We start from the raw sequence: 72089 nt of genomic DNA, 5'->3' as shown, positions 1-72089 counted from the left end.
GCTGTGACATCTGCTCTAGGAAAAGGGAAGTGGTGGATTTCACTACAAGCAGACACCCTAACAGTGGTGTGCAGCTCTGGTCCTGGAGGGCCAGTGTCCAGCACAGTTTGATAGTTCCCCTCTTCAAACACACCTGCTTGGCCTGGTAATTAACACATGGGAGTAATAAGGTGTGTTTGAGCAGGAAAATCACCAAACTGTGCTGGACACCAGAGTTGTGCACTCTTGACTTACTTACACTGAGAAAATACACAACAGGGGAACAAAACCTCCCTCCACAAATGCCCGCACACACACACACACACGCACACACACACACACACACACACACACAATCAGAAACCACAGTGAGAAAATAATACCTATGTCATCACTTGCGAAAAATGACCCCAAATCAAAACCTCATGAGAAATTTCTCACAGCTGTGGCTTCCACAAGATTTACATGCTCAAATATAGACACATTATGCTCATTCACTGTGTGTCCTACATAAACCCAACCCTGTGTGTGGGTTTATGTACCAAAAATCTTCTCTATTTTATTGAAAAAGGGTGTAGTTCCACTGACAAACCCCTAAAACAGGAGAAAATTGCTCTCTATGGCTAAAAATCCACCAACCAAATATTTTTTGCTCCATGGGGGTCCTGACTACTGAGGTACTGGGTAAAATGGAGCTATCAAAGTATGTAGAGAAACAGATGGACTACAGTTTATAACTGTAGAACTATAAAGTGCACCTACACTATATTGCCAAAAGTATTCGCTCGTCGAGTGACATCCCATTCTTAATCCATAGGGTTTAAATATGATGTTGGCCCACCCTTTGCAGCTATCACAGCTTCAACTCTTCTGGGAGGGCTTTCCACAAGGTTTGGGAGTGTGTTTATGGGAATTTTTGACCATTCTTCCAGAAGCGTATTTGTGAGGTCAGACAATGATGTAGGACAAGAAGGCCTGGCTTGCAGTCTCCACTCTAATTCATATCATCACTTGCAGAATATGACCCCAAATCAAAACCTCATTAGAAATTTCTTACAACTGCAGCTTCCACATGATTTACATGCTTATTTACTTCGTGTCCACTCTTAACATTTGTGTGTGAAAATCTATCTTCTCTATTTCACAGAAAAAAGCAGCATAGTCCTGAGCTTATGAGGGTGTGTCTAGTCCCAAATGGAATTTTGATATATTCTAATAAATATCAGTGTCACGATTGGCCCCTCACAGTCCTGTCCATGTGTGTTTGTTTTGGTATCTCTAGTCTCTCTTTGGTATTTACTAGCACCTAATAAAGTGGCCTGTGTGTGTGTGTGTGTGTGTGTGTATAAATAAATAAAGCTGTTGTCAGAAGAAAACCTTGTATCTCCAAAATGATAACTTTACTTTACTTTTAATATAAGTCAATGGAACCAGAACAATTTACACATAATGTAAAGGACAACAGTTTCAAATTAGGTCATGAACTGAAAAACCACAAAAATGGAACACCGGATTAAAGTCACTCTACAATTATTACCGTCAGACTGTAAAACTACACACACTGCAGATTCATACTGGATTAAAATCACTCCACAATTATTACCGTCAGACTGTAAAACTACACACACTGCAGATTCATACTGGATTAAAATCACTCCACAATTATTACCGTCAGACTGTAAAACTACACACACTGCAGATTCATACTGGATTAAAATCACTGCACAATTATTACCGTCAGACTGTAAAACTACACACACTGCAGATTCATACTGGATTAAAATCACTCCACAATTATTACCGTCAGACTGTAAAACTACACACACTGCAGATTCACACTGGATTAAAATCGCTCCACAATTATTACCGTCAGACTGTAAAACTACACACACTGCAGATTCATACTAGATTAAAATCACTCTACAACTATTACCGTCAGACTGTAAAACTACACACACTGCAGATTCATACTGGATTAAAATCACTCCACAACTATTACCGTCAGACTGTAAAACTACACACACTGCAGATTCATACTGGATTAAAATCACTCCACAATTATTACCGTCAGACTGTAAAACTACACACACTGCAGATTCATACTGGATTAAAATCACTCCACAGTTATTACTGTCAGACTGTAAAACTACACACACTGTAGATTCATACTGGATTAAAATCACTCCACAATTATTACCGTCAGACTGTAAAACTACACACACTGCAGATTCATACTGGATTAAAATCACTCCACAATTATTACCGTCAGACTGTAAAACTACACACACTGTAGATTCACACTGGATTAAAGTCACTCCACAATTATTACTGTCAGACTGTAAAACTACACACACTGTAGATTCACACTGGATTAAAATCACTCCACAATTATTACTGTCAAACTGTAAAACTACACACACTGTAGATTCATACTGCATTAAAATCGCTCCACAATTATTACCGTCAGACTGTAAAACTACACACACTGCAGATTCACACTGGATTAAAATCACTCCACAATTATTACAGTCAGGCTGTAAAACTACACACACTGCAGATTCATACTGGATTAAAATCACTCCACAGTTATTACTGTTAGACTGTAAAACTACACACACTGCAGATTCATACTGGATTAAAATCACTCCACAATTATTACCGTCAGGCTGTAAAACTACACACACTGCAGATTCATACTGGATTAAAATCGCTCACAATTATTACCGTCAGACTGTAAAACTACACACACTGCAGATTCATACTGGATTAAAATCACTCCACAATTATTACCGTCAGACTGTAAAACTACACACACTGCAGATTCATACTGGATTAAAATCACTCCACAATTATTACTGTCAAACTGTAAAACTACACACACTGTAGATTCATACTGGATTAAAATCACTCCACAATTATTACTGTCAAACTGTAAAACTACACACACTGCAGATTCATACTGGATTAAAATCACTCCACAATTATTACCGTCAGACTGTAAAACTACACACACTGCAGATTCACACTGGATTAAAATCACTCCACAATTATTACTGTCAAACTGTAAAACTACACACACTGTAGATTCACACTGGATTAAAATCACTCCACAATTATTACTGTCAAACTGTAAAACTACACACACTGCAGATTCACACTGGATTAAAATCACTCCACAATTATTACCGTCAGACTGTAAAACTACACACACTGCAGATTCATACTGGATTAAAATCACTCCACAATTATTACTGTCAAACTGTAAAACTACACACACTGTAGATTCATACTGGATTAAAGTCACTCCACAATTATTACTGTCAGACTGTAAAACTACACACACTGTAGATTCATACTGGATTAAAATCACTCCACAATTATTACTGTCAAACTGTAAAACTACACACACTGCAGATTCATACTGGATTAAAATCACTCCACAATTATTACTGTCAGACTGTAAAACTACACACACTGTAGATTCATACTGGATTAAAATCACTCCACAATTATTACTGTCAGACTGTAAAACTACACACACTGTAGATTCATACTGGATTAAAATCACTCCACAATTATTACTGTCAGACTGTAAAACTACACACACTGCAGATTCATACTGGATTAAAATCACTCCACAATTATTACAGTCAGACTGTAAAACTACACACACTGCAGATTCATACTGGATTAAAATCACTCCACAATTATTACCATCAGACTGTAAAACTACACACACTGTAGATTCATACTGGATTAAAATCACTCCACAATTATTACAGTCAGACTGTAAAACTACACACACTGTAGATTCATACTGGATTAAAATCGCTCCACAATTATTACCGTCAGACTGTAAATCTACACACACTGCAGATTCATACTGGATTAAAATCACTCCACAATTATTACAGTCAGACTGTAAAACTACACACACTGCAGATTCACACTGGATTAAAATCACTCCACAGTTATTACTGTTAGACTGTAAAACTACACACACTGTAGATTCATACTGGATTAAAATCACTCCACAATTATTACAGTCAGACTGTAAAACTACACACACTGCAGATTCACACTGGATTAAAATCACTCCACAATTATTACCGTCAGACTGTAAATCTACACACACTGCAGATTCATACTGGATTAAAATCACTCCACAGTTATTACTGTTAGACTGTAAAACTACACACACTGTAGATTCATACTGTATTAAAATCACTCCACAATTATTACTGTCAAACTGTAAAACTACACACACTGTAGATTCATACTGGATTAAAGTCACTCCACAATTATTACTGTCAGACTGTAAAACTACACACACTGTAGATTCATACTGGATTAAAATCACTCCACAATTATTACCGTCAGACTGTAAAACTACACACACTGTAGATTCATACTGGATTAAAATCACTCCACAATTATTACCGTCAGACTGTAAAACTACACACACTGCAGATTCATACTGGATTAAAATCACTCCACAATTATTACCATCAGACTGTAAAACTACACACTGCAGATTCATACGGGATTAAAATCACTCCACAATTATTACCGTCAGACTGTAAAACTACACACACTGCAGATTCACACTGGATTAAATTCACTCATAATTACTACCGTCAGGCTGTAAAACTACACACACTGCAGATTCACACTGGATTGAAATCAGTGATCACTTTCTCTGCAGCTAAACTTCAGTTCAAATGGGCCTATATTGTTACACTTTTGGTACCATTGGATGTGACCTCACAGCAAAGCTTTTTTCATTGCTCATCATCTGCTTCCTCCTGCTCTGAGGACACTACAGGGACAGACTCTCCCAGTGGGGGATGGCCCATTAAGATTAAAGCACTGAGTTCACTTGCTGTGTTATAATTCCAGTATGATCAAATCATCAGAGTCCTTCTAATATAATGCACCAGACAGTCTTGTGCGCACAGCGGCGACTCACTTTGTAGTGCATGCCAGTGCATCTGCAACACATTGAGTGGTTTCTAAAAGGAGGGTGATGCTGTCAAGACGTAGAACAGGAGCTATAAAAACAGTAATGAAACTCAAAACATTTAAAAAAACTAAAACATACAAATATGCACACAGCCATGACTTATGGTATAAAAGCACATCCATGACATTAAAGATGTCAGAGACTGCATGTGCATGCAGAGACAACTGTGACATTATAGTGTAAGAGACACAGCCATGTCATTTAAGACATTCAACATTTCCTATATAGGTGCAACCATGACATTTATTGTCTGTAAATCTTTTAAATGACTTTTAAGGTAAAAACAATGTTCTTATCTTGCGCACAGTTTTTCAGTGTATACTTTCAGTTTGCACTGGTGCCTGATAACAAATGTCACTTTTAATTAATGAAGAATGAATAATTGCACCTGAGAATGAATAGTATGCATCAAAAATACATGTCATATTACATTGTTACTATATTTAAAAATAAACTGCATAAATATCCAAAATTTCCAACTTTCATAAAGTCTGATGTGTAAGTTTAGAAACTCACCAGCTGCCGTTTGAAGAAGTGAAAACTCTTCTTTAGCTTCTGCTCGGCTCAATCTTCCTTCAACCACATGAGGATTAGCAAATGCCCCAACACCTCCCATCAGCTAAACGACTAGTGCTGTATAGTTGTGGCCTGGATATGTGCACATGCGCACACACCGGCGTGCACATACACAAATGCACTTGTTTTCATGCAGTCTCAGGACACTTGATGCATAGTATTTTTATGTGTATAAATGTAGGTCCAAACTCCTAAATTTACAGTTTTTAAATCCTTAATCTACTTTACTTTTAATATTTTATATTAATAATATTTTCAAACACACATGCACATATGTAACAATTTGATAAATATATATAACAATTTGAGATATATATATATATAATATATAGTACTCTGCAGTACTCTGTGAAAGTTTTTAGGCATCTAAACACATTTTTAAACAATTTACCTCAGCAGTGAGTTTATCACAATATACATTAGAATATTAGAGAATTAGAAGTCGTATTCATAATTCAAATAAACATAAAAACAATAAAAAGTAACAAGAATTTCTTGGGTCCATATTTTTCCTTGACACCTTCACAGCCGCCACAGAGACTTGTTAATATCATCAATTACATCATGAGCACAATTTACTGAAGCACTGATTGGTCAAACCAGGAGCTGCTTTTTAACTACATATAACACTGGGCTTCCTCGAAGAGAGGCTTGGAAATGGTTAAACAAACATCCAGAAATCATGATATATATAGTAAAATGTAAAAGGTACCTGTATTCTAAATACTGTCTTTATAAAATGTAACTTTGAATGAATAAGGACAATTAATTTCTGTATTCTGAATACATATTCCCAATACTTTTATTCCATTACATCCCAACCCTGAATATGTGTGATGATGTCAGTGGGACCTGACCACAATAAGAGGGAGGCATTAATAAGAGAGTTCCATAGAAATGATTTCTTTTAGGGGCTGGTTGGCATCATGGTGATCCTGGGAGAGGGCGCAGCAGCTGAAAGCTAACAAGGGGGATGAAATGAGTTGAACAAAGCAATAGCTGAAAGTATAGTTACCAGCAAAAATGAGAAAATGCAATTGCCATGCAAATATTAACCACATTGTTTGTGCACATATCATGTTTTATACATAGGTAATGGAATAGTGTAAACCCTTTAACCTGTTTTGGCTTCATCCAGGCTCAATTAATGTGTGGCTAAATGTTTAAAACATCACATGGGGGGTTACATGGGGAGGATTATAGCTGGCTCAAGTGAGACTGTCTGTGCAGCCTTGCGGCTTCCAGATGGCCAAACGGGACATTCTGCTATTCTGTAGAGTGGTTGTAGGAGGTTGGCCAAGGAGCCAGTAGAGTCACTGTAGCAAAGAATGTTTTAAATACAATTGAGACTGTAAAAACTTTCTTCAGGTTAGATGGGTAAGCACTTACAGAAGAAGACAACATGAACTTACCTGGACGTGTATGTCCAGTCTGCCCAAGACAAATGTAGATCTTCTTTCCTGCCCTGGCCTCACATTACCCTACTATAATATCAGCCTATTTGTAACACTTTCCATTTATTTTTTAAATGTAGGCATTTATATGTAATAGTATTCCCCATATATGTTATATATTTAAGAATGTATATGTGAAATGTCCCATATTATATGCATGTAGGTACCTGTGTGTAATAATAATGTAATGAATTTGTATGACATGTAGGCAAGTAATTCAATATAATATATAATGATATGCTGCATGTATTATATTATAGTAGTTGTAAATTACGTACATACTAATGCAGTACAGTAATGTTCAATATATATATATATATATATATATATATATATATATATATATATATATATATATATATATATACATGGAGCGTATCCCAGCAGTCATTGGGTGGAAGGCAGGATACTATGTATATTAGTAGTACATGTATATTTGTAAGTAGCGAACACACACACTTCAGGTCTAGGTCTTTATTACTGTCATTGTCACAAGTACAATGAAATTAAACGTTTTCTCCAGTCAGTGCATCATTCAAAAGTCTCTAAAATAATTTTAGTTAAAAAAGAAAATAAAAGCATCGCAACATACCTAAACACACACCAATAGACTAACATCTACAGACATGCAAACTTTCTGTCATTGCATTGATACATTTTTTTTGCAGCATTGAGGGTTGTTATTGCAGTTGGATGAAAAGAGTCTTTTTATCCACATATGAAAATATCTATAATGTGCTCTCTATATATATTACATATTTAAGCCCCAATTTGTAGTAATAATGTTCCACATTTATCACATTTTACATGTAGTAATCTATATGTAATAAGTCTAAATCAAGTATCAATTACCAATACTAATTATAACATTAACCAAACTAACTAACAATGTTTTTAAAGTTTTAAAATAGAGCAGGCAGCTTTACAAAGTCAGCACTATTTTGCTGCTTCTGTGGGTCCGTTCTGTTTTCTACATAGTCAAGACTTTTTGTCCAGGAAGTGTATGAAAACATGCACGTGCACACACTTGTTTTCACTACTGGTGGCCTCTTAAAGACTTCCTTTCCTGTCACAATAAGTCTGCAGTGCCAGTGGCAGGCTGAATATTCCCGTCCTGTCCAGCTTCCTGCCTTTTGTTTCAGGGGGAGAGTCCGTTCTACCTCGTGCCAAAGTTCATTTGCTTATTTGCATCCATCTGAATAGCACATAAAGTGATGCGCAGGAGCTCAAGGCAGCTCTTCAGGAAATGCGTTTTTATCTCCTGAAAAGAAGGCCAGTAGGCTACAGGCAACATTTTTATAAAGACTGGGAGGAGCGCATACGGCAGAACCGAACATTTTGTTTTCGCAAAACAGAATTAAACTAATGGCTCTGACCTGTAAAAAAAAACAAAACAAAAAAAAACATCAACCGAGTCAAAGTCTGGTCTTCACCACACTTATTTGTGATTTAGTGCCATGTCTGAGTTATAAGAGACGTTCAAAGTTGGTCCACACTGGAAGAGACTAAGTGGCAGGACTCAAAGTCTGTTGTTTTATTAAAAATCAATGACACAAAGGTATTCACAACAATGACAAAACAAAGACAGAAAAGTCTGAACAAATACTAAAACAGAAAGAAAACCAACAAGAGAACAAAACACTAGGAAAACACAAAGCATGCAAGCAGGGGTATAAATACACATGGAACAGATTAAAAATGTATCTCACGCGGGAAAGGGTGGAGAGCCCTCTCTGGGTCGGGGATGACCTCTTGCCTTAAGTGGAGGAGTTAAATATCTCGGGGTCTTGTTCCCGAGTGATGGTACAAGGGAGCGGGAGATTGACAGGTGGATTGGCGCTGGGTCAGCAGTGATGCGGGCTCTTTACCGGTCTGTTGTGGTAAAGAAAGAGCTGAGCCATAAGGCAAGGCTCTCGATTTACTGGTCGATCTACGTTCCCACCCTCACCTATGGTCATGAGCTTTGGGTAATGACCGAAAGAACGAGATCGCGAATACAAGCGGCCGAAATTAGTTTCCTCCGCAGGGTGTCTGGACTCTCCCTCAGAGATAGGGTGAGAAGTTCGGTCATCCGGGAGGGACTCAAAGTAGAGCCGCTGCTTCTCCACGTCGAGAGGAGCCAGTTGAGGTGGTTCGGGCATCTTGTTAGGATGCCTCCTGGACGCCTCCCTTGGGAGGTGTCACAGGCAAGTCCACCTGGGAGGAGACCCCAGGGAAGACCCAGGACATGCTGGCGTGACTATATCGCCCAGCTGGCCTGGGAGCGCCTTGGAATTCCCCCCCCCGGGGAGCTAGTGGAAGTGGCTGGGGAAAGGGAGGTCTGGGCCTCATTGCTTAGGATGCTGCCCCCGCGACCCGAACCCCAGAGAAGCGGAAGATGATGGATGGATGGATGGATGGATGGACAGACTAAAAAAACTTGGATTAATAAGAGGGCAGAGCTACAGACAACAGACAGGTGTGACAGATAATAAGAAGGCCAGACCAGTGATGAGACAAAGACTGAGCAACAACAAAAGTACATGGCTGTTATCAACAAAAGCACATTACAATTAGGCTCAAAGAGGTTACAAAATAATATCTGAAGTGTGAAATTCTCTGCCCTGCAAAGGACTGGTGACCTGTCCAGGGTGTATGCTGTCTACCATGCAGTGACCACAGGGATAGGCTCCAGTACCCCACTGTGACCGTGTATATGTATTAGTTAATATTGTATTAGTATACAAAAAATATTTAACACCTTCATTATTTCCCCAGGAGGGGGCTTAAACAATAATCACACAAAGAGCAAAGCATAAAATATTCTGGGAGATCAAAAACAACCCCAGATTGACATCTTAGGGTCTGCAGGCCTCTCTTGTGTTAAACAGACTACCCTCAGGCAAACACTGAACAAGAATAGCATGGAATGTTAGCAGGAAGGGAGCCGCTGCAATCCAGGAAAAAAGTCATAGACGTTTCTGTGTGAAGTTTCCTAAAGACCCCCTGGATGAACCAAAGGTCTACTTAAGGAATACTCTGTGGGTGAATAAGGCAAAAATAGAAATTTATGGCTTAAATGGCAAAACATTATGTTGCATTCCAGCATAAGAACATCATCCTGTAAACTGTGAACTGTGGACCATGGTGGTGGTGAAGTGTGTGTTCTAGAGTGTTCTAAATTTATTTATCAATGATGTGTATGTTTCGATGTTTCCCAAATATATGATACTTCATATCATATATCACATCTCTTCCACCAAGATAGCAGCCAAGAGTGACCTTCCTCCAGGGCAGATCGCTTGAACACCTCTCAATGGCTGCCTTGACCTGCTTGAGTGATGCTACATAACAACTAATATGTTTCCTTGGGCTGGCCACTCGAGTGATGGTACATCACTGCTAAGTGGCTGCTCAAATGACTCTACACTGCAACTACATGGCTGATTTGGACATCTGCTTGAGCAACGCTACATTGTGGCTATGTAACCATATGTGGGCCTTTAATGATGCTATATTGCAACAATAAGACTGGGTAGGTGGTGTTGGCTGCATAAGCGAGGCTTTCCATGCTAAGTGGCTTCCCAGGCTGGCTGTCTGTGCCAGAAGGTGAAACACCTTTTTTGGATTAAATTAATTAAACACCTTTTGGAATTATGCAAATATTTCAAGAGCTTTTCTCACATCAAGAATTCAAACAATACTTGCTGGTTGGTCTAAATGACATAACATGTTATTGAAGCATGATTCGGAAATGTTTCCAGGTTAGTTTTAGTTTTAATGTATTCCTGAGCATATTTCAGTGGGTTATTTTGACAAGGACTCTTATTATGAAGGGCGAAGCTAGCCGCTTGCTGCGCTTATGCCTATTATAGGACATTTGGAGCTGGAGGCGAGAGAGTGCAGATGTGAGCTGTGTGTAGAGCTAGCTGTTAGCCATAAGCCTTGCTATTGTGCTGTGTGACTGACTACACAAACCTGGGTCATAGGGGATGCTGCAGCTTATCCCAGCAGCCATTGGGTGGACGGTAGGAAACACTCTGGACAGGTCGCTAGTCCATCACAGGACAGATAAGCAGATAAATGAAAATTTTATTTCCCATTGCTGTACATGGATAAGAGTTATGGGCAATTTAGCAACTCCAACCGAAGCACCCAGAGGAAACAACATTCAAACTCCACACAGAATGGACCTAGTCACCCGGATGGGGAATCGAACCCAGTCCCCTCTGGCTTTGAGGCAACAGTGCTACCTACTGGCTGATCACAGCCTTTAATAAAACACAATGACTTATGTATAAGCTGTGTGTCTCCTTTAATAGCAGTGAATGCTACAGTATATTCAAAGTATTCATAGTCATATATTTATATTGGGTTTGACAGTGAGTGTCTAAAATTTATTAAAACGTTATATGAAACCCCTCACGTCTTCTATCAATCTCCTGTCAACCAGATGTCCAAAAAACGTCTACATTATGTTAATAATGACCTTTGCATTCTTGTATTCAAGCGCAAACACTTACAATCAGAGTTCTCCATCAAACACTGGGGACTCAAATAGATCTCTTTTTACAGAATGTTTACTGGGAATGTGTATAAGACTAGATTATCTCCAAAACTGAAAAAAATTACATATTTCATACGGGCAAACTATTAGAGCCGCCGCCAGGGCTTTGTCTGCATGCAAGCTAGCTGGCAGGTAATGACACTTGAGCTAAAACTAACTAGCTAACTGTACTTCTGAGATAATGAGGGCACTTCCACATAGAGAGAGAGAGACAGAGAGAATTACAGATAGAGAGATGAAACTGTAGATACAGCAAGAGGAAGTGACAGAAGATTGCAAGTTACAGAAAGAGAGAAAGAAAGTGAGCACAGAGAAAGAGATAATTAGAAATAAAGAGATAAAGAGTTGGCTAGATAGCAAAGCGAAGAGAGGGAGCGACAGAGAAAGATGGTGTGTGGTTTGTGGTGTGTTTGCATATTGGTGCATGTCAGAGCATCTGTTTATAACTTAAGTCACGCAGTTCGTGGTCAGCTGCACAATTTTCGCATACAGCCTCTGTGTGCGTGTGTGCAGCAAGGTTGGTTGTGTGCTTATTGTAATAGATCAACATGCTGAGCAAACGCATTGATAGGAAAATAGTTTATTTTTATCTTGACATGAAGTAGAAGTGCAGGGAAAGCTGCAGTGCAGCTGGGTGCCCTTGCGCTCAGCCTCAGGTTGGTTTCAGTGGCTTCTGTCTATTAGAACCACTTATGTTTTGGAAGCCTGTTGCTATGTGGCAGCGCCTGCGCTAAAGGCCTGTATGGTACAAATACTACGGCTATGGATCTGAAATGGAGACAGCAGACAGTTTAGACAGTTAGTAATTATATTATAAGATTATTCGACCTCTTTCAAGACAGAGCTGCCGATTATAAGCAACATTATTAAAGGGACCATATCATTTTATTGCTTTACCCCAATAAAGGATTTAAAATTCCAGGCTTATTACATACGAAGGCATGTTATTCAGTAAATACAGGAACTTCAGTGCAAACTGGTTGAGCTCTTCTCTTAATATACACTTATAGAAGTGTATATTAAAACTTTGGGTCTGTCGGTGGGCCCTGGCCACTTAAGATTAAAATAGCTTAGTTAAAATTGTGTGAAAACATTGTAAAGGCTCATAACAGACCACTCAGTCAGTCCATATATGGAAATAAAGCTGCAAACACAGTCTGCTTGGAATTCCTGGTGTCTGTGATGTGAGAAGAACCCATTCATTTACATATATCCACCATTTCAGCCAAGCAGTTTAGCCTCGGACATTCACAAATAGCATAACTAGCACGCCAGGCTGGTCCAGTTGTTTTCATACATCATAAAAACAATGAATTCAACATGGGCATTTTTGCAGCTTCATATCTAGACTGTAGAATTAATAGCTCAATAATGTTTACATATGATATCAAACTCTAAATAAAAACGATTAAATAAACAAGAAGGGAAAGACGGTTTTTCATGACATGGGCCCTTTAAAAAGAAAGGTCCAGAGGAAGTGAAATGCCAGTGCACTCATTGCACTTGATCACTCTGAACAAGGAAACATCAATGCGAACAAGTTGAATATATGATATTCAACTTAGATACCTAGATATTAGATATTAGATACCTTGCCCACATTTAAGATGCTTTCACTTGCTAAGCTGTCATTTTTTTTGCAGTGTATGTCATGAGACACCCGTTTTAATAGTATCAGCATTAATCAGCAAGCTGCCACCGGAAGGTGGTTTGTTACATCGGCGAAATTACTGACAGCTGGTGCTTTTACATCCCCTGTAATGTTTCGAGACAGCGTGGATGCTGCTGAATGGTACACTCAATTCAAACTGAACTACTTTGAATGGACAAAAATTTGGGAAAGAAACTCCATTAAACTCCATTAAACTAAAGATCGTTCTTGCAGGGTTCTTTAGTCAAGAAAATGGATCTATATAGAACCTTGACACTCAAAGAACCCTTGCATGGTTAAATGGTTCTTTGCATCATGAAAGGATTCTTCAAATAGCTGGAGAATATGCTGTAGATGGTTCTATACAGCACCCAAAAGAAATCTATCTAGCATGAAAAGGGTTCTTCTGTGGTGACAAACTTGACATCAACAAGAGAAGAGCCCTTTTCTAAAAGGTGCTCTATAGAGTCAGTGGTGGACAGTAACTAAGTAAATGTAATTAGTTACTGTACTTAAGTAGTTTTTTTTGTGTATCTGTACTTTACTGAATATTTTCCATTTTGGGCGACTTTTTACTTTCACTGGACAACATTTCGAAGTCTAATATCTGACCTCCACTACATTTCAAAGTCAGATATCTTACTTTTTACTCCACTACATTCTGAGAAATCTGTCGTTCCTTTTGGTTTCTGTGTGTATAAAAATGTAACATGTCAAAACGAAAGAAGCGCAAAGCCAGAGCACCAATCAGGGCCCAGCGGTCACTTTGTTTAGAGCTGGTTTTGACCTGTTGGTCATACCGACCCAGTGCAGCACGCGGTTCAACGTCAGCGCAGCAGCGTAAACTTTGGGAGAGTCTGTTCAACATAAACGATGAACTAACCTAACTTTGTGTAAATAGAGCTCAATATAGAAATATGTCCACATATGCAGTCGAGACTGACGCGGCTTTTTTCTGAATTTCTACAAACACCATTTCATTTTATAGTAAATGAGTTTGGGCTGGTTTATGTTTATGAACAGACGCCTACAGATCAACATAGTAAAGGAGCTCATCTGTGATCCTGAGTTTAAAGCCAGTTTTTATTCAACTTAAACTTGGAACTAAGTTGTAAATAAATCTGAAACTGAAACTTTGCTTGTGTGTAAAAAGTGATTTCAGAGCCACTCGGTTCTCCCTGATGGAAACTGTTTACCTTCAGTGTTTTGTGCTTCTGATCATTTTAATAGACGTCAGCGTCACTAATTAATGACGTTCTATTAAAAGACTGGTTTACCAAGAGAGACGCTGGAGGACTTTCACCTGAAATGAGTTCATGAAGCCAGTCTGGTTATAAAAATGATAACAGGACATCAGAGCCAGAATTACTCTTTTAGTACTTTTACTTTATACTTAAGTACATTTGAAGGTAAATACTTTAGTACTTTTACTCAAATGGAGGTCTAAAGGGAGGAACTTCTACTTTTTATTGGAGTAATATTTTACCTTGGGTATCTCTACTTTAACTCAAGTGCAACCCCAATTCCAATGAAGTTGGGATGTTGTGTAAAACATAAATAAAAATAGAATACGATGATTTGCTAATCTTTTTCAACCAATATTCAATTGAATACACTACAAACACAAGATATTTAATGTTCAAACGGATAAACTTATTGTTTTTTGCACATATTCACTCATTTTGAATTTGATGCCTGCAACACGTTCCAAAGATATTGGGACAGGGGCAACAAAAAACACCTGTTTGGAACATTCCACAGGTGAACAGGTTAATTGGAAACAGGTGAGTGTCATGACTGGGTATAAAGAGAGCATCCCTGAAAGGCTCAGTCGTTCACAAGCAAGGACGGGGCGAGGTTCACCACTTTGTGAACAACTGCGTGAGCAAATAGTCCAACAGTTTAAGAACAACGTTTCTCAATGTGCAGTTGCAAGGAATTTAGGGATTTCATCATCTACAGTCCATAATATCATCAAAAGATTCAGAGAATATGGAGAAATCTCTGCAGGTAAGCGGCAAGGCAGAAAAACAACATTGAATGCCCGTGACCTTCGATCCCTCAGGCGGCACTGCATTAAAAACCCACATCATTCTGTAATGGATATTCCCACATGGGCTCAGGAAAACATCAGAAAACCATCGTCAGTGAACTCAGTTCGTCGCTCCATCTACAAGTGCAAGTTAAAACTCTGCCATGCAAAGCAAAAGCCAGATATCAACAACACCCAGAAACGCCGCCGGCTTCTCTGGGCCTGAGCTCATCTGAGATGTATTACAACAGCATGGCTTCATAGTAAAAGAGTGCGGGTACTAGACTGGCCTGCCTGCAGTCCAGACCCGTCTCCCATTGAAAATGTGTGGCGCATTATGAAGCGCAAAATACGACAACGAAGACCCCGGACTGCTGAGCTACTGAAGTTGTACATCAAGCAAGAATGGGAAAGAATTCCACCTACAAAGCTTCAACAATTAGTCTCCTCAGTTCCCAAACGCTTTTTGAGTGTTGTTAAAAGGAAAGGTGATGTAACACAGTGGTAAACACGCCCCTGTCCCAACTTCTTTGGAACGTGTTGCAGACATCAAATTCAAAATGAGTGAATATTTGCAAAAAACAAAGTTCAACCATTTGAACACTAAATATCTTATCTCTGAGTGTATTCAATTGAATATAGGTTGAAAAGGATTTGCAAATCATCGTATTCTGTTTTTATTTATGTTTTACACAATGTCCCAACTTCAGTGGAATTGGGGTTGTACATGGTTTGTGTACTTCAACCACCACTGATAGAAACATATACAGCACAATCCCCATCAGTCCAAATAACTCTTTCATGCTGCAAAGAACCCTTTAACCATGCAAAGGGTTGCTAAAGAACCCCTGAAGAACCATCCTTTTAAAGAGCATAGCAGTTCTTCACTCTGCTAACTAATTTAAGCTTAAAGTCTCAAGATTATATAAGTAGTTTGACCAGAAGTGCTAACATGAGCAGAAGCTACTAACCACCTGTTCACATGATCTCACTTGCGTAAGGCTAATTGGTGGCATTTCATTTTCATTTTGAGTTACCACCATTAGCATTTGTTGACTAAACAACACAAAAACTGAATAATAATCCTGAAGTTTAAATTCTTCCTTCAGAATTTCTGCATAATTCACCCAGTGAGGTTTAAACAAACTCATTCAGTAGTTAATTTTACACCATTTACAGTGGTGGTTATGCAAACAGGGGTTACAATACCTACAGCACGGTGTTTCAACCACTGGGCTGTGGACCACAAGTGGGCCATGAAGCAACCCTGGGTGTTCCTTGGGCCTATAGTGAGGGGGGCCAGTGGACTGTACAGGGCTTGTGGTGGCACTTTGCCATAAAAAAAAAAATTTACTTAACAATAAAAATATTTAAAATGTCTAACAGTTAACAACATTAATACAAGCCCCACAATAGCAGTGCACAAAGGCCACTTTGCCACTCACACCAACATTCTGCTGACATTTCATGTCCACTGGTGCACATCATATATTGCGAAAGTAGGCCCCACATATCACTGAGGTGAAAATTTCCCAAAAATGACATTTTTAAACAAAAAGGTTGAGTTTTGTTTTCTTGGGGGCCTTCCTGCTTTCTAGTGATAAACCGGTGGGCCTTGAGGCAGAAAAGGTTGAGAACCTCTGGTCTACAGCACCAGTGATACACCACTGATTACCATTGATAGTAGTAAAATAGTGATAGTTTGGGACTATTTTGCCTTACAAGACCCAATATGTACCTCTTCACTGGCAATGGGATAAAAAAAATTATACCTTTTAAACTAAGATTGTGTGAAGGCTATGGAATAACAATGTCTCAGACATGCATCAGACATCATTTTCATAGCCATTTTGTTTAATCACATCTTGTGATGGAGAATTTATCAAACGTCTATTGGGGTGGGCAATGTGATGATATTTTATCATTATTGTGATGAATTATCACAATGTGCCTGTCTGTGGATATCGTCAATACATAAAGAACACTTGATAGCTACGTTTCATCATAAAATGAGGATAATTAGGCCTGTGCAGTTTGTAAAACACGTAGTAGAAACCACTGCAATTGTAGCTATATTATTATTGTTACTTAAGTAATTTTATATGTGGCACTACAGGGTTTATTCTGTCTCTTTTAACTTATTAAACCTCAGAAAAACAAAATACTGCTTGTGGAAAAAAAAATCGTGTCGTGATAAATTGTGATGATATTGCCCACGCATGGTTCCTATAATCAACGTTGTGAACAATTCTGATTCATTTCACACCAAACCACTCTAAATTACGCTGTTTACATCTTAAATGTTAAATTATGCAGAAATGTATAAAAACCAGGGATGTTTCGCTTTAATGTACAAGACACATTCATGTCAGAGAGAACCCATCTCATCTTTTTTTTTTATTTAAAATGACTTCATAAGATTATAGGGGACACAATAGATATCAACACTCTATTGATTACAAATAACACATAGTACAGCTATAGTGAAGACGTCTAAGACTGGTGCACTATGACTTTAAATCTTTAAGACAGGAGAAACACAACTCACACTTGGATCCACTTCCCTCTACAGTGAGACCTCTGTCTTCCTGTGACTGGGGGAACCTCACCAAGACATACACATACAGACTGTTAGAAAGGGCCATATTGCCATTCACTCGAGTGAATGGAGCGCTGAGAAAAAGTGCGGCCATATGAAATCAGTGACCTCATTCTCTGTCCCCCCCTCTCTTTCTCGCTCTCTTGTTCTCGCTGATACACATAGATTAACATGCAATTGGCAGAGGATATCTTGTCTATAGGCTCTTGCTGTTAATGAGTGTGGTTACAGTGGACACACTGTTTACAGGCGAGTTAGACAGTTCTACTCTTGGCCTTCAGAGGGCACCAGAGTCCCATAGAAGACTATGCAGTCATTCGAATCTGACTCTAACTGGTTTGTTAATCAAAACAACCATAATATTAATACCAAGATGAGAAAGGGTGACAACCAAACTTCATACAGATTAAAAGCTCAGAAAGCTGTACAGTGCTGTGCAAAATCTTGTGCAAAGGTAAAAAAAAAACCTTAAGTGCAGATTACTGATCTTTCAGCAGATTTTTCTAAGGAGATTAAATATAAGACAGTTGACTTACATAGGAAATTGGAAAGTCAAAAACAAATGTGAAAAAGAGGATTTGCCTATTTTTTTTTTAAATTATCATAATAAATAGAGAAAATGTGGCTCCTGACAACAGTTAAGCCTTGTAGGCCACCAAAGGCTTTCAGCTTTAGTGACTGAAGCGCCACTCCTGCTTTCACTGTGAGAAGACAACTCAGCGCTGTGGGTCTGAAAGGATGTGTAGCTGATCAAGAAGAACCTCTCTGAGAAAAGGAGATGGACACATCAAACAAAGAAGCTGAACAATGGACTGACCACTCCAGTTACTGAATGTGTTTGGGACTACTTGGACTGTGAAAGCAGTATATTCAACCAACTTTTAAGACTGAACTTTGGAGGTGAAATGTTTAAAACACATGCTAAAAAGAATTCAAGCTGACATGAAGGTGATTAGAGTCACTGAGGCTATCTTTTGTACCATGCATTGTCACAATGGCAATCAGATGACTTCAGTGGCTTCAGACTGCCTCACTGGCCTTCTCCTCTGGTCAATCCTTCTCACACAAATTAAGCTCCACTTTGGTTGAATCCCAGTGGGGAAGGGCTCCTTAATCTAAACCTATTGCTAAGAAACTCCAGTTGATTTAAAAAGCTGCTAATTTGTAACACAACGCTGAAAGAGCTCTGCAGCTGAAACTGCAGCTGTGGCTTTGTGACGTGGCTTCCATTTGCAGACCTCTGTGATCCCACCCCCTCAGCTGTTGCAGGTTCTTGACAGTTATTTAGTTCCACTGTTCTCAGATGCATGCTTTCTCAGGAACCCAGGCAGCTATGCGGTTGTGTAACCGGCACTTGTGTAAAGCACCCAAAAAGAAAAGAGAGATCCGCGATTTCTACATACAGGTTACAGAGAAGTATCTGAGGACTGACAGGGTTCTGCAGTTTTACCAAAGGATGGAAATAACCTGTTGATCTCACAAGTTTCCATAAACCTTTTCCTGAATGCTTTGCACAGGAAGAAGTAGATCAAGGGGTCCAAGCACACGTTTGTCGACGAGAGCCACAGGGTGAGGTCCTTAACCACTTTCAGTATGGGTCTGGTGCAGGAGCCCTTGTCGCTGACCTGTACCATGGTGTATGGTATCCGCACAATGTAGTAAGGTACGTAGCAGACCAGAAAAACCAAAAGAATCAGGAAAACCCGAACCTTGGCTTTACGCTTCCCCTGATCATTGCTGCTGCGTGACCTGTGATATGATTCCACCACTTTCTTGGTGATACACATGTAGCTTAACGTGATCACAATGCATGCCGCCCAGAAAATAATAGAGGCGAACTGTATGACGACTTTATGCCACACGAGTCCGATTTTACTTTTCATGCTCATGCAAATCTCTGATTTGTTGGTATTGTTGTTGAAAGGGTCCTGGTTCGTTGTGATAATAACCGGCAAGGTATTCATGCTGATTAGCAGCAGCCAGATGACAACCGACAGGACTTTGCTGAAACGCAGGTTCTGGCACAGAAGTCTCCCTCCAGGCCGCACGATCTTAAAGAATCGGTCCAGGCTGATGAGACCCATCAAGATGATACTCATGTTCATGGCCAGATAGAAGAAGACATGCGAGTACCGGCAGGCGAAAGCCTGCAGTCTGTCCGTGATGCCTGGCAGTTCGCTAGCAGCCCGGACGGGGAAGGTCAGTGTCATCAGGAGATCGGCGGCCACCAGGTGCTTCAGGTAGACCATGAAGGTGGTCTTGGACTTCAAGTTCACGGAAATCCAAGCCACCAGCAGGTTGAGCAGAAGAGCAGGGAGGAAAAGCAGGAAATAGAGGCTGGAGATGGCTATGGCCCTCACTTGATTGTCAACGCCACAGTTGAGGGTTGAGCTGCTGTTATTCGCCATCAAGCCTGCAATGAATTTAAGGAGAGTGTCAGAGAATTCACAACGTACTGATGCTTTCGCTGACAAAAACTGAGGACAACAGTTATGAGCATTAGTCTCCTCAATACGGAACACATTTCTCCTTTCAGTTCTCAGTTCCTCATTTTAGAAAAAGGAATCTTAAAAAGTGAATCAACATAAACGCATGAAAGTAAAAATGTGACAAAAGAATAGAGCTTTTGACTAAATACACTGAGTTTCAAATGGCTCTGTTTGTGGTTTGGTGCCTAGTTTTGATGAGCAACAGCAGTTTTGATAGCAAATCAACAACCTCAAATGCAGCACAGTCATTTTTAGGAAATGCTTCACTATTATTGTTATTCCAGTAACAATATATGTATACAACTACAACAGAAGTGAATACAGACGGATAATAATTGATTCACTTCCTTTCTACATGAATGAGGATCATTATATTATAGTAGATGCAAATGTGGCATGAATGCTGACATATAAAGTGTAAAATGTGAACTGTTATATTGAACATCTTCAGTATACACCGCTGACAAAATGACAAAAAAAACTGAACTTTTCTGAAGTAAATGCAACTGCCACTTCAAAGTCACGTTGTGGGAACTTACAAGCAATACAAAATAAAAAGAGTTCACTGTGGACTTCTCAGAGTTCGTCACACCACTGACCAAAAAATTAAATAAGTTCTTAAAAACAAAGAACTGTTAAAATGTTTTGATGGTTAGTTCTGAATAGTCATTTTGATCATCTGGAAAAAATGTACACCATTTGCCATTGCAATGGTAAAATGATCCATTATTGCCAAAATGAAGTAATATATATATATATATATATATATATATATATAAAAACTAAGTAATTTATATAATATGTTTAATTATACACATTTGAATCAAGTACGTTCAAAGCATCACTGTTTTCAGTCACTCTATTTTGTCCGGTTATGTTACCAGCCTGTAAGAATTAACATAACAACTTCAAAACACTTAATGGGAATATATTACATACCTTATATATCCAGTTAAATTTCACCAAGAGGATCTAATAAAAGACTTTATTTTACATACCTCTGAGGATGCGACTGGAGCAAATTACAATGTTGCGCGGAGTGTCTCTGAGCCTTATCTGTACATCTAACCTCACTTCCTGTAGAATAAGTGTGGTTACCACTAACAAAAAATAAAAAGAGACACCCACGTGGCAACTTCTCCGTAGGTGGCATCATTAATCCTGGCTGGTACTAATAAATTAGTATTCATATAGTCATGTTTCACTTTTGATTTAGTTTTCTTCTTGGTATATATACACACACACACACACACACACACACACACACACACACACACACACTCACCAGCCACTTTATTAGGTTCAGTTGCTTGTTAACACAAATAGCTAATCAGCCAATCACATGGCCACAACCCAATGCATTTAGGCCTGTAGAGGTGGTCAAGACAACTTGCTGAAGTGCAGACCGAGCATCAGAACGGGGAAGAAAGGGGATTTAAAGGACTTTGAACGTGGCGTGGTTGTTGGTGCCAGACGGGCTGGTCTGAGTATTTCAGAAACTGCTGATCTACTGGGATTTTCACGCACAACCATCTCTAGGGTTTTACAGAGAACGGTCCGAAAAAGTATCCAGTGAGCGGTCAGTTGTGTGGACGAAAATGCCTTGTTGATGTGAGAGGTCAGAGGAAAATGGGCAGACTGGTTCCAGATGATAGAAAGGCAACAGGAACTCAAAAACCATCCAACATCTCTGAGGAATGTTTTTAACACCTTGGTGAAAGTCCGGCATTTTGGTGCAACCTAAACCTGGAATTTAATGCAGTCGACACTCCATTCCTGTCCGGTTTAGTGTTACAATCAAGTGTTGTTTCGGGATTCTGTATCTTTGACAAGCAGGAGGGGCAGAACTGATAAACTCTTCACTGGAAGTGAAATGATAATACAATCTTTTAACACCAAAACACACTGAGAATTAAAAGTCATATGGAATTAGAAGAGCAATAGCTGTGGGAAACAGTTGTAAAGGCAGAAATTTTGGCATTTGTGAATTTACCTTTAATAAATGGTTGTAGTCAAGAGTGGAAATGGGATGGAATTCACCGGAATGTCATTCTTGGAGTAAAAGTTGGGATGGGATGGCCCATTCAGACAATGGACAGGTAAGGTGCAGGAGGATCTGCCCACACAGTCACCTAAGCAGTCAGCTTAGAAAGCCAACAGTCACTAAGAAAAGTGGTTACTGGCTTTCTAGTTCACTCAGAATTCAGTGGTATCATTTGAATGTCCAGCCAACTTTACATTTTCCTTTCTTTATGATAATTTTCAATGTTTGTTGAAAATATTTTTATGCAATTTGTAAGTAATGTCCATGATAACCAGTGTGACCTGTAACGATTGATACAGAGCAGCCTACTATATGGATGCCGAAATATACAGCTTTATGCAAAAGTTTGGGTGCCCCTGGTCAAAAAACATGTTTTGTAGAGTGAAAATAAGCAATAAACAATACACATTGTGCACAAAAATTGCAGAATAATGCCAAACATTTACTCTTGACTGTATGAAAAAATAACCAGATGCACACTAGACATTTTTGACCTTCTAGATAAGTAGATCACATCAATTTTGAGCAAGATAGTTTAGTATTTTCATGTAAACAGTGGTTGTTTTCAAAAGTGTTTGACATTTTATCCTTGCCTTCAGTCTTTACGAAAGGCTCACTTTATAGTTGCAGTGAATGTTCCATTAACCTTGAGAAGATGTTTCATACCTTGATTTGATTATTTCCTCCAAAATCCTCTTCTTCTATGTAATACAATTCAAAGGCTGAGGCTTATGTTGCAATGAAACTGATTTATTTGTAACAATCAATTGAAAACACTGAAAACGCAACATACAAATTTAAGGGGATTTTGTTCTTTCAGCCTCAGCAAAAAAAAAAAAAAAAACCATCATGCACCCTGATGTAAAGAAAAGTATTTCTTCTGAGAAAACAAGCTTCCAGCTCTTGATTTTAATAGATTAATTTCCTGTATTATTTTGAGTACAGGATGTGCACTAGATTAATCTATTATTGGTTGAGGATGTACTACATTGCCGCAATTTCCAGTAAAAATTGGTCATTTCCAGTCCCAGTTTAGCATGTTATGAGATTTTATGACTGTAAGAGGGGAGAGAACTCTGAGATCCTGGGCTGAAGTTCTGAGCTTCTGCTGGACCCCATCTTGATACACAGAAGATAAGACCAAAAAAGGAGGAGATGAGGAGGTGGTGGAACGCTAAAACTTTGTCACAGGAAGTAGTAGGCGGAGACGGAAGATTATAGGACGTTAGATATGAGGAGTGTAGTAGGGACAAAGATGAAGGAGCGGGAGGAAAAAGCCAGAAGGTAGATTTATTGCATTTATTGAAAGTATATTGAAGCCAAAATAGCAGCATGAACTGACTAGCAAAATGAGCAAAGGCTCAGAAAGAAATATGAAATGGAACTATAATAATTCTGAGTATCACCAACCAACCATAGAAACAACAACATGAAACCAAAGAGCAAACAATGGCAAGTTCTCTGCTGAGCTCCACCCTTCCTTTCTCAGCTCTCCAGTTGTTGTACTGCTTCCATTGCTAGCCACCACTGCCTCAAGCTCAGCTGGCTATATCAAAAATAAAAACCGTCGTCATCGTCAATTTTCTGTGAATTTGGTGCGTAATGCTCTTTTACTACAGAGGATGAAACGGGCTTTGTGAAAGTGGCACAACAAACATCCTTCAAAAGTAAGACATGAATAAACAGTTTCCCCAGTCCCGTTTCACTCCTCGCCACCACCACTTTGCACGTGCACGCCTGGGGGTAGGGTGTCCAGATTTTTGTTGAGATGTGACGGCAATGTCTTAGAACTACAGTGGCCCTTCACAGGCTTTTCAGAGACTCACTCCAAGCCACTAGGAGAAAAAAAAGAAAAAGCAGCAAGAGGCCAAAGAACCCCACAAATGGGTAGGATTTTCTGTTAAAAAACTAATATAACCATTGTACTATCTTAGTTTCATGTTGTTTTAATGCACTATGGTTATTTTCAAAGCAAGCATAAAAATTCTCTAGTACTGTGTTAATGCCTTAATAGCTAGCTAGCTAGTTTCTTTTCTGTCTTAAATGAAAACCATTTAAGGTGGAATGGGAAAACTCGAACAAGAAGCTGGCGAATAGCAGACTCCAGCTTTCTAACACAGAAGAATTAGGGGTGGGTGATAATAAATAACTGCCGTATCCCCCTCTTTCAAGGCATATGATTACGTTAAGCCCAGCAGTGAGGAGCTGAACTTTAACCCCCTCTGCTGTCACTGCAGATGGGCAGGGTCCCCTACAGAGCAGCGCTAGTAGCTGTTAATGAAGTGATGTTCTTTTTATTTGAGGGACCCGTTTCATAGGGAAGATTTCAACCACTACCCCTTGGAACTCAGTTCAAAGGGTCAAGGAGAAACTCAAAAACAAGGGGTAGGGGTAAAAATGAGATATGGGATTGGGCCTGTAAATGGCCTTGGTGGCTGTATGCTTTACCTATGATGATTAGGTTTAGGGTTTTAAGTGTTATCTTAATTATATCATATTATTTATGTCTGCACATTTGGAAACTATGTCAGCCCAGTCGTTAATTTCTGCCTACACCACCACTAAACTACAGCATGTCATAGACCACAAAGCTGAGGTCAGCATGCGCCAGTGTCTCGTTTATATTTTCTGCTCCACCTGCAGCATTTAAGGTGGAACGGGAAAGTTTTGAACAGGAAGCTGACTTCAGCCTTATTGGGGGTCATTTTGGTGATGCAGAGTAAACTGTGGGGAACCACCGCACAACAGATTGGGTGGACCACAGCTAGCTAAGATTAGCACAAACTTTTCATCGCCAGACACTCTTTTTCTATTTGGGCTTCTTTCTGTTGATGTTAGTGCTCTACTTGTGGAACCTACTGGCTTACCATTTTGTGTCAAAGCAGCTCCTAATGCTGTTTCTGATGCATCACATTGCAGTGTCAATTCCTCTTTAGGGCTGTTGTATTTCAAAACTGGTCTCTTGGCTATATTAGCCTCACAAATGCTTCCTTGTGCATCGGCGTCCAGTCCCACATGCTGTCTTTGTGAGTGAGTTGTCTCAGTATCTCACAATCATCTGATAGGTGAGCATAAAACTTGGACAGATGATTCACCATACCTACAAGGCATTGTACTCCGTTTACATCTGTTGGCCTTTTCTATGTCTATTTCTAGTCCCTCGGAGGCCAGCAAATTTCCAATATAAGGAACTTCCTCTTTTTTCAGTTTGAACTTGTCTGCATTGAGTTCGATATTCTGTTCTCGACATCTGTTCAAAAAGTGTCTCAGTTTCTCATCATGGTCTTTGGTTGCATTTTTCATAGTTTCTCCCTCTCCTGTAATGAGAACATCATCAGCAATGATATAGATACCTAGCAGGCCCTCAAGTGGCTGCATTAGCTTCCTCTGGAAGATCTCTGGTGCAGGGCTGATACCCATTGGCATTCTCTGCCATCTAAATCTGCCAAAGGGTGTGGAGAATGTGGTAAGATAGCTTGATTCCTCTTCCAGTTTCACATGCCATCAATGGTAGGAAGTGGAAAATGGCTGCGCTTGAGTGCTCTATTCAAAGGCTTCGGATCAATGCATATTCTTAATTTACCTGATGGTTTTTGTACTCCCACCGTGCTGCTGATCCAATCTGTAAGGCATTCAACAGGTGCTATTATTTGTCGTCGCTTCAAGTGATTTCATCATTGCAACTGGTACTCTGCGAGTGTCTTGTCAATCCCTATGACATATTCGCCTTGAAGACAGCCATCTCCAGTGTCCACTGTCCTCCCTCAGACTCCTCTTTTTTCACAATGCTGTCTATAGCAAGTATGTTCTCATACTGAACTCTGATCAATTTCATTCCTTCACTTGCATTTCTGCCCAGCAGGGGAACTCCACACTTCTAGTCCACCACCTGAAATTCCAATCTGTACAGTTTCTGGTTTCCAGGGTTTCCCACCTTGACTTTGCATTTACCTATGGGATGCAGTTCTGTTTTGTTATACGTCACAAGCACTTTGTCTCTCTGTTTCAACTGTGTATCAGGGTTCAGGAGATGTACAGGTATGATGTTACATGACGCTCCACAGTCTATTTGAAATTTCACCAGCTTGTTGCCAATCAGCATTCCTGCATAAAGCTGTTTTGTCTTTAAACTGTCATTCACCTGATGCACTGTTCTTGTGTTCTCTGTTACTGTCAGAACGCCTTCATATGTCTCACCATCCAGTTCTGTTATTGCAGTTCTTGTCTCAGTTCTAGTTTTACACATTTCAGCAAAGTGGTTGTCTCATCCACATTTCATGCATTTCTTTCCAAATGCTGGACGTTTTTCTTATTTCTTTTGTGCCTTTTCTCACAGAATTTACAGGAAATTTCATTGTCTTTGCCCTTCAAAGCATATTTTTTAGCCATATGGACCTCCTCTACTCCTTCTGTCTAGAGTTTCTCTGTTCTCTCTAGTCAGCTCTGTAGCTCTACAAAGTTGCACAAATTTATCCAGCGGAAGTTTATCTTCCCTCAGTAATCTGTCTCTGACGCTTTAATTTGTCCAAAATTGCATGTAGCAGGTAAAGACTTCAAATCTGTATTTATTTATTTTTTTCTGTTTATATTTATTTGTCAATGGATTCATCCTGTCCTTGATTTCTCACAAAGAATCTTTATCTCTCCACAGTCTCATAAACTTGAGGACTACAGTGTTCATCAAGCACTTCAATCATTTTCTTCACGGTTGTTCTTGCCTCTGTATCTTCTCCTCTCAGAGTATTACACAGCTCTCTGCCCTTTTCACCTATTAGGTAGTAGAACAGTTTGACCCGTGTCGTCTCCTCTGCCTCCGGCATGGCAAGCTCCAAATACAGCGTAGACTCCTCTTTCCAAGCTTTCCAGGACTTCGCTCAGCTGTCTGAATCCAGGTTTAAGGCGCTTGGTGGAATGAGCCCCTCCGTTTGATCAATTGTAGCTCTCTCCCTCTTCACTGTGGAGTTCGATAACAGCATTAGCGTATTAGCTCGTGGGTTACACTCTTCCGATAATTTATTCGTCTACCGCTGCCACCACTGACAATAAACAGAATGGACGGTTAAAGCAATATCTTAGCTTACTTTATATTTATTTGGTAGAAATAAAACATTCGGACACTCTCGTGTGTGAATACTGCTGCAGCTCTACTGCTCTACAGCTTTTTTGGAGAGTGTTATTTGCGTCACTCAAACAGGTCCGTACTGAAATGTGAACCACTGATCGTTAACGGTCATATTGTTACACAAACCAGTTGTACTGACAGGCATGTTTAAAGTAGCAATGTGTCATTCGTGAACGAGTTGGTTCTTTAAGTTGGCTCTCTTGAGGGCCGATCTGCATTGAGGAGCCCTTTTTTTAAGACAAAACAAATGGTTCCATCACCCCCCCCCCTTAATTATTCCTGTGTTTCCTAGTGTGACTCGCTAGGTACTCGGACAGTCCTGCCTCTCAATACTACTTGACAACATGAACTTTTTTGTTTTATAACAAACATAATGAGTGCAATTATTCTTAATTAGGAAGTAGGACGAAGGTTTTAATAAAAAATAAATGATAAATAATATTGCTAACTTGGCTAATAAAAAAAATGGACAATGCTGTTGAATGAAGAGTCGTTTGGGAGTTGGTGGGCTGACAGTTGATCTGACTCACTGAAAGGAGCAGCAAAGCCATTGCTAGTTTAAAGCCTTTGTTATGGCTGTGTATGGTTTGATAATGCCTTGATGCTCCCACCATCATACTTCACTGTGGGTATTCTCGGTATCATGCACACAAGGCTTCTCCCTCCCAGCAGGAACTGAATTATTGAGTTATTTTTTGTTTCATCTCACTAGAGTACAGTGTTCCAAAAGAGGTCTTATTTGTCTAAAAGCAGGTGTGTCTTTTTTAGCAGAGAGAGTTTTTGGGGCGTATGAGTGGAGATGTTTGTGATGCAGGTCTTCGCTTACTGCTGTTGCTGCTGCGTTCAGGTACATTTCACCACGATTGCTACTTGTTGCATGACATCTTTCCAAACAATGGAAACGTCTTTTACAATGGCACCAGGAACATTTTTATTTTTTCACCACTCATATGCAATACACACACACACACACACACACACACACACACACACACACACACACACATACATATATGTATATGTGTATATATGTTTTAGGCATCTAAGCAAATTTTTAAACAATGTACCTCAGCTGTGAGTTTAACACAATATACATTAGAATAAAGTTGTATTCATATTTCAAATAAACACAAACACAATAAAAAGTAACAAGAATTTCTTGGGTCCATATTTTTCCTTGACACCTTCACAGCCGCCACAGAGACTTGTTAATATCATCAATTACATCATTAGCACAATTTACTGAGCACTGATTGGTCAAACCAGGAGCTGTTTTTTAACCACATATAATACTGGGCTTCCTCGAGGAGAGGCTTGGAAATGGTTAAACAAACACACTAACATTCATAAAATCACTATTTATTATATCTATATCTATGTCTATCTCTCTATTCAAATATTTTCATTCAAATATTTTATTAAAATATTGACACTTTTCTCAGCAAATAAACACATACTACACAAAAATTGATTTTGAAAATGTGTCTTAGGTGCCTAAGACTTATATTTATACACACACACACACACACACACACACACACACACACACACACATACATGTATATACATACATACACAAATATATATATCGTTGCTGTCAGAAGTATAAGTTGCAGTCTTCACAGGAGAAGAAAAAAACATACTATACTTTTAATGTAAGTCAATGGAACCACAATTTTTTCCCCAAGTCATTTTGGGCCATTTTTTTTAGTCCATTTTTCATGAAATTTAGACAGAAATTTGAGATTTTCTTCTGACAGCAGCAATAAAGTGTCTGATCCATTTTGTCCTTTGAGCATTTGTTAATTATTTTTATTAAGAGTGTATGGGTATAAGTTTAAAGCACTAAAAGTCTATGTATACTTGTTTCCCATCACTGTATGCTACATGCAGGGAGCTCAGTGTGAGAAGCATCTGATCATGAATATTGTGATTAGTAAGGGGGGAAAATATTAGAAATATTATTTAATCAGGTCGTGCAAACCTCAATTAATAATATCTAATAACCCAAACTGATTACTTACATGCCTTAAATTTGTATATGAGCACTTCAAATTTTCTACTAATCTCTTGGCTGTACAGTTATTTACAACATAACACCTCTCTATTTGTTTCCTATCTCTTCACGCCCAAACCCCGCCTTTTCGGTTTTTTTTGCAGAAGAATGCAAAAAAAGTGATAACAGTGAGAAACCAAACAGAAAAAAAATAGAAGTCATAGAAAAGGCATGGCCAAATCGCAGCAATGCATAACACAACAACTATCTAGCTTTAGATGTGACGGAGAACCTCCAATCTGCAAGATCGGCCAAATAGTCTTCTGTCCTGATCCTTCTTGATCTCTCAGCAGCTTTTGACACAGTCAACCATACGATCCTTCTGGACATCCTCACCAACCTCGGAATCACTGGTTATGCATGCAAGTGGTTCAAGTCCTATCTGGAGGATCGCTCTTATCGGGTAACATGGAGAGGGTTCACATCCTCTCCATGCAGGCTCTCCACTGGCGTCCCCCAAGGCTCGGTCCTGTGTCCTCTTCTCTTTTCTCTTTACACTAGCTCTCTTGGTGACATAATATCTTCTCATGGCTTCTCTTACCACTGTTATGCTGATGACACTCAACTAATGTTTCCTTCTCTCCCTCTGACACTCAGGTTTCCAGTCGCATATCGGCATGCCTGTCTGACATCTCTACATGGATGGCAGCCCACCACCTGAAGCTCAATCCCAGCAAGACTGAGCTGATATTCATCCCTGCGACTACAGGTCCTCATCATGATCCTGCCATCTCATTCGAGAACTCCCTGATTGTTCCATCTGTAGAGGAAAGAAGTCTTGGTGCGACCCTGGATGGCCAGTTATCGTTCTCGACTCACATCGCGAACCTGACTCGGTCATGCAGGTATCTCCTGTACAACTTCCACCCAGGTGCTAGTGCAGTCTCTGGTCATCTCAAGGCTTGACTACCGCAACTCACTCTTGGCTGGTCTTTCCATGCAGACCATCAAGCCTCTGCAACTCATCCAGAATGCGGCAGCACGACTCGTCTTCAATCTGCCCAAGTTCAGCCACGTCACCCCATTGCTGCGCTCCCTTCACTGGCTTCCTGTAGCTGCACGCATCAGATTTAAAACCCTAATGCTTGCCTACAAAGCCAAAAATGGACCAGCCCCTACCTACTTGATGGCAATGGTAAAATCTCGAACTGGACCACGAGCTCTTCGAGCTTCGAGTACAGCTCGGCTTGACCCGCCATCCTTCAAGGTGCACGGAAGACGAGCGTCGAGAATGTTCTCTGTACTGGCACCCAGGTGGTGGAATGAACTCCCACTGGCTGTCCGAACAGCAGAGTCTCTTGCTGTCTTCAAACGTAGATCAAACGATCTCTTTACACAGCACTTAAATGAGCACTGAATTATAAGCTGCACTTATTTTATTGTACTGCACTCTGTATTGTAGTTTATTGTACTGTATCTTATTGTTATTGTATTGCATTGAATGGTTTCTTTTTCTCTTGGTGTCTGCAGTGACATATTTGTTTCTAGCAGTATCTGAGCTCAGGACTGTCTTTTCTCTAAGCTATTGGTAACTAGCAAAGATACTATCTCTAGATTGACAAAGCACTTCTTGTAAGCCGCTCTGATAAGAGCGTCTGCTAAATGCTGTAAATGTAAATGTAGATGGCTGTCTTCTCCCTTTCTTCAATGAGAGTCCAGTTGTGAAAGCAGCAGTGACGGCCACTCTGTAGGATTTCAGTCAGAGGTCTATGGCACTGAAAAATGCTGACACACCAGGTTGATCTTTCGCCAGACTACAGTGGCTTCCGTTTGCCTATGTGCTTAAGGTTGCTGTCGTGTTGGCGTAAGCATCCTCGTGAGCTGGAGTGCTGTATCGGGGGCGGCAGATTTCCTTCAAGATAGAAGGAGTTCCTAGTGCAAAGCCAACAAATGTCGCAAGTGCAAAAGGACTGTACATCATTCAGTATAGAGTGCAAGGGAACCTCAGTGCTATATTCATACATGCCTCTGCCTCTGATTTTAATATTTATTGCAATCTGCAATATTTTCAAGGTACTAAGGTCATTTTTTAATAATCTAAGAAAGGCAACAGGACAGTGTTTAGAGATCTTTAGAGGAGATACAGCTGTGATTAACAGTTTTTATTTAAGAGATATAAGACAAACATATAAACATGAATATTATGAACTTACTGTGTAGGCCCATGTTATTAACCAGCAATACTAGCAGCAATACTATTACTATAACTACTACTACTACTGCTACAACTACTATTACTGCTACTACTACTACTAATATTACTGCTACTATTATTACTTCTACTACTAGTATTACTACTATGATTTCTACCACTACTACTATAACTACTACTACTACTACAACTATTACTACCACTACTACTACTACTACTACTACTACCACCACCACTATTACTTCTACTACTACTACTACTACTACTACTACCACTACTTCCACTACTACTACTACTACTATTACTACCATTTTTATTACTTCTATTAGTACTATTACTACTACTACTACTACAATTACTACTACTATATAGACTGCAAGTGAATCTTAGTGCTGTCTTCATATAGGCCTGCCATTGATGTAGTTGGCCTTAAGACACGGTCTTTAACACAGTCAACTGAATGCTGTAGCGGTGGTGTTGCAAGGGTCTTGTGTTGAATTAAGTAATTCAGAAGTCAAGAAGAAACAGCGATAGTGTTTCCTCAATGTGCTTAGATGCCTTGTAGCAGTTTTAAAATGCACAGGGACACATTCAGGCCAGAAGTGTAATACAGAACAAACTGTAATATTTTCAAGTTTCTAAGGTCATTGTTTAATCATTTAAGAAACATGGCAGTGTTTAGGGATCTTTTGAGGAGTTACAGCTTTGATTAACAGTTTTTATTTAAGAGATATAAGACAAACACATGAACATTAATATTATTAGCTTACTGTGCAGGCCCATGTTATTAACCAAAGCAGCAATACTATTACTACTATAACTACTACTACTACTAGTATTACTACTAATAGTTCCACTACTATTACTACTACCACTATTACTAACACTACTACTACTACCGCTACTACTGCGACTACCACTATTTCTAGTAGTATTACTACTACTATTACCATTACTACTACCACCACTATTGCTACCACTACTACTAGTACTCCTGCTACTACCACAATTGCTACTGCTACAACTGCTACTACCACTGCTATTTCTATTACTACTACTTCTACTACTACCACCCATACTACTACTACCACTACTACCACTACTACTACTTCTACTACTACTACCCATACTACTACTACCACTACTACCACCACTACTACTACTACTACTACTACCACATACAGTGCAAATAAATCTTAGTACTGTCTTCTTATTGATGTAGTTGACCTTAAGAGAAAGTCCTTAGCAAAGTAAACTGAATGCTGTAGTGGTGGTGTTCAAGGAAGCTTGTGTTGATGTAATGCATGAAATTAGTCAAAAGGAAACAGTGATAGTGTTTCCTCAATGTGCTTAGATGTCTTGTGGCAGTTTCAAAATATACAGGGACACATTCAGGCTAGAAGTCACATCACAAATAGTTCATTTAGGTGTTGTAATCATAGTAGCAACCAGTGATATCCTGTAATATTTTTAAGTTTCTAAGGTCATTGTTTACTCATTTAAGAAAGGCAACAGGACAGTGTTTAGAAATCTCTAGAGCAATACTATTACTACTACTACTACTACTACCACTACCACTACTACTACTACCACCACTACAATTACTACTACTACCGCTACTACTGCTACTACTACTACCAACACCTATTACTACTACTACTACTACTACCAACACCTACTACTACCACTACTACTACTATTACTAGCACTACTACTAGTACTACTGCTGCTACTACTACTACTACTACTACTACCACTACTACTACAACTACTACCAACACCTACTACTACTACTAGTACCACTACCACTACTACTACTACCACCACTACAATTACTACTACTACCACTACTACTACTACTACCACCAACACCTATTATTACTACTACTACTACTACTGCTACTAATACTACTACTACTACTACAATTACTACTATTACCGCTACTACTGCTACTACTACAACCAACACCTATTATTACTACTACTACTACTACTACCACTACTACTACTATTACTAGCACTACTACTAGTACTACTGCTGCTACTACTACTACTACCACCACCACTACTACAACTACTACCAACACCTACTACTACTACTAGTACCACTACTGCTACTACTACTACTACTAATAATAATAATAAAACATCCAATAGATTAACCATGACATTTGATCAGTTCAAGGCTGATTAAATTATAATTCCATGTTCAGGTACAGAGGGTTTACTTATACATATATACATATACATGTACATGTACATATCGCTATTGATGGACGAAAACCTTGTATCTCTAAAATTGGAACTTTACAGGAGAAAGAAAACCATACTGTAGTTTTAATGCAAGTCAGTGGAACCAGACTTTCCAAGTCATTTTGGGCTGATTCTTTTGCTCTATTCATCATGAAACCTACAATGTAAAGGGAAACAGGTCCTTTTGAAATAATGTCAAAAACTGAAAAATGACAAAAATGGAGATACGAGGTTTTCTTCTAACAGCAGCAATATACACATATGCACATCACACAGACAAATTTCAGGGCCAATCGTGACAGTAAGACGATTTTGTTCCATTCCATTTTGGACTATTTCTTTTAGTACCATTATTGGACTTTTGATAGGATTTTGACAAAGTACAAATGTTAAAATACAATAAAAAACAGCATTTAAACACAATAAAACACTTTTATAAGTGCTACTTGCTTTCATTATTTTCAGGTTTTGTTCTCACTGAAAATCATTCCATCAGAGTTATTACAGGGAAATGCACAGTTGAAATGAGGAAATTCTAAAACGGTATGATTAGCATTTTATGGCTACTCTGAAAAGGGTAAAGGGGGTTGACTTCTTGGTTTGCTCCACCTTTTGTACATAAACCCCTGCCACTTGCCCCTGCCATAGATGTTTAGTATCTGTTAAAGATAACCTTTATAAAAGGCCTCTATCATATCTAACCATGATACAGTGGTGGTGGAAGTACACAAATCATGTACTTGAGTTAAAGTAGAGACACCCAAGGTAAAATATTACTCTAGTAAAAGTAGAAGTTCCTCCCTTTAGACCTCCACTAGAGCAAAAGTACTAAAGTATTTACCTTCAAATGTACTTAAGTATAAAGTAAAAGTACTAAAAGAGTAATTCTGGCTCTGATGTCCTGTTATCATTTTTATAACCAGACTGGCTTCATGAACTCATTTCAGGTGAAAGTCCTCCAGCGTCTCTCTTGGTAAACCAGTCTTTTAATAGAACGTCATTAATTAGTGACGCTGACGTCTATTAAAATGATCAGAAGCACAAAACACTGAAGGTAAACAGTTTCCATCAGGGAGAACCGAGTGGCTCTGAAATCACTTTTTACACACAAGCAAAGTTTCAGTTTCAGATTTATTTACAACTTAGTTCCAAGTTTAAGTTGAATAAAAACTGGCTTTAAACTCAGGATCACAGATGAGCTCCTTTACTATGTTGATCTGTAGGCGTCTGTTCATAAACATAAACCAGCCCAAACTAATTTACTATAAAATGAAATGGTGTTTGTAGAAATTCAGAAAAAAGCCGCGTCAGTCTCGACTGCATATGTGGACATATTTCTATATTGAGCTCTATTTACACAAAGTTAGGTTAGTTCATCATTTATGTTGAACAGACTCTCCCAAAGTTTTATGCTGCTGCGCTGACGTTGAACCGCGTGCTGCACTGGGTCGGTATGACCAACAGGTCAAAACCAGCTCTAAACAAAGTGACTGCTGTGCCCTGATTGGTGCTCTGGCTTTGTGCTTCTTTCGTTTTGACATGTTACTTTTTTTTTACACACATGAACCAAAAGGAACGACAGATTTCTTAAAATGTGATAGAGTAAGGAAGTGACTGCTGGGCCCTGATTGGTGCTCTTGCTTCACAGTTTTGTCATTTTTTCTTTTCGTCTGACATGTTACGTCTTTATACACTCATAAGCCAAAAGGAATGACAGATTTCTCAGAATGTAGTGGAGTAAAAAGTAAGATATTTGACTTTGAAATGTTGTGGAGTGAAAGGAAAAAGTCGCCCAAAATGGAAAAACTTCAGTAAAGTCCAGATACACAAAAACTACTTAAGTACAGTAACTAATTACATTTACTTAGTTACTGTCATCACTGCTGTGAGCGGTTTCTTTAGGGGTGTAAAGCACTTGGTTTTCCCTGCATAGAGGTCAAAAAGTTTTAATAAACTTTGAGAGTGCTGTCCCTCATGCTTCAGAACCTCCAGAGAAATGCTTTGCATGCCTAGAGAGAGTAGATGTGGAGTAAAATGACTTAGCTCTGGAGTAGAAGCCTGGCCTGGTTCCATATACCTTCCATTTAAAATAATTTCAGTAATGCTTTATGGGATATGGGACAACCTGGAATAGTACAGGAGGGTTTGAACTCCTATTTCTTTATGTATTTACTTGTTTATTTATTTAGACTTAAGACTATCATTTGTTCATTGTGTATACACTTTCCAAAGAAGCATAATGCAAATTTGGTTAAGATGCATTTTGCATGTAGCCATACAGCGCTGTTCCCAGGCATCACCTGGGTTTGCAAAACATGAAATGCTTTGCATTTGCTTCACACAATATTTTATTTCATGGACAGTTCTTATCAAGAAGCCGAATCAAATGTTCCTTTGTTACATACCATTCACACAGATGGTATATTTTGCAGAGGACAAAAACTGCAACATTTTGGTAACACAGTAAAATTTGCACTGAGTTTGCACTTTTTCCTCCAAAACATTGCACAAAGTCTTTTTCCACTCACTCCAGAACCTCCAGAGAACTGTTTTGCATGCTCTGAGTAAGAGTAAATGAGCAGTAGGAAGAGATGCTTTTGGAGTGGAACACTAGCTTACGTGGCCTGCTCTCATTTACCTCCCACATGAACGATGCTCTCAGTGGAGCTTCATGTGATATGATGCTTGTGATGTCCTCATTTCCATGACCTTGTCCCAGAAGTCATCTAAAAGCTAATAGACTCGTTATAACATGGGTCGAGTATCTTCTTATGTCTCGAAGACAATTGCTTATAGCTTGTTATACAACAGTAAGTTCCGGCCACGCAGGCTGATTGAATGAGAAGCGTTCTAGCCATGTTGTTATTTCACCATAACATCAGGGTTTTTCACAAACACTGCATCACTCTGCTGAGACGCCGTTGCTAAGCAAGGACTTTGACGGCTGTTGGAGACGCTCAAGCTATTTGAATGTTTTTACTTCTTACTTTGCCACAAACAGAAAACGGACACTTTTAAGGTCACCTTTGACCGACAGCCGATTTGGTCAGACCCTGAAGATGAGGTGACACTCATTTGGCGGAAGGATCTGCGAACATTAAAACATAGAACATTAAAAATTACACTTCATGACCCAATTTAGTTGTTCCTTACTTTATTCATTTAATTGTATAAAAGCAGTAGAACACTCGAATAGGACACTTGTCTGTTGTTGCTATTACATCACGGCTGTGATGATCTATGGTGACCTAATCCCAGCCATTATTACACGATAACACACTCCCTCTCGTCTTCTATTGCTTCATTCACAAAGTGTGTTGTAAAACAATATAGCTCCTAAAAATAAAGGCTTTTTGGAGTGATGTCATAGCAGCACCTCTTTTGGCTTTCCAAAAAGTACCTTTCAAAAGATTTTAAGTTATATTTTTATACATTATGCATTTACATTATACATTATACATTTATTCACTCAAATAATAAAACAATTCACACACACTTTGGTGCTAAGAACCACTTGGCAATCTTTATTTTTGGAGAATTGTAGGAGAAGGTAAAAACTTTGATGTTCATATAACAAGACTTTATTCTGGACAATTTTTTGGGGGTCATTCATCAAATGCTCACACGGTTTAATGGCCAGCTTGTATTTTCAAATGGCATCAAAATGGACTTCATGGGCTGACAGTGACAAAGTACACTATTGGTAGACAGCTGGTGGTCCAGTGTTTCTTCTTATATATTGTTATATTATACACTGTAGTAATGCATATTAAAATACATTTTTTTGGTAGCTGAGTTGCCAGTAAAGTACTGTATATTTACAAAAATTGCAGACCATACATACAGTAAAATACTGTAAAATATTTACAGTAATAGCCTGCAAATTTATTGCAAATGAACAATTCCACTGTCATTATATGACTGTAAATTATAATGTCTGGTATGTTACTGTAAACCAATACACCACTCGAAATGCCTTTTACGGTATAATTCTGTAATTTAAAAGTCAGTATTTTATTGTAAAATAATTATTGCAAATTTTCACCAGTGTAGGGAGTGCAGGAACAGCCTCCATGATTCTGGAAAGGCTAGATGTTAGCACATTGCTGTGAGGATTTGATTGTATTCGGACACAAGTGCTTCAGTCAGGTCAGGTACTGATGCTGGATGATCCGTTCTGAATCCCAGATCATACCACAGGTATTGGATGAAGCTGGTGTGGAGACTGTAATAATCCTACCTGCCAGGTATAGATGTGGTTCTATTGGCTTATTAATCAAAGAACAAGTCACATAGCAGCAGTTAGCTAGGAAGTTATTGCTAGAATATCAGTAGAATATCATTTTATACAAAGATTGTGCCAACACAGGGCTATTTCATTTCAAGGAGGGCCATCTGAGCAAGGTACAGTTGGGATAGATGTTAGCCCTGTTGTTATGCCCCCTTATAGAGGCTAAAAATGTTTTAGAAAAATTCATATATGGATATGTGTACATGCAATTTGCACATAGATATGTAAGGCAGAGTTTGAAGTTTTAGAATATTTTTAACAACATTAAGTTTTTACAGTTAAAGTAATGTAAATTTGATATTGTTTTCACTGTTTAAACATGGAAAGCTGTCGGTTGGTTATACATGGTTGCTTACAGAAAAGAATCATTCAACTTGTACAATAGAAGGACTAAACTGTAATTTTCTGTTAATATTATTTCAACCAAATATTAGCAACACAGCAACTTTCTATTAATAAACAGAATCTGTCTCATATGAAATCTGCCATGATATTTATGGTATTAACATGCCAATTATATTTAGCTGAAGTCAAGCAAAGTGTTACCAAGAGTTTAGAAAACAGGTCACTTAAACCAGATTATCTTTAGAAGATATCAGATAGCTGAGTTACTGCCTTGAAGTGTTTTGAAGTGGACTCTGGACTGTCATGACAGCTTACGTCAGAGGCTAGTTCTTAATGTGTACTGTAGTTAGTTGTCATGATGTCAAACATTATGACGTGTCTGCAGAATAAACGATCAATGTAATACCATTGTTACCACTGTTATAATACAGAACAAAACCTGCTATTACAACATCTGCTGTCACATGTTTATGGCATGCTTAAGTCGTTAAAATGTTAGCAAATTGTGATTGCTATTGCTAAGAAGTACTCTGTAATTTCAAGATATGTCATGTGAATTTAGGCAAAAATCTTGAAAAATGCCAGGAGTTATTTGTAAAGATTAGTTGCAGTAGCCTACATCACTTTTTTATCATGTTGTTGTCATTTGGAAAAAAAATCCCCTTTATTTAAATAGGGCCTCCCTCAGGGCTACCAGGTGTGATAGTGTCTGTACTATCCTGTAGTGCCCTACACCTCCCTGGTGAGAGCCGTAAGATATTGAACAAGGAGTCCCTGAAGGACTTGCAGAGGAAGAAGTAGATGAGTGGGTCCAGCAGCGAGTTGAGGGAGGACAACCACAGTGTGCTCTCCTTCACCTGGTAGAAGATCAGTTCATGTCGGCAGTCAAACAAGTGCTCTTTCGTCTGGGTCATGGTGTAGGGCACTCGAGCAAAGTGGAAGGGCACAAAGCATATGAAGAACACCGCCAGAACGAGGAATACGTTCACTCGAACCTTCTTCTTCCTCTGGGAGGCACTGTTTCCCCCAGTGTACCCTTGCACTGGTCTACTTTGGGCACGGGTTCGTGTAAATGACCTGTAAAGCTCTTTGGTAATGAGCGTGTAGCACACTATTACAACTAATAGGTTGCCCCAGAAGATCACTTGGCAGATGTGGTTGACCACTTCGTGCCATGTCAGCCCCAGTAGAGTCTTCAGCTCACTGCACTTAAAGTCCTTGGAAGCAGGTGTCTTGCTGGTAAGGATCATGTTGGGCAATGCAAGGGCCAGCAGGGTTGCCCAGATCGTAAATGAGAGGAGCTTCCTGTGGGCAAGCTTTTTAGGACTGGTACCCACAAAGGGCCAGAGAGTCTTCTTGCAGCGGTCAATGCTGATCAAGCCGAAGAAAAGGATGCTGATGTACATGGTGAGGTAAAAGATTACAGACGACACTCGGCAGACGAAGACGCGGATGCCGATGGAGGCCATGTTGGAGTCGGACAGGATCTTAAATGGGAAAGTGAAAGTCATGAGGACGTCTGCCACCACAATGTTCTTCAGGTAGATGATGAAATGGGAGCGGCTGGGGATGCTGAAGAACACCCACACTGCCAGGCTGTTGAGGGATAGTCCTACCAGGAAGAGGAGGGAGTACAGGACAGGGAAGACAGTTGTCTTGAGCACATTGTCACGGGAACACATGACACTTCCATTGGTCTGGTTGTTGAAGTGGACTGGGATTGCTGACAGCTCCATGAGTTGGAAGGTTTCTCTAGATAAATGTAAACCAATGAAAGGGGCCGTTATCAAGCAGGCAAAGTGAAATTTGAGGGCACATTTTACAGCATTATACTCTAGAAAAGGTGCTGAAAAAGTTACATTAAGTTCATATTCAAACTAGCCTGCAAAAGGGAAGACTTTAGGAAAAGAATGACACGAATGCTTAGACACATATTGTCTTTGTCAGTTTTTGCTCTATGTAATAAAAAAAAGGAAATCTTGAAAACAAGGAAATCAGTTATTATTTATTATTTAATAACTAATTCAAGTTATTATTTATCAAGTTTATAAGAGTAAAACTTTTTTTTACAATCCCCAAAGTTTTAAGTATTAACCAAGGAAGCATGAGATACAAACTACTGTGTTGTTATTACAAGTGACATTATGTTGAAATTTTGGAGAGTCTAACCAATTTATACTAAAGTACTTAACAGGTTCTAGATATCAACTAAGACAGTGTAAGATACAGATTTTACATTACTATGCAATTATTTAGGGTAAAGGTACCATATAGTTACAGTCTGGTCCATAAATATTTGGGCATTTGGAAGTTGTCTGCCACAGCCTATTGGAGTTAAATGTAAATGACATTTTACTCAAATTGGGTGAACAGTGTAGGAATTTCGACCTCCACTGGACAGTTGGCTGCTTAGCTGTTCCATGGCAATGTGTGTGTTGGTTCCTCATTGTTTCATTATTATTAAGCAGATAAAAGGTTTGATAGTAAACCATAGTAAATGATAGTAAACAAGCTATCATTAGACTGAGAAGTCAAATCACCAATAAGATAAAATCAACTATTTGAAAGCTTCTTAAAAAAGAACACACTGGTGAGCTCAGAAACGATAAAAGAGATGAGGCAACAATTAGGGGTCTTCACCAAATATAGAGGGTTACCCACAGGATGTAAATTATTGGTAAGCCTGTCTGTTTACTTCTTGTAAACAAAAGTGAATCTAGGCTGTAACAGAAAGCAACAATTCTTACTATGGTTTTACTGGGTTTCAACGTTTTACTGCAGAAAGATATCTTTGTTTTTTGTCCCATCATTTTACACTATATGCGATGTATCCAATAGTATCCAGACACCTCTCCTAATTAGTAAATCCAGCTAATTTCCTCAGTTGCTGATAAAGGTGTTCAATTGTGCAAACCGCTCCTATAAACTCCATGAAAGTTCAAAAGAATGGGACAATCTTGAGCAGCCAACCATAACTTAATGTCACTATACACTGTTAGAAATAAACGTACTATGCAGGTACATGATTCGTTCATCAAGGAACAAACAATGTAAGTGTACCTTCAATGGTGCAACAGCAGTTTTAAGGTCCAACTCTGTACCTTAAGTAAGTTTTTCCGAATGGAAAAGTAGATATTTGTATTTTTTTATAAATTATTGTATTGAAACAGGGCAATAAAATAAAAAGCCTGGAGTCGAGACGGGGTGTGTGGAGTCCGTACGACTTAGAAAATATCATTTCAATGGATTATGGTTCAGTTATGTTCCCTGACTAAAGGTACTGGGATGTACCCCTGAGGGTATCACCACAGTGACAAAAGGGGTACTGCCCCAGTGACAGTGTTGTACCTTTATTTCTAAGAGTTTACTCAAGAGTACTCAAAGCTAAGTGTCGACTAGAGTGGTATGAAATCCCACATCATTGAGCTGTGGAGCAGTGGAATTGCATTCTCTGGAGTTTAGAAGGACCATCCTCCTGTGGCTGAATGCAATCGAATAGTAATGGCCCAACACCAGGTGTAAAGCTTTACCAGCAAAACTAGCATGTCATCCCTTAGATGAAGTTTAATTACAAAATTCTATAACCTAAGAATAGCTCAATCAGTTTGTATTGAAGTTCCTGTAATTACTGAATAATAAGCCTTAGTATGTAATAAACCTGGGATTTTAAGGGGTCCAAGGATAGAAATTTAGAAGGCAGCTTCTTAGTAGGCTTTCTATATGGCAGACCATAACAATCAATGATACATAACTCAAGTGAAACATATAGAAAAGTCAAGAATGCAAACATTTCATTTTCTTTGATTTTCATCAATTAATGACCTGTTTTTGGAAAAAAAAATGATGCCATTGACTAAATAACTATTGAGCCTTGGGTTACTGCACACGTATAAGCCACTAAAGAATTAGTTATAGTTCATTCTTAGAGCTGCATGAAGCATTATGTAAGTTTAGAAATATACATATAAAGCATTGTTACCAGCTCATAAGCTAATTCACAGCACCTTATGAATATAGACTTTATAGAAAGTGTTACTATATTTTCTATATTTAGAAAGGTTGCTTTATTTCACCCTAAATCTTGTTCTATATTGATAAATAAATAAATAAATAAATAAATAAATAAATATCCCAGCTCATGAGGACATTCAATGAATGCCCGGTATCAAACTTTTGTGCAGAGTAGTAGGTAACTAAACAAGGTTGTAGCTATAAAGCATCACCTCATTGAAAATGAGTTTCCACAAATAAATATCAGAACAATATTTGCATGCACCGATGTTAGATCCTAGTTAGAGATGTTATTGTCTTCATATTTGCATTTGTGTTTGCATTTCCCTATAAACATGCCCAGGATTTATGTAACTGTCTCATGGGTGTGGATGTAATAAAATATATAAAACATAATTTGGTTATTTCACTTACTATTCACGTTTTTGCTCAATGGAGAAGCTCTTGGTTCTTGGTTTTGACTTGCTGTCTCAGAAAAACATTGTCAAAGCGATGCCACACATGCACTCACCTATTGTGCCTTTGACCTCGAGGTAGATCTCAGTCTCAAAACTGGCCCGGCCAAACCAGAACGTCTGAGGTTTGTCCTGAGAAAAGTTCAGAGTCACTTGATGAGGTGATTTCAGTGGAGGGAGCTTGGTTTTTGAGTAGAAGCACTGAACACGCCATGGGAGTAATTTTAAAGGAAACTTTCTCTTCCTCTTCTGTTTTTTTTTTCTGATTTGCCATGCACAGCAGTCTGGTACTGATAGCCCAAAATATATCAGCCCTACATGACGTTGCGCAACCTAGACGCCATCTGCCCCTCAGGCCGCCTGTGCGTGCTTTACGTTTGGCTTTATTTGAATTCTTGCTGAAACACTGGCTCTGCATGATACAAATGAGAATTTGCTCAATGTACTTTTGGCAAGAGACTTGAAGATTAAAGGGTTACAGAACTAAGTTTCCCTTCCATGTTTATGTTCTCTTTTGTAAAGCCCCTGGTTTTATGAGGATCAGTTTGAGAAAGGCTAAAGTCAGAGAATAGATGGCTGGGAACGGGCATGGAAATGATTTTCTGTCGGAAAGACTTTGTTCCCCACTGCTCTTATTAAAAGATGTCTGCTTGACCCTTTGCCTGATGTGTCACTGATGTGCCATCAGCAGCACCCAGTTTCCAAACCTTAAAGCTGGCTTTGATGCAACTAGTTGTATGGTGTTTGAGAGTTTGCTTGCAATTTTATTTTCATGCAACTTCTCAGTGAAAGTTAAATGAAAGCTTCATGAAACACATTACATTAACCACCTCAAGTTAGCAGTTTGTATTTTCTGAAACCCTGCTACACATGTGTAATCTAAATATACATATTTACCACCTGTTGCATGAAAATTAAGGGTCTCAAGAGAGGAGAAACACTGGCAAAAGCCATTTAACAAGCTTTTAGCATTAGTTGGCTAGTTAAATCAGCTGGTTACAAAAACGTTAGCTTAGAGAAACTGACTTTTGCTGTTATGTCTCAGGAAACTGACAAAATTATAAACTACCAACTACTTAAAGTGAGTAGCAGGGCCTCCGTTTCAATAAAACGTCTTCTCTTTACTTTCTCCTGCATTCATCTGAGGAAACTAAATGGTTGAAAGTGTGTCGTTCATGATGGGTTATTGCCATTTTGGTGGGCTGTTTTGTGAAACTTGATGGGGTGTTTCAAGTGAGTTGCAGGACATTTTACATTATGCAAACTAAAACACAATTTAGTTTCACGTAGGTATCAAGCAACTTAAGTTGCATGAAAGTTTCACTGTGGAAAGCCAACATAAGAGATTATAAGAATTGAAACTACAACATTTAAGTCTGGAGGTAATGTTGCTGTTCTCATTTGTTTGCTTTATGTGTTATTATTACTTTTACATAAGCACTAGGAGTAGATGTTTAGGAGTAGTGGTTGAAGACAGTAGTGTTCTTGTTGCTTTGTCCCCAGTCAAGTACCTCTACTCACTAACTAGGAAAGTAGCCTCAGAGAAACTACCACAGATCTTAACATCAGCAGAAACAGTGGATCAAGCTATTGCCTCACTGACATGTTGCAGAGAAAAAATCTTGGTCTCAATTTACATGGAAGGTCCACTGTAGACGCCTTGTAGAAGCTCAGTATGTCTTTAGGTAACATTCAACTAAATATCTATTTAATGCAACTGAACTTGAAGTTGAATGTGAAAGATTATCAAATCTATCTGTAACACTAAGCCTGACCCAAATCCCAACGTCAAGGCAAAACCTACACCGACTCCTAACCCTAAACCTAACCATGATGTTGTTCATAATCAACAGAGTAGCACAAGAAAGTTTATAAGTGATTTAAGTATCTGTAGATCATCTATAGGAGACCATCCTAAACCTGTCCTTGCACTGGTGGCATGCAGTGTAAACTTAGCCATGGTGATAGCATCTGCCAAATATTTGTGATGATCTAAGAAGAGCTTAGTCGTTTTTATTTAAGATTTAAGATAAACTAAATTTAAATTTATTTAAGAAATGGCAGGGAGATACAAGAACTTAGCACCGTTGCTAATGAAAAGCTTATAGTTTTATAATATTTTCATTGGTATGAAAGAACTATACTTTCAACAGTTAGATATCTGAGGAGGACCAGGCTTCCAAGTGGAGTGGCTTAGACCCCTCAGGCCACCCAGTAGCTATGCCCTTGTTACATAATAATTAAATGACACTCCATATCAACACCTTTGAGTTGATTCTTTTTGATATCAAACAGTGACAGAGACCTGGATTATTTACTGCAAACACAATCAGATTTACAAGATTTAGAGACCCTTATTAGTCCCACAACATGGACATTTCACCTCTGCATTTAACCCATCCATGCAGTGAAACACCACATACACACTAATGAGCACAGACACACATTAAGGGGCAGTGAGAACACTTGCCCGGAGCGGTGGGCAGCCCTATCCGAAGCACCCGGGGAGCAGTTGGGGGTTAGATGCCTTGCTCAAGGGCACCTCAGTCATGTGCTGTCGGCTCTGGGGATCAAACCGGCAACCTTCCGGCCACAAGGCTGGTTCCCCAACCTCCAGCCCACAACTGCCCACAGAAGACTGTAAACACAATCAAACTCAGCTCAAATTCAAATCATAACAAAATATGATTCAAATCATAACAAAACCACAAATTATTATTACTTTTACATAAGCGCTAGGGGTAGATGTGTAGGAGTAGTGGTTGAAGACAGTAGTGTTCCTGTTGCTTTTTCCACAGGCAAGTATCTCTACTCACTAACTAGGAAAGAAGCCACTGAGAAACTACCACCATTCTCAACATCAGCAGAAAGAGTGGATCAAGCTATTGCCTCACTGACGTGTTGCAGAGAGAAAATCTTGGTAACAATTTACTTGGGTGGTCCTCTGTAGACGCCTTGTAGAAGCTCAGTATGTCTTTAACCTTTTACTCTCCAGGGTACATTTTGGTGACCAAATCATGAGGCTAATTATTCAGTAACTGCATGACGTAAATGTGAATATTCATTTCATTTGTTTAATTATTTATTTTTTGTAAAAGCTCCCCTCAAATGAACAGAAAATATGTCTTACGATCTTAAACATATCACTATATGCTTCCGATTTCCTACAATCTTAGACGCTCTTTGCATTATTTTATAGTAATAATATTTACAGAGCAGATCACTGAAGAGACGCCATCTGTTTATAGTTTATCTACACTTTCCACAGTTTCTCAACGAGCTACGAGTGAGAAATAATTCATCTGAAATTACAGCATGTCGGTTATAACTTCAAGGGTAGTTTAAAGGCAAATCAAAGCAAAGGCACCATCACCCTCAGCTAAACCAACATATTAACCTTTAAGAGATCTCAAGTAAAACATATTTCAAAAGATTGTGTTATGATAATCTCTACAGAATGAGCACAGTGAGAATGCCTGTGAGCCTTTGATCACATCATAACAAGAAGTATACTCACATTAGGAGGGCAGAATGACAGGGTTTCCTTAAGTTCACATGGTGCATGAACAAAAATAGCCAGATAGGAAAATATACAGTGAGAGATAGAAAGAGACGGGAGTGGTCAGTTCCTAAAAGAGTGCAGGTATAATGCTGCACAGATAGGATATCCTCTTGGCATGCCACACCTAACTGGGTTTGAAAGAATCATGTAAATAATATCACTTATTATGAATATTATTGGCTACATCCTGATTCACACGGTGCAGCTGTTATATAAAGGCTCCTACTCAAAGACAGTTGATGGGTGCTCTTTAACCCTGATTTGATTTGATGTCTCCTAAACAGAGTCTATAAATCTGTGCTATAGGTATGGAAAGATGTGTAGATGTCAAGAGGTCATTACTGAAACAAAAGTAAAAAAAAGACTTTTAGTTGGATGAGTTGGATCATGATTAGTGGAGATGAAGCCAACTTCTAAAACTGAACTTTTGAGATGTGGAAGCAGAAGTAACACTTTCAATGAATGTCATCTTTGTAAGCATCTGTAATCACACTCATAGCAAGTTATAATGTATTCGTAAGGCATTATAAACATGGTAATAAATATTTCTAAAAATGCATTACATGTTATAGCCATGCTCATTATGCATTATGAATTGTTAACATGATACATTATATGTAATATTCATAACACATTATAAGGGCTCATAAGTCGTATTTGTCCGCTCTAAGTAAAGTGAAGCGTATTGTACTAAAGCTTCCTCCAGTGTTAAGAGTGAGGCTTCAATTTGATTTACTGAAGGATTTACTGAAACACTAAAACTTATACAATAAAGCTCATTACAGGCTTCAAATGCCAGAGTTTAAACTAGTGCTCCCATCGGCGGTTTATCCAATGTGGGAAAATCAATGTACACCGCTGTTAATGTACACCACCGTTAGCCTGACACTGACTTAACACTGCATATCCAACAGAATTCTAGCAGAAATCAGCATTGCTGTACTGCACTGCAGTGTAGTGTTACAGAGTGAAGAGTTCTAGTGCTTGCCTTTAGAACCAGTGAGGTAACAAATTACAATGACAGCATCTACTATCTTGCCTCTTCCTCTCCAGGCCTTCACTCCACAGTGACTTCACACTCAGTGTGAGGTCACAGGAGGTTCAGGCGAGGGGCTTGGTTTGCTGTGATGTAGTGTAACATTTACAGTGACAGCGCTGGGTAAGAAAAGCACATTGTAACAGTAATTCTAGGCTAGACAGCCTGTTTGGAGCATCTGAATACTCAGGACTAAAACCCTGAAGATGCCGCCCTAACAGCACCTAAAGCTGGGACTGACTCCATTGGCACTAACAGTATAGCATGTTATTAACACTACTTATAATACATTATATTAACAATTTATAATGTATAATAAACATGGATATAAGGTCAGGGTCGCGGGGGGTGCTGGAGCCTATCCCAGCGGTATTTTCTGTTAATTGTTTTTTATTATTAATGTTTCTTAATGCTAAACAGTGAAATATTTGCACACGCTTGCTGGAAATTAAATAAATGAAGGATTTTTTTCTCTGACTTTTACAATGCTGTATGTACACTGATCAGTCATAACATCAAAAATACCGCCTTGTTTTTTCCATTTTATCAGCTCCACTTACTGTATAGGTGCACTTTGTAGTTCTACAGTTACAGACTGTAGTCCATCTGTTGCGCCAAAACACATGTTGTCATATTCTTCATAACTTTCATATTTCATAAGCTACATTCAGAAGGTGGGCATCATATGAGGCTGTAACTGTCTTCTTTCCAGTCAAATTGATGGTGATGTCATTTTAAACCCTTATAATAAAAGAAGCTGAACTCACTGTTTGTTTTTTTTCTTTTGTCTACTGAAAGTTGACCCATTTTTCCACAAATCTGGGCTATTAAATGTAAACAAATGGCTTCTCCTCAGTGATCTGCTCTGTAAAAATTACTTTTACAAAATATTACAAATAGCGTCACGTAAATTCAGATGGACAAATCAAAATACACCCTGGAGAGTACGAGGTTAATGTAAAGGAAATTTGCACTTCATTTGATAAAAGTTTGAAGTGAAGGCTGGGATTACATTTTTTTACATCAAAATTCAAACATAGCAGCTGCATCTTTACAGCTGATAAATGCTGACAAACGGTTATCAGTTATGAACCCTGAGAACTTATGCAAGAGGTTGTGAAACGTGTATGTACAGTTGTGAAAATCTGTGATTTATTGCCTTATATCACTCATCAACTTTTCACACCAATGCTTTCAGTAGCCTATTCAAAAGTTCCTCCACTCTCACTCTGTAACCTCCAATGGCCACAGCGTAATGACTGAGTAGATGTTTCTTGACAGCAAATGCAATGAAATAATCAACACATAAAAAGCCGGGCTTTAATTGCCTTTATCAGTGTTTTACATTAGCAAATGCACCATGTCTATGCAGTTAGAGCTGTATGTATTTTTCAACTAAGACAAAAGTGGACAAAGGACAAGTCTGACTTACGCTGCCCATGGCTATCCTTGGTGGAGGAACAAGAACATCCTGGATCATAGATTTAGCTAATAAATTGTATGCAACCTGCAAATCCTACTACAGAGACTACACTGTAGATTATAGGGCCTGGAAACTTCCTACAGAATGAAAGCATTATGTAATGTTTATGCAGGTCTAGAAAAAGACTTCAATGCTGATTGTCTATGTCTGAACATTTGGAAAATGACCTCAATGCAAACTGGCTTGATAAAATGCCATAACTCTCAATGAACAGCTATAAAAGTACTGCAGTCTGTACAGAAGGAGTTGCCAGCCTTTTGCACCTTACAGCCCACAGAACTACTCAGAGAAAGTTCAAAGTGTTTATTGTCATATGTACAGAGGAAACAGGTTTCCTTATATACAATGAAAAGCTTACTTTGCTCCTCGCTAAGAAGCTTATGTGACCCCCAAGAAGCCCAGCCTGATGTTTTCTCTACCTCGCCTAATGTCATGGCTGATAATGTTTCTTAGCTGCCAATTGCTAATGTACAAAGGCTCCCTGTAGGTACCACGTTGGCCCACTTGGGCCAAGATACTGCAAACAATGTCAAGTAACCAACAGCACAAGAAAATGGATGGAAAAAGAACATTGCTGAACACTGGTTGATAACATCATACCAAAACAAACAAACCCATATATAGTGATTTAAGTTGTAATTTGACTGCGACAGATGGGTTGTTTTTCTTGCTTTTTATGTACATGAGACAAAGGTGTTATTTCCACAGATGGCTGCCCTCTATGCAAAACATTTGACCATATGTCTGACCGTGAAACAAACAAACAAACAGGCTTTCAGCCGATAGTTATAGCGTGCAGCCAAAGGCACCCTCACTTTGGCTGAGCACAGCATGCTAGATTAACTGTCAAGAAACAGCCACTGGGTCATTATGCCATAGCTGTAGGAGGTTATAAAGCAAAAGCTGGGGTACTGTAACAGAGTTCTGAAAACATTTGTCTTGTAAAGTGATGTAGTAATGTGAAATATGGCCTCAAGTCAATTATTCACACATGCATTGTTTTTTTGTTTACTTTGTAGGATCCTCATTAGCTGCTATTCTACCTGGGATCCAGTAGACATACTACACATTACAAATATTACACATTATTAAAATAACAATCAATGAAACAAGTCATACAAAACACAGCTGAAAGATAAAAGAAAATCAAAAAGACACATGAAACATTTAAAATAACATGGTAGGACAACATAAAACAAAAAATAACAGTACAAACATGACTGAAAATGGAAAAGCCACACTGAGAGAAAAGGTCATTTGGCATATCTTACAAAGACCTTATCTGACTCTATTCCGGTAAGTATCTACATCCCTGCCCACCATAAAACCTCCACCATAGTGTAATGATCTTTAAATTTGTTAAATAGTATCGTTTTGTTAGCTTTTTAAATTTTACCCTTATTTTACCCTCAATTTTAAGTAGTGGGACCGACAGAGAATTCCACTCCTGTATAGCTCTAAAAGTTACCATTGACACATGTAGATAGTACTTTAAAATTTTTTAAAAATTTCTTTAAAAAGTTGAGCAAGGGTCATCTTCCTTATTATATTATTTTGCATTATTTGCAGTTTCATCAGATGTTTCTTTTGCTGCATTTGACCACATGGCAGCACAATAGTTTAAATGACATTGTACTGACACTAGTTTTAGTGACCTCTGTGTTAAAAATGCTGCATATGTCCTTAATACAAGGTGGGGGTTGGGGGGGGGAAATCGATTCTTAGATTGCGATGCAGACGTGAACGATTCTGAATCGATTAATTTATAGTGTAATGTTGACGGAACGCAAAAGGTGGAAATGCAGTGTCCGGATAGTCTGTGGTGGCACATAACAAAAACAGGAGAAATCCTCTGCTTTAAAAGCCACGTTAGGACAGGAGTCACCAGCCCAAATGTTAAGAAGAGCCATTTTGTCTGTTCAACAAAAACCAGACCACCTTGGGAGCCACAACATTTTATGTCCAATACGTCTCAGTGTGTGCTGATGTCCTAGTGTAGGCTAAAAAACAAACAAAACTCCAGACTTACTTTACTCTGCTTTAAGCTTCAGCTCAGCTATAGCTGCTTTCCTCCAATTTCCACCAGGACATTTTTCTTGAAGGAGAGCCTTCCAGTTCACTTGCCTCATCACTTCCATTTGTTTTATTAATAAAAGATATTGTGTGAAGAAATGTGCCTGCCAGAAAGACAGTCAAGTGAACAAGCTGTTGCTTTTGAGTCTGGTCCAGTTTCAATATCCGTATCCGTTCAACATCCACATCTCGATCAACTACTCAGCACCTTTATCATGCATGTGAGGAGACAGGAAGATTAAAATCTGCTTTGGATTTGGGACTGGACACACAGGACAGGCAGGACAGGCAGTTTCAAGGGAGATCAGAAACATCTGTCTATCTGAACAAATCTTTCCATACGTCAGACAGAAACTTCAGACTTCACTTCAGTCTCATATATTACAACCCACTTTATGATGCTTCCATTCCACTTTGGGGATCACCTGGCTAGTCAGACTCTTCCAATGAAAGCCTTATTGATTTATCATTAAGGACTCACCACAAGAGCTGAAAGGACTATCAAAAGATGTCTGAATGAGCAGAAGTTGGTTGGAGCACAGCCCCATGTTGTTTGACACCTGATACTTTCAAGGCTTCACACAAGCTGAGAACACTAAAGCCTTGTTCTGACAAAAGGTGGGAGTGACTACAGGAAGAGAAGGAATTCAGCATTGCTTCTGGTTTTCCACTTAACAACTCCCACCCTTTCCAACCCCCCAGCCTCCTTAATGCTTGCAATCCCCATTCACCCCAACCCCTTCATGTGCACCCCATCAGCAGTCAACCGCAAGGCTACCGTCGGCTGGCCTTTGCCAACACAAACACTTCCCTCATGGGTGCAATGATGCCCTGAGTATTGAACGAGGGGAAGAAAGCATTTCTTCCTGGCTAGTGCAAACCGTTCTCTTTTAAACAGCCTCTGGCAGTGCTTGCCGCTGTACCTCCCTCACTTCCATGGCAACAAAGAGGAACCAAAGCACCAGATTAATGACTTTTTTTATTGACCTCTGTCTTCCTGAGGTGATGTCAGGAACCCAACACGAGTACTGGGCCTGTAAGAGAAGCCTCATACATGTTGAAAACAACAGTGACAAGATGCAAGAATCTGGAGTCAGTTTGACTGAGCTTGGCACCATCAGCTTGAAGACAAAGAGGCGCCTGATGGTTGTGCTGTCTTTAGTCCTGGACTCTCTCCTGAGCCAGTCTTCAGGAGCATGTGTTTTTACAGGCAAACGGTCAAAGCAGCTGCTGGATATGGACGCCTGAATAAGAAGACAGCTCTGTTTGTTAAGTGTAAGGTTACAGCAGCTACTGATGCTGACAGCTGCCTGAGAGACCCTTTCTCAATGGTTAAGACTCATACAAGAGCTTCCGTCTCTGTGTGTTGGAACTGACCGAGAACTTTACTAACTGACCCATATTTATGGGTTTAAGGGCATAAGAACTGAGGTCTCAGCATAAGTTATGGGAACTGCATATGTTGGAGTTCCCCCTGCTATAACACACCTAATTCTAACCTAAGAAGGCTGAGAAGAGTCAACTTGCCAATCAATTCTTCTGCAATTTCTACAGGTCCACAGTGGAGACCATCCTGGCTAGCTGCCACACAGTCCATGTTGGAACGGATGGCCATACAAATGGTAATGAAAACTCAGTGCATCAATGAATGCATTCACATGCACTCAATAATCTCATCATAATCTGATTTCTGCAGTTATCTGATTATTCAAATGGCCATGTAAACCCCATACTCTGATCTAGAAATCTGATTAAGAATTCCAGTAAAGAGAGCTGGATTTCAGCTCAGTAATCAGATTTCTCAGTGCATGTGAACTCTTACTCTGATTTCTTTCTTACTCTGATGGCGGTATCAGAAATCAGAGAGCAGCGTTGCTGTGAAATGCAGCTAAACACTGGAGCAATGCTGAAACCGACTACATGCTTGACTTGATTACAATATTCTTCATCTTCTAGATAATGTATATTCACATTTCAGGTAAAGTGTTGCAATGTTTTTAAAAAATAAAGTTTGAGGTTTACGTCACGTCTTCTTCTGTGAGTTTATTGGCTGGAAGCATAACAGAAATCCAATTTCTGCCTGACTCACATAGACCTGGAGATTCACATTATCTGATAACTCAAGTGCATGTAAACATGTTAATCAGATTACTGACAAAACCTGATCTTCTGCAGTTATCAGATTATTAAGTGCAGGTAAATGCACTCACTATAGCTGTCCTTCCACCCATACAGGACAGTTACAATAGAAGATGTCAAATGTAAGCCAACAGTATATTCTCAGACCCCACACACACTGGAGCCACTTCCTGTTCCATCTGGGAGGGGTCATCAGAACATTTGAGCTAGACCACAAAGTTCAAAAACAGTTTATACCTCTGGGTGTGACTGTGGTTAAACTAGGCACACCAGCACCAGATCATCAATACAGTCTCTTCTTGAACTAAACCCACAATGCATGTCAATCTTATTCTAAACTGCTGATCGACTTGATATACACTTTATGAATTAACATTCATGCCATTGTGTACTGAAGACTAGAAGAATATTTTGCACATTTTGCATATTTTGGTACTACATACACACACTTTCTATGCACCAGTACATTTATGTGCCTCTAGTTTCTTCTGTACTGTCCATCTATTGTATTATTATAGATTTTTGTACTTCTTCTATATATACACACACTGTCTGTCATCCCACTAGTGCTCTCATGTCCTTGTCTTAGTGTTTATGCACAGAGAAGCAGCAAAAAGTTTTTTTTGTTTTCAATTGCTGTTTTTTTAAGGAAATTTTTAAGGAAGCTGCAGTTCCATTTTGTCTTACGCGGCTGTTTTTGCTGAGAGGTGGGGTGTTCCCACAGCTCCCTTTTCACCACTCGCTCACAGCTTAGGACAGAGTCGTACCATTTCACTCAGAGAGAGAACATAGTGTCCAAGTTAATCTGATACCCTACAGTTACTGGGAAAACTATGTTACATTATTATACAGTATCAACCCTTGTGTGGTGTTCAGGTCTGTGGGACCCATTTTCAGTTTTCAGAAAAAGTTTTGTGACTTTTTATTATTTGAACCTCAGATTCCTTGGTCTTTGCTCATTTTCTGTGAAGAACATATAAAATAACAGATTTTCAGTGACTTCACATTGTTCACCCCTGCACTCTTACATCACATATGTCCCTTCACTCTTTTCCTCTGTTCTACTCCTACATGGCCTGCTATAAGTGTGTGTGTGTGTGTGTGTGTGTGTGTGTGTGTGTGTGTGTGTGTGTGTGTGTGTGTGTGTGGACAGCATTGACAGGCTGCTGACTGGCTACAGCTGCTAAAGGAGAACCCTACGCTGGACATTGTAATCTGGTATATTTACATAAATTGTTATGGCTGTATTGACTAAAAATAAACAATAATATGGTGGGTCCATCAGACCACCGAGTAACAAAAAGATCAACTCCACACAGCAGTTAATTAAAAATATCCAATTTCAATTTCATTTCCATTAGAGAGAAAAATAGGACAGGATAAGTCAAGGACAGAGCTTTAGTTTGATCTGACCCTCAGTACCAGTTTTTGCCTCTGAACCTGTTCGAAGCACAACAACGTTCAGTCTGAGCTCAAGTTTTGAGTTCAAAACTGACCCAAGATCAACAAATTGTTAGAAATGAAGCCATAATCACCCAAAGTGATAATTCTAATGATGGAGGTAAATTACAATGTGGCAACAATAGAAACTGTCATTAGTTCATGGATAATCAGCTGTCTAATATTTTGCTTTAACAGATCTATTCATCAAGCTATGCCTTTCAACAGTCTGGTTAAACTTTCCACAATGCACTGTTCTCACACTGTCCAGCGCTGATATTAATTCCTTGCACATTGATGAGCAGCTGACTCCAGCAAGCCTGTTTAAAATCTGAAGATAAAAAGTAGGAGGAGGAAAAATAAAGCATGTATAAATTCCAAAGCAGGGGGTTATGCCAGGAAAACCTGTTAAAAATGGGAAACAGGCTATAAGAACCTGGACATGAAATTTGGATTCCCATTTGAACCTTATATGAGCAGTCAGGTCATGCCGGGTTGGGACAAATATTTCAGGCTCTACTCCAGCTCCAAGGTTGGGAATCACTGCAAAAGAGGTTACAATACTTCTGTCCAACCAGGGTACAAATCTGTCATTCCTTGTGCGAGACTCTTTATGCTAGATGATGGATGGAACACATCATGTTCAGAAGGTGTTTAGTTGCAAAAACAGGCTTTTAACTGCTGACTAAGGAAAATTCCTTCTCTGCTAACAAGCCTTGCAAGGCCAGTGGAAGGACGATAAATGTCTGCTCATCACAGATGAACCCACGGGTCACTCCGGTCACACTTTACAGGCCCCTCCACCACACTGTCTCGGTCAGTGTCGTCACTCTGATAGTGATCTGCCAATGGTTTATTTTACATGTGCAAATACTCACAAGAAAATAAGGAAAATCTTTTTGTTCCACAGACAGATTCTCTTGGTCCTCTGATGCTGGCTTTTCCCACATAACCTTAGTTTCATTCGACCACTGGTTCTGCAAGTAATTATTCAGTCCCTGATTAAGGCTGGCGCTAATGTTGTAGACAAGACTAGTAGCTCTGAGTCTGAGTCAAGACCAATGTTCATTAATTGTCCTGGCAAAATGGTAGTTATGTTTATATTTTAGTGTAAGCACAAAACTAAGCAAATACAGCAGTGAATTTGTAGCTCTGGGCTTCATGTGTGTGAGAAGTGAAAATGAGTAACTAGCGCTCTGTGCCGTCTGCCCAGGAGTGCTTTCAAATCATGCACTGAAACCCAAGAATTTACGCAGTGAATCTCAGACACAGGGTGGTCCCACATCACCACATGCTGCTAAAATAAATACATAAATAAATAATATTATACAACAGTTAGTTCCACCCACGCCAGCTGGTTGAGAAGCGTTTTAGCCGTGCTGTTATTTTGCCATAACATCAGGGTTTTTCACAAGCACTGTATCACTCCACTAAGATGCCGTTGCTAAGCAACGATTTTGACAACTGTGGGAGACGGTCAAGACATTTGAACATTTTTACTTCTTACTTTGCACAAAAACAGAAAATGGACATTTTTGAGATCACATTTGACTGACAGCCGATTTGGTCAGACAACCTGGAATTAGCCAGAAAGTAATTGAATACCATTCGCCAAATGTGTAGTCTCATCTTCAGAGCCAAATCAGACTAAGCCATAAAACTGATGCTATAAGAAACAAAAAAGCTGCTCAGTGGTGATGACAGTTTGTGAATTTAGTGTAAGGAGCTGGAGAACAAACTGCCAGCTGTGCAGCAAGTGGGCGGAGCTTATTATTACAAGCCGCTTGTTAAGGAACTATAATTGGTAGAAGGAATCACAAACATCCATCCATCCATCCATCCATCCATCCATCCATCCATCCATCCATCCATCCATTATCTAAGCCGCTTCTCCGTCAGGGTCGTGGGGAATCACAAACATTAAAAAATATTATTAATTTCTTGCTTTATTTATTTAAATGTTGTATAAAAGCAATAGAACACTTGAGGTTGTGTGTTATCGCTATTACATCACGGCTGTGATGTTATTTCGTGATAACACACTCCCTCTTGTGTTCTATTGCTTAAATAATAATAAAACAAGCTGGCTGAGTGATGAAATGCAATTAGGCCACTGACAAAAAAAGTGCCTTTCATTTTATACTAATGGCATCTTTGTAAACCTGTTTAGAGGTGGGTAGTAATTCATTACATTTACTCAAGTACATGTATTTAATACTGACGCATTAACACTCTCCTGAGTATTTTCACATCATATTATTTTTACTATTACTAAAGTCTATTAGTGAGTAAAGCAATCATTTACTCTGTTACATTTTAGCCTTTCATATTTAGATACTAATTCCTTAAGCGTGTTTAATTTCAGTTTGTTTTGATGGTGGCAACATTTATAATGCTTAGTGATTTGTTACATCTCTGGCTTTGAATCTTCGTATTTTAGACCAAAAAAATCCCAAAATGAAAAGAACAGAGCTACACAATCTTCAGTTCCTATGCTGATAAATGCTGGATGTAGTAGAAGTTCCACTTCATTACTTAAGTAGATTTTCAATCGACTTCTTTTATATTTCTACTGAAGTTGTTTTGGTGAAGGTGCTTTTAGTTCTGCTTAGTTATTGTAAGCATGTATCAATATTTTTACTTGAGTATTGATTGAAGCTCCTCTACCCACCCCTGAAGCCGTTCATGATCAGAGTCGGGGTGAGTTTTGATGCCGCTTCAGTTGATGCAGCCTCAGATCGCAGTATTTATAGGTAACATCTCTGAAGAATATCAGGCTGTTTTCACACCCAGTTCATTTTCTAAGGTCCGCACCACAGTTTTTGTGATACTGTATCTTTTTCATTTGGTTTGGATTGTGAGCTGCAAGGGCTAAAGAGAGCTAATTTACACACATGGGTGTTTATTGATTAGAAGTGTTGAAGGGATGCCAGTGCTCTGTTACTCTAAGGGGGAGCGAGGAGGCAGACGCACACGCTGAGATAAGCGAGATTTATTATGGGCAAATCCAGGGTCGTGGTCAAAACAGTCCAGAGTCAATGAGCCGACACGGACAGATCGAGTGTAAGACATGACAAAAACCAGAACCAACTCATCAAACAAAGACCAGATACAAAGACTGGCAAACACAAGAGGCAAACACAGGGCTTAAATACACGGAACAATGAGGGACAGGTGAAAACAATCAGGGGTGGAGTTACAAACCAAAACAAGAACACATGGACAGGACTGGGAGGGGCCAACCGTGAAAGTTACTCTCAAATTCACCACCATGAGAACAGAAAATTTACCCAACCAGGTTGCTGATGCTTGTCCAAAAATCCAGAGTTTCTCCACAATCCAGAGTCAAACACATATTGTTATTGTATTGCTTGTTTTTTGTTTTTGTAACGGGGAGCGAGGAGGTGGACGCATATGCAGAGATAAGCGACGTTTATTCTGACAAGCCACTTTTTATAGGGTAAAGTGACTCCCAGCTGAAATGGAGATTCTGATTGGCCCTGAGTTTTTCTCTGCCTGTTCGTGCTGGTCAGCGCTTCCTGCTGTTTAGGGAAGCTGCCAAATCAGCCTCATTAGGTGAGTCAGAAAGAATAAAAACATCTTACAAGTAAAATCTTGTGGGCTGTGGAAGATTTTGTGGTTGTTTGTGTGGGCCATGAGTTGCATAAGTTAATAAAGCCTCTGAAATAATGTAAGGACTGTTTTATTATGCTTATTCTGGTTTTGTTGATATTCAATCATAATTCAGCTTCCATAATGATTTCCGAAAATGATTTCCGAGTGCACCTAACTCTGAGACCAAGAAAAGACTGAGTCCTAATGAAGGCCAGACTGAGACGAGACTGAGACTGCTTGTTTGTGGTCTCGAGGCCAGTCTCGAGACCAAGACCCGACTAGAGTACTACAACACTAGTTCGTATTTGTTGAAGATTGAAAACCAACAATGACATAATATGAAAGTCAAAGGAGGACAAGTTGAATAAAGGTTCAAATCTGATGAGTAATCATGCTGTGTCATGACTATCCTTATTGATTCATCATAATATGATAAATAAAGATGGGTCTCACTTTATTTGGATAGTCCACTATAGTCCCCTATAGATTATCTACAGATGTTCAAAATGTTAACAAACTATCTGTAGAAACTCAGTTTGTTCTAAACAGTGGTGGGGTTAGGGTTGAGAGCTAGGACCACGGTGAGGGTTGGGTTTAGGTTTTGGGTTGAGGTTAAGATTACGGCTTTGGATTAGAGCCAGGTTTAGAGTCCAAGAAAATTATTTTCAATTTAGTAAATATTTAGTTGAATGTAATTTGAAAATAAATGCAGTATCTACAAAGCATCTAAAGTGTTGCCAATAGATGTTTAAAAAAATGATGCACAATAGCAGGACATTGTGTTTTGGTTTGAACATGCCATGTTAAGTGACCGTGTTGCGTCTTCTTGCCCAGCCTGTCTTCTTTCCAATACAATACAGACAGCAAGACATGAAGACAATAACAAAGAATGCTTGACAGCCTTAACACAAACTGCATGGACATATTGGTTTGAACATAATTGTTTTGCTAAGCTTGTGAAATGTTGTGTTGAGTGACAGTGTCGTGTCATAATCTGTCTGTCACCTTGAGATTGTATATTTCGAAGTCTGTTTGCGGCGGGGAATGTTCTCGATTCTGTTGCTGACCCAGTTTTCCACAGATGGTGGTTGGCGCTTGATTCTGCAATCACACGAATCCGTCCAGAGGGATTCATTAATTCCTGCATTAATACATTTGCAGACGTCAGAGCTGAGCTTTGTGTGTCTTAAACAAATAAACACAACGGCAGATGTTTTACCATAGTGGCAGATTTGGGCACAGTTTAATAGTTGATGAGAACTGACCACTTCTAACGAATTTCCTTGTTAGCTTTCATTCCTCTATGTAAGCCATATCGTGAACCACACTCTGCTGATTTGATTAGCCATTAAATATCAGGCGTTCACAAAGTGATGCCATCATCCCTTTGAGGGTAAACACTGTTTGAGTGCATGGTTACCCATTAATGCCCACTTATACCAACCCTTTGTTTTTCCCTTTACTGCCCAATGTGATATTTCAGTGGAATTTGGAGCTCTTCATGAATGAGGTCACTCAATGTAATGCAAAGCACATTGATGTGAATCATGTTCTAACGATGGGTTGTTTTAGTTGTGTCCACATTTGCAGTTCTTCAAATAAACATTCCTAAAAATCTCTACATGCATAAGATCTCTAGTTTGCACAACCAGACAAAAACCGAGCCCAGAGAAGCTGAGAAAACTTATACTAACCTTACAGTCAGGCCAGGCGTTCACTCCTCAAATACACCCAAGAAACCTGGCAAATTTAAATATATACACAGTCAGGTGTGTTTGGATAGGTAAATCACCAAACTGTGCTGGACACTGGCCCTCCAAAACTGGAGTTGTGCACCCTTTATTCTGTCAGGCAAGACACACATACACTTTCACTTGCTCTAATGAGTGCATGGCCTCACAGGGCCTGACACGACCTCATGCTGATACTACATGTCTTAGGAACAACTGTGATGCTGGCTTTCAAAGGCAAAACTTTCATGAAACTTTAGTTGCTTGAAACTTACATGAAACAAAATTGCACTTGGGTTGCAAGACTTAAAGCATCCTGCAACTCACTTGAAACTCAGCCGCATCTCAGATTCAAGTTTCATGAAACAGTCGGTCAAAATGCAGATAACAAAATCACTCGATCATATCAAACAACATTATCTCAAACAATTGATTTCACCAAATGAATGGACAAGAAAGTAAAAAAGGTGGTTTCCTGGGTGATTGAAAATGAGATCTCAACTGTCTTTATGTAATATTAATAGTTTTTGCCAGCTTCCTGAACCATGACGACAAACAAATGTGAGTTTATCAATATAGCCATTTAAATCACAGCTTGTGCTAGCATACATTCTACTTCGTCATCCTGATGTTGTCACAATTTACACAGATTATTCATTTTCTCCTCTCTGGACTCCTACTAATAGTGCACGGAGCTCAAATTCCTTTGGGACCTAAATGATACAAATCATCAACTTTCTCTTGTACATTTCTATAACTTAGAAATAACTGCATGTTTGCTGCATGTAGTCCATGTAATTACAGAGTAATAAGTAATAAGCCTGTGATTTTAAGGGGTTAATATACTTAAATGCTACTGGAAATGAAGCTCATTTTATGTTTAAAACAAATAAGTTTATCCAGCTAAAATGACAGTCCAGCCAAATGACACCATAATATCAGATTATACACACATTCACACATCTTTTTATAGGTACTCGAACCTTTCACGGGAAGCGAAGTGTTGGTTTCACAATAAGTCATATGCCTCAAAAAAGCTCCCGACAGAGAAGCTGGCATCTCGAGCTCAAGCTGTGTGAAATATTTAACATAGACCTGGCATATGTTCCGCAGCAACCTACAGACAGAGGCCTCATAACCTGTGCTGCTAACATGAACCCGGCAGACAGAGCTACAACATGACCTTCACGTACCATGATCCCATGGGTCTATGAGCTGCAGGCATTCTACTTAACCCATTCAGGGTACTTTTTTGTACTTGTTTTCCTAGATTTCCAAAGATAAAGCTCATTGGATTACAGCCCTGTTTCCAAAAAAGTTTGGATGTCACACAAAATGTGCATAAAAATAAAATGAAATGATGTGCAAATTATTTTAAACTATGTTTTATTGAAAATAGCACAAAGATGGCATATCAAATGTTGAAGCTGAGAAATAGTGTTGTTTTTTTAAATATATGCTCATTTCAATTTTGATGCCAGCAACATGTTTGAACTCTGTTTCTATTTACATTTTGCAGTGTCTCAACTTTTTTGGAAATGTGTCCAAAAATTCCTGATGCCTATCCTACCCCCGGGGCAAGTATAAACCCTTTGTTTTCCAGAGATTCTGTCCCTCTATTGTCAAAGATGAAGTGTTGTTACATAAATTGATGGTCCAGTTAAATAAAGTACTATTTAAAGGTCAGAGACCACGTTTTAATTATTACATTTCCTGTCAAAATGGCCATTAAGTACAAGTAAATCATTTTCAGGAGATATTTCTGAGGAGATTAGATAAGAAATTCCTCCTGCACAAGGCAGAAGTCAAAGGAAAAAACACTTCCATCCTTCCTCCCAAAAGGAGTATTTTCTTTGTATTTGGCTTTTATTTTGTCCTGCACCAGAGCAATTTGCAGCCTTTCGGAGCAGAAGGATGAACACTGATAAAAGTACATGCATATTAAAAAGGATCAGTGTCCTGAGAACCAACATATTGTGATTGAAACAAACTACATATACTATTGCTAAAAAGTTTGGGGGTCATGGATTTCATTCATATAAAACCAATTTCTTTGAAGATAAATGCGTTAAATTATTCTATGACTACAACCAATTTAACCAGCTGCTTATAATAAATTTGTGCCAAGAAATTCCGATAAGCAGAAAATTATACTTTCATATTTTTTCTTGCTCTGTCCTAAAGTGATGCTGTTCTCAAAATATTATAAACTTCAAATAAAGTATTGGATTAAAATGTGGTGTCTAGTTTATAGCCATTTAATCTACATTGTATGAGTTATTACCAAATAACAATTATTACTGTGACAAGACACCACAAACCTCTGAGTAGTATATGTGCTACAACAATTCTCCACATATAAACTTTCCAAATTGAACTTCCCTAGTTGCCTTCAGGACCTGGGAGAACTGATGACATCTGGTGGCCATAGGACATTGACAAAGTGTTCAAAGTGCCAGTGGCTAAGATACAGTGCTACAGCACTCCAGAGGTGTCGTATTAACTTTCTTTGCTTTTACAAGAACATTGAGTTTTATATTTGCTGCCAACAGTATAACAATATACTACCATCAAAACCAATGTGTAGAGTGTATTAGTTTATGTCGGTATACTAATTATCACTCAAACCCAGCAGTGCCTGCTGAAAGAGCATGTGTTGGTCAATTGTCATCAGTAAGCTCTTAAGCATCCTTAAAAAAATATAGATCAGGAGAAACAGGAGTTTCTTGATGCACCACCCCCCTAGAGCTAGAGGGTTAAGGGTCTTGTTTAAGGGCAAGCTGGCATCTGTCAGAGGTAAAGGCAGGATTATTAGAATCTATAGCCTCCCAATGCTAAACCAACATTCTTGCTGCCGTGGTGCCTCAGATTCAAACTAAGACCTCTTAAGTTCACGGTGTGAAGGTCTAACCCACTGCTGCCCTGGTCCTTTGGAGAACTGGATACCTGTGGTTCCAGACATGACTCTGAAGTGTTTTGAAAGCAACACTTACTTTCTGACTCAAGCTTGTGGAATGTTCCTCATTGACCAGCCCTGACCACAGACAATTTCCAGTTAGCCGTAGCTCTCTTCTCCCTCTGGAAACAATGAGATTTTAACAAGCAGAACATGGAAATCCAGTATACAGCACACAAGCAGTAGCTTTTCTTTTGGGAGGAGGGGGAGACATGGGTGTTTTGAATGCCCTACCAGAGCCAGAAAGCTGTAAAAAAGTTTCACTTCCAGAGGCAAGATTTTTGGTGCTGTACTTACATGGTGACAAGAATGGTTACAAGCCAAAAATCATGAGTGGAGGCTCGAGTCTTTGGATTGTGAGACTACATTGCATCTGGAGTCTCTGGGATCTGAGTTTGAGTCTAATTGTAGGCCTCTGAGATGTAAGTTTATGTCGAGTCCCAAGTTACTGGCATATGAGTCTGAGTTGCATCACAAGTCTTTGTGTTGTGATTCCGAGTCGAGTCTTTGAGGTCTGAATCTGATTCAGGTATAGAGTCTTAAGGATCCACGTCAGAGTCAAAGTCAAGTCTCAACTCTCTGGGTTGTGAGTTTACATTGAGTCTGGAGTCGGTGGGATTTGAGTTTGAGTCTTGAGTTTCTGATGTGTGGGTTTAAGTTGAGTCTGAAGTCTCTGGGATGTCTGAGTGTTGTGATTCCAAGTCAAATCTCAGGGGTCTGAGTCTGATTCAAGTATCAAGTCTTTGGGGTCCAGGTCCAGGTCAGAGTCAAGTCTCAACTCTCTGGGTTGTGAGTTTACATTGATACACAGTACAATACAGAGGGCAATACAATAAAATATAATATATAAGTGCAGCACAATATATTGCAAACAATACTTAATTCAATGCTCATTTAAGTGCTGTGTAAAGAGATGTGTCTTCAGTCTGAGTTTTTAAGATTCGTATTTAAGATTCACAATCAGACCTTAAAACCACTGCTGTACATTTGAGGGAACACTGACATTGTTTGTACCCTGTTGAATGAAAAATGTACCTGCACAAGACCTTATTTCTAACAGTGCAAGGTCACAAAATGGCTTAGTCCAGCCCTGGTCACATCAGCATTAGCTAGCTAACTGGTTACCAGCTATGTGAACATCAGTTTACTCTCACTGCATGAACCCCATCCAAGAAATATGTCCTTGTGGACCCCATTAAGACAAGTACAAAAGATTAATTTGCCTTAGACAACCTTTAATCGCACTGAATGCCATGGCTTCCTAATAAAGCGAAAAGCAAACAGTGTGTAACATTTACTATTTGATGAGCTGTGTCGTTGCTGATATGAAGCAGCTGGTGAGTTCCATACTTAACACTGCCTAAAGTAATCAAGTTTCTTACAGCATGAGTGAGAATCCATTCATTCAATACTGCACACGGTGGAAGACCACATCCCTCCCTGCCCACCCACTACTGCTACAACAACACCGCCTGGGCACATGTTCAGAACTCTGTTTTTCTCATCTGTCTCTAATGAAACAAAATCACTGTTTTCATCCACCTCAGCTGGAGAACTGGAAAGGCTGCAAATGAGGCAGCTTTCTATGGCCCACAGGTGAGGTGTGCTGTAGAAATGATGGCCTGTATTTTAAGGTATGAGTTCGTACCCTAAGGGATATAATAATTAGGTGAACTTTGAAGTGTTGGCTAATCAACTGTGGACGTTTAGGAAAAATTCTGGCCAGTACATGGGCTAAATAAACAACCGTCTGGTACTTATTTGATTGGGAATGGCCCTGTATATATCAAGGAAAGAAGGAAAGAAACTTCAGTGATTTACTTTTTGCCTAGGTTCTAATCCGGTGTTCAATGGCAGAAATTCCAACAACGTCATCACAGCACATCAGACTTACAAGCTGCCACAAAGTAGAATTTCATCTAGCTTTTTACAAAATATGTTGTAATTTTATATTAATTTCATGTTCATTATTTAAAACTTTCCTGAAGGACAGCGGAATCCCTACACAAGCATTTTGCAAAAAGCTTATTTTAAACATATATACATTTAGAAGACAGGTCACTAATAGGTGGACTGCCGCCTGAGTCCAGACCCAGATGCTGTCCTATGTGGACCTGGCCCTATAATCAATAAACTGTGGAAAATTCTTTAATTTCGATGGGGTGGTCCTATTTGAACTTTGCTAGCCTTTAGGGTAGCTTTAGCAGTCCAGGAAACTCACAGACCAATCACATGTGTCGTATCACATGACGCTACTCAGCCAATCAGATCTGTGCATTACGATGAGCACTGACACTCGAGTGAGTGACGCACACACAGAGGAGGGATGAGGCAAGAAACAGCAGTCAGAGAAGAAAGTGAGCCAGAGGGAAGTTATTTCACATTGTGTGCTCAAAAAAAAGAAAACTGACAATAAATGTTGTTGAAATATCACTGAAGTGTACTTTAATTGATTTGACATTCAGTTGTTCACTGTATAAGATGTTGATATTCCTACTCGGCTACTTCAGTAAACAGTATATGCCACTGAATCATGATGCAAGTTTGAGATTATGGTGTTTATGACCTTTGCTTGAGGAAGTTTTCTCTAACTGGACCTTATTGAATTGTAATTAAAGACCCCTGATTTAGAATATTTATAAAGACCTATTTCAACAAGGGCGGCATGGAGGCATGGTGTGTAGTGCTGTCACCTTACAGCAAGAAGGGCCTGGGTTTGATTCCCTGACCGGGTGACCAGGGTCCTCTCTGTGTGGAGTTTGCATGTTCTCCCCGTGTCTGCGTGAGTTTCCTCCCACCATCCAAAGACATGCAGTCAGGCTGTTGGACATGCTAAGTTGCCCCTTGGTGTGAATGTATCTTTCTGTCTGTCTGCCCTGCGATGGACTGGCGACCTGTCCAGGGTGTATCCTGCTTTTCACCCAATGACAGCCGCGATAGGCTCCAGCACCCCTTGTAACCCAGAAGGAGAAGCGGCTTAGAAGATGTGTGTGTGTATTTCAACAAGCATAATTTAGAAGACCCTTTCAATGGAGGGTTCTTTAGACAACCACTTTTGCAAATGAGATGTGTGAATATAGAGGAACATTTTAAAGGGTAAAGAACTTCTACATAATGTAAAAGTTCTAGAAAGAACACTTTATTTGCTAAAGAATCTTTACAACATGTGATTTATAGCTTTCAAATATTACAAATGTAGGCCTTTGAAGAACTAAAATAGTTCTTCTTGTAACTTCTCAAAAATCTCTTTGTGGTAGTGTACATACTTAAAATAGATGGTTCTTTAATGGTTCTTCAGTAAAAGCAGTGGCTCTATTTAGAACCATGAGTTCTATATAGAACCATTTCATGCTTCATGGTTCCTTGGATGGTAAAATGACTCTTCAGATAGATGAAGAATGTGCTGTATATGGTTCTGTATATAGAACTTATGAAAATTGCTCTTTATAGCAAAAGAAAGGGTTTGCTATTGTTATGATGCCAATTGTGCAGCCTCATAAATGCCACTCTTCAGTACAACAACATACTACATTAAAAAAAAATATTTCATTCTGATGTTTTTGATGTTAGGCCACTGTTTTGTATAGTTTTTTTGCAGAAAAAAAGTTTTATATGTTATGAGAGATTTTGTGACATTGCAATGAACAGAAAAATGTTAAATATACTGACTTAGACTTGTTGATACTGTATACATTTTCATGAAATTATGTCACAAAGTATGTAATAATATTGTAATTACATATGCATAACAGCATAATGACTTCAAATTTTGGAATAAGCTTCTAATTTCCTTTTTTATTGCTATAATGCATATTATACATTTGTTTTCAGGGACAAGTAGCCCTCTTATAGGAGCGGCTAGATGAATCCCGCTCTTGTGTGTGTAGGACAGGGGTGCGGATTCTCTAAAGCCCTTGTGAAATTCCAGAATGATTGTAGCAGGTTGAGGGGAAAAAGATTCCGATCCAAGCACAGGTTATTGCAGTAGAGACAGATAGAATGTTAAATGAAATTACTCCATGATGAATGAAAGCTAATAAAGGGCAGTTAGCATTGCTAATCACCAGTTTGAATTTCTCGTTAGCCCAGATTAGTGTTTATGAACTATATATGATCATATTTCTCTTGACCATTTATTAGTTCACTTTTACGATCGTGGCTTTGGCCAAAATCTAGTGCTTCTCCACCATATCCGCAGAAAAATTGAAACCATCTGCAGTTGTTACTCCTTACTTAACACCAAATTTCCATGTTCTTTCAACGGTTTTGAATGGCCAAATGAAAGGTTTGAAAAACTCCAAAGAAATTCCTGCCTCTGCCCTAAATGATGCCCCCCTACCCGCATCCCGCCTCTCTTGACTCTGTTACATTTTTCCTTCTTGGCTTTCGTGGCTTCTCACTTGACTCAAAGTTCTTCTGTTGTACAAAGCAAAGTGTTTCAGTCGACTTGCTCTCCGCAGCAAGTCTAGCACTTTCACAAACAGATCATTATCTGTTAAAGGGGCTATACGCTGAACTGCTTTCACTCTGCAAGCATTTCTTACTTCTAATGGCTTAAAGGCCATTAGAAGAAGATAAGAACAACAAAAGAAACACATTAACTCTGTTATAATGAGTTGATGCAAAGTTACTAGACTTCACAGCTGAATATAAAGATTAGATCAATTCACAAGTTATTTGGTACATAGTATACAAATTGAGATACCCATGCTCCGCCCACAACTGTATTCTTTTCCAACTACTGTTGCTAGGTTCAGTCAACATAATGAGAAATTGTGGCACAAAAGTCAAAATGCATCATTTAGAATGTCACATTCTTATTTTAATGACAACATCTGGGATAAGATATAATTCCATCTTGTTACAGATGCCAGCAAATGTCGCATTAGGAGTCTAGCCCAAGGACTTTTACTGGTACACTGTGGTGTGCTCGTCCCTGTTTTATTACATCATATTTATATTTTCTAAACCTGTATCATTTCCATTGCGAACTATTGTCCACTCTGGAGACATGTCCAGTGTAAGTGTATGAATTTTATGCTAGTTCTAATAATAATAATAATGATAATAATAATAATAATAATAATAATAGTACCAGTTAACAATAACAATTTAACAAATCTAACCTTTATATCTCCAATTTGATTGGTTGCTGCACAGTTTGTCCAGAGAACAGAGTGGGTAAGGCTCTGCATTAGTGATTTGATGTGTATACTCTTGTCCCTCAGGGACATGGGAAGTAAGGTGATGAGGGGGCTGTAGCACCCTCAAATTTCAGGATTGCATCTGCTAAAGATTATACTAATAAAATCCTGTAAAGACCAATATGGGCTTGTTTTATATGGATTTAAAATCTACAGTAGGCCAGTATTGTTTAAGTTAATGCGGTATTTTAATATAAAATATAAAAAGAAGCTTTTATCAGCTGTTATCTCTCATATCCAAGGCATCAGTCTGATTATGTGGGTGTCAAATAATCAGTTGTCAGCAATCTGATTGGTCGCCACTCAGTTCTTTTCCATAAGGTTCTTCCAGAACAGAGCAGAGTGATGATGTGTATCAGTGGTCGTGTCTGTTGTCATCACTCGCCTCACTGTTTGACATGGTTTGATGTCAATTAGAAAAATAAGTAAACAAATAAATACATTTAGAAAAGCTAATCATTTTGCATTATGTCATGGGTCTGCACTTCCAACTTAAAATGCCTTCTTGCATCACGGTTATCTTTCCTCACATTGTAGGACATTATGGCACAGGGAATCTCAAGCAAACAGAGTAGGCCTTAGAGAGACCCTCTGAGTAAAATGAAAAAACAACTTTCTTTTCTTTTTTTCCCCTACCTTTGATGTACTGTGGACCAGCCAGACCCCTCAATCCCAGCTGGAGGTCCAGAAATGTTCTCTCCAGCTGGGAAGATATGCTGACAAGATGGTCCCTATGGGATACTCCGGAGTTTGAAGGTATCAAATGACTTGGTCAAACTGGCTGAACTTTTGAGTTCAACTAGTTAAATATGGCTACCAAGGTCAGTGTAAAAAAAAATGTTGCATTAATTAATCAAATAAATTAGTTACATACTCTTTCTCATGCACTGAGATGCATTTGATCAGAAATAAGCTGACTATGCCAAGAAAGAACAAAACAAACAACAGCAGTAAATACTGAGCAAACGGGAGATAGAAAGCTTTTGTCTGACTTCTGAATCCAAATGCAATTAATATCTCATTTCTCTTTGTTGTCTTTTCAGCTTTCATAGATGATCTGTGTTTATTCCTTCTTTTACTCTCAGCCAAATGAGGCCTTTCGAAAAAAGCAAGCTCATAAAGCCTGACTAATACATCCCAGATGAGCTCAATTTGATGAGCTCAGCCAATGCAGTGGGCCTGCCCGCCAGTCAAGCGACACCTGCACCACTTCTAACAAGAATGCATTTGTAGTGATGAATTAGAGCATTTCAATAAAAAAATGACCAACAAACCAACCGCCCAAACTGTGAGGGCACATAGTTGATCCTATTTGTAGATCTTTCAAAAAGAGGCTTTTGTTTAGACTTCAATTGACAAATAAGCTCAACTTCCATGAATAGTCTTCATGAGAGTTTTCTGTGGAGGAAGAAGACAACATGGATAAATCACAATGAGAAATTGCAGTAGTGCATGCTTGGGCACTGGTAGGACTTTTGGGCCCCTCTGAAAATTTCATGCAGGCGCCCCTTGCCTCACCTCATTAGCCTCAGCAGAACCAACCAAAATGTGCTGACTTTTCAGAACAACCTTGTTTTGGTATAGATCCATAATTCCAACTCCTGCATATACTAAGTATGAATATGAATATCAGCAACATGACTGCATATCAGTGACCTGTGCAGCTGGACGAAAAGACAAAAGGTGCTACAGCTGTTGAAAATCTATAATAATAATTTGACTAATAAGACAATTACGTCATTTAACGCCCACTAAACTCTCCACAAACATACATCTTCATCCAGCCATGGATCATAAAATTAGGTTGAATATTCTGGCTTTAATTTGTACTTCAGATGAAAGAGAATGAGGCCAGAGAACGTCTTTAGCATACAGAATGGACACTTTCTAGTTCAAGTCAATGTTTGAGAGACACATCTTATGTTGTATTAATGATTTATGAGAACAAAACCCAAAAAGGCAAACATGCAGCAGGACGTGAGGTTTTGTTTAGACAGCTGTACCACATCGTTTATGTTTCATCCAAAATATATATATGACAAAAGTTAACAGTCCCCTCAAGACATGTGCATAAAATTACATTTCTAAAATAAATGTTTATATTTCTGAACTAGGTGACAATTATGTGGCTAAAAGGACGCATGAATAGTGTAATGATGAATTCATACACTGTTCACCCAATTTTGGGAATAAGTACTGTGACCTCAAATCTGCTGGGTCATTCTACAGAAACATCCTTTTTTGTGTCTGTAATGTTTACAGATATATTACACTTGAAAAACATGTTAGGGTTACATTTTTTATTACATTTTCAAATAAAATTTTAGTAATTACACCTTCTCCAGCCATTGATTTAGCAATATTGGCTTTTACATCATTTATGTAGAATTGCAAGCACCACAGAAGAGCTCATCCCCGCAGTCATGTGTGAAGACTCAGTAACATATTTTGAAGAAAAGAACGCATTTTTAAGCAATGAAACTGCAATAATCTATACATGACTGTGAAATACATGAATTAAATGACATAAAGAAAACAAATGCCAAATAAATATTATAAAACACATAATGAAAGTTGTTGTCCCCAGGGTTGTCACCCGTGTTACTGCATAACAAAAAATCTACTACTTTGAAATAAAAGTCACACTGATGACATCACTTGTCTTCCTTTTACCTGTTTTTTAAAGATCTATGAAGAAAAGGACATGGTGAGTCAACCGTATCTTTTCAGTTGTCAGACATTTTCTCACTTAGCTCATGATTTCATATGAAGGTTTAAGTTGACGTCACTGGTATGACCTTCTTTATTCTTAGGTAACTGTGAAAAAATAGACTAAATGAAATATTTTAGTGGACATTCCATGACTGACAATATGTGGTTTCATGCTCTGTAGCAGCCTCTTTGTAAAATGCATTTTCATGAAAAATGTCACTGGTGCTACGTTTCTTATGCGAAACACCAATGAGGGCTGATAACACCAGTGACACCTGTGGATAGACAGAAAAGTGCACATTTCTGGAGAATGACCCAGCTGTAGAAAAAGTCCAGCGCTCATTTAAAACCATGCAGTCTGCTCTGTGCAAGGATAAACTAGTTTTGAATATAAAGAAATCTAAGTTTATGCTGTTCTGTAGATCTTTAAATATTGATTTTAATACTGTGACTATTACTGACAGGATTCAAGTACCTCAACATTTGTCTGGATGATAAACTCATATTCAAATCTCTTAGTGATAAACTAGATAGTAAATGCAAACAGGCTTGAATTTCTTTATTGAAAGACATCTTGTCTTGAAGGGCGGCACGGTGGCGTGGTGGGTAGCGCTGTCGCCTCACAGCGAGGAGGTTCGATTCCCCGGCCGGGTGACCGGGGTCCTCTCTGTGTGGAGTTTGCATGTTCTCCCCGTGTCTGTGTGGGTTTCCTCCGGGTTCTCCGGTTTACTCCCACAGTCCAAAGACATGCAGTCAGTCCAATTGGACATGCTAAATTACCCCTGGGTGTGAGTGTGTGAGTGACTGTCTGTGTCTGTCTGTCTGCCCTGCGATGGACTGGCGACCTGTCCAGGGTGTATCCTGCCTTCCGCCCGAAGACTGCTGGGATAGGCTCCAGCATCCCCCCGCGACCCTGACGGGGAAGCGGCTTAGAAAATGGATGGATGGATGGATGGATGGATCTTGTCTTGATGTGTGTGCGAGTCCTGAAGGCAACTTTACAATCAGTCCTGGACCACGGTCAGTCTATCACTCTGCCTTGTGTGTCATTACTGGTCACC

General features: G+C 39.0%; 3 protein-coding genes across 6 annotated transcripts in view; all 3 read right to left on the bottom strand.

Annotated features, from left to right (window-relative positions):
* The window catches only part of LOC108424050 (P2Y purinoceptor 13-like), a 14802-nt gene extending 9205 nt beyond the window's left edge, over positions 1-5597 (bottom strand). The window contains exon 1 of the mRNA XM_017691809.2: positions 5519-5597. The gene's annotated coding sequence lies outside the window, so the exon portion shown is untranslated. The remainder of the gene's footprint in view (positions 1-5518) is intronic.
* A 12030-nt stretch (positions 5598-17627) lies between these two features.
* Positions 17628-21417, bottom strand: LOC108424010 (P2Y purinoceptor 13-like). Its single transcript, XM_017691750.2, has 2 exons — positions 21348-21417; positions 17628-20273 (listed from the first exon to the last, which is right to left on the bottom strand). The coding sequence occupies exon 2, from the start codon at positions 20266-20268 to the stop codon at positions 19267-19269; it is 1002 nt and encodes a 333-aa protein (XP_017547239.1). The 5' UTR covers positions 20269-20273; positions 21348-21417; the 3' UTR covers positions 17628-19266.
* A 16055-nt stretch (positions 21418-37472) lies between these two features.
* On the bottom strand, positions 37473-63168 carry p2ry12 (purinergic receptor P2Y12). 4 transcript variants are annotated; one of them, XM_017691807.2, is made up of 3 exons: positions 63150-63168; positions 43135-43210; positions 37473-40364 (listed from the first exon to the last, which is right to left on the bottom strand). In XM_017691807.2, the coding sequence occupies exon 3, from the start codon at positions 40346-40348 to the stop codon at positions 39281-39283; it is 1068 nt and encodes a 355-aa protein (XP_017547296.1). In that variant the 5' UTR covers positions 40349-40364; positions 43135-43210; positions 63150-63168; the 3' UTR covers positions 37473-39280. The 4 variants fall into 4 exon arrangements, with proteins under 4 accessions (XP_017547296.1, XP_037403638.1, XP_017547295.1 ...); XM_037547741.1 differs by lacking the exon at positions 63150-63168 and adding an exon at positions 59432-59461; XM_017691806.2 differs by lacking the exon at positions 63150-63168 and adding an exon at positions 46596-46652.
* Positions 63169-72089: the final 8921 nt, after the last annotated feature.

This window comes from Pygocentrus nattereri, chromosome 19, assembly GCF_015220715.1.
Source record: "Pygocentrus nattereri isolate fPygNat1 chromosome 19, fPygNat1.pri, whole genome shotgun sequence".
NCBI lineage: Eukaryota > Metazoa > Chordata > Actinopteri > Characiformes > Serrasalmidae > Pygocentrus > Pygocentrus nattereri.
This window is presented reverse-complemented; position numbering and strand designations above follow the sequence as displayed.

Coding starts and splice junctions, on each gene's coding strand:
- p2ry12 (XM_017691807.2), bottom strand. CDS start 40,348: ATGGAGCTGTCAGCAATCCCAGTCCACTTCAACAACCAGACCAATGGA.
- LOC108424010 (XM_017691750.2), bottom strand. CDS start 20,268: ATGGCGAATAACAGCAGCTCAACCCTCAACTGTGGCGTTGACAATCAA.